Here is a 72,089-nt window from a genome sequence, read left to right on the forward strand (position 1 = left end):
GAGGAATCCGGGTGAGCTCAGTTTCCAGGGATCTATCACCAAGTGACTCCAATGGACACCTGAGGCAGAACTGCCCAATACTGGTTGCAGTCCTGCTGCAATTGCTGGCCCATGGAATCACGAAAAATAATAAAATGATGTTACAAAGTTTTTGTGATAGTTTTCTGTAAAACAATAGACAACTAGAACTTTAATCTTATAAATTTATATAAGGTAAACTTCTTCAAAACTGCTTATTTATAGTCATGTAAAGTTAATTTCTTTTAAAATCTAAAAGCCTGCAACTTGAGTGACTTGGATAAGTTTAATATTATACATGAGTATTGTAAACTATTGAAGAAAATGTATTTCTTTGCTTACATTAAGAATAACTGTTGACTTTTAAAAAATGTTCTTTGATCTCTTTCAGAAAATAAACTGGATTTTAAATATAGTATTTCCTTCAATTTTCAATGAAAATAAATGCAACAATATCACAAATACAGATCTTAAATTCTATAATTTATTTGAATAAAAATTATATAGTATATAACAAGGGATTTAAAAGGGAGACTAGGAATAAAAATGTTTCCATTTTTAATGAAAATACTTTGGAATCAAAGAGGATAATTTGTTCTTTTCAGATGATCATTTTGTAAAGTTAAAATATCCAGACATGGAGAGAAAATAATTCTCGCTTGATCTCTCGCTTGGAACAGAGACATAATGTATTAAAGATCAATTGATGTTATATGTTTCTATGAGTGGTTGTAAATTAAAATTAGTTTAAAAATATAATTGAGACTTCACAAAATATGGAGTAGCTTTTTCATGTGGAATTGAAATTTTTCTCTAGTCTTCATTTGAAAAATTATTCTGAAGCATATAGGAGCTAATCAAGAACTGTTTTTATAATAAGCATCTACTCTTTTCTTTTTCTGATGTCTTATGTCAACTGAAAAGAACCTCCCCACCCCACAAGTGGTGCTTCTTATCGTACAAATGTGATTCCAGAGAGCACTTCTCTGTCTTAATCACTGAAATTATTTGCTTATCAAAGCTGTACATAGTTCACGATTTGACTTTCATCCTTTTCAGACTTATCCATGATATTGCTCTGGTCTTGAAAACATTAAAATGGCCTTTGTTTGATATTCCACATATAATTTCAGAAAAATGTGTTCATTTTAAGAATTGAGACCGAGTGTTAGTGTGATAGAAGCCTCTTAGCAAGGCTTGGGAATAGAACCATATTTTCTAACAGTGACGGTGGGCAAAGGTAGGTGGAGTAATAGTAAAATGGGTGAGGGTGTGTGTGTATATGTATGTATGTGTATATATGTGTGTATATGTGTATAGATGTATATATGTGTGTATGTGTGCAGATGTTTGCATATGCATACTCATTGTGGTGTGTATGTGTATACCCAACTCCCTTCCCTATATTGGATGAAAAACATTCTTTGAAATAGATAATATTCTAAAAGAAATCTTTAAATCCTCTCTTAAGAGAATTATGCTAAATTTGGTAGTTTCTTTGATAATTTCTTTGAATCAGCTTTTCCTAATAAAGGGGCAACCAGACACATGTTCTGTGACAGATCAGACTTGCTTTGGTAATGGGAATTATACGACCTGGTTTGGAAGTATCTGTGTAGTAAGACACATAATGCCAGCTGCCCTCGGTTAAACTGCCCCTTCTGGGTGAGGGTATTTTTCTATGTTATGTCCACACAAGAATAACACAATTGTGTGTTTTCAAAATAGAGATTAAGTTACTTTGCGATAAGTGTGACCAGGATTTCATGGTGCTTTCTGACATCATGAGTGTGGAATGGTTTTTGTGCATTCTCTGTAGATGGCTTCTGCAGCAGGAGTTACTATATGTATTTGATTCTTTTCTTGTCCTGGGTGTTGTGAGGATGCTGGTAGTGCCAGTGCAGGGGTCCTGATGACAAGGGGGTGGGTACCTCTGGATTGGGGCTCTAAGAAATCCTTGCTGTCTTGGTAGAGTGTCCTAAAGTAGCATGGTTTTAAGAAAGGGTGTGTTTCTCACAAATATCCATCATACTCAAAGTTGTCATAATGTCCTTGCCGCTGAACAGATCCTAAACAATATGAGAAAGCACCAAGATTTCACATACCCTCAATTAATAATCAATACAATGTCAACATAGAGCGTACAATGGGTAGACACTATAGAGAGATAGTGGACACACAACTAAAATCATTTAGTAACAAGAAAAATTAAATCTCTCCTTGATCTCCTTCAGGATTTTTATTATAATATTCCTGCTCACCAAAGGCTCTGGTATTGGAGTGAAATCTTTTGCCATCACACATCTTTAAGACTCCAATATTCACCTCCAAGAAAGCTCTGATAACGTTGGTGCCTCTGCCTCAGAAATCCTTAGAAGTGGCTTTGTCCAGCAAAACCTCACCTGAAGTTGGTGAAACTTTTGACTCCTAACCATATGGCTCCTTCTATTTTTGCCCCTGTCTGTGTGTACCCTCCCCTGTGTGATGAACCCGAGCAGCTGTGGCCATGTAGTCAAACGCCACTGCCTCTCCAGCCTGCGCTCTCCGGAGTGTTCTCCAGGGACCAGTGACGCTGAAGAATCCCTCGGGTCATCCTCACTGACCTAGAAAACCAAAGAGGTTCTGGCTTTTGCCTATGCCTCGAGGCAGTGACAAGGCTCTGTTTAGCTCCACTAAAGCATTCAGCAGCCTGAGACCCGCAGAATGGCCGCCTCAATGTCATGATTGTGCAGGAAGAGCAATCTGTGTTCTTAAACTCTATATCCATGACCCGAGTAACCCCAACTGCCATTTCCCCCTTTTGCTCTTTGGTGTCATGGCTGAAATGCTCTGATTCTGGTTCAGAAAGTACACAACTCACTCAAAATTATTTTCTAAGCAGTTGAGGGAAGCAAATGGCACACACAGCACACATAGGACCTCCTCCGCCAGCTGCATGTGGTTTCTTTTTGTTTGCAGTTTCTCAGTTTGATAAAAAAAAAAAAAAATCAACTAAGAGACATGGACAGAGGTTAATTCCCACACCTCAAAGCTGAGCTCTAACCGAGCCCACGATTCTCCAGTGAGCTCACATTTGTTGGAGACATTTTAATGTTTTAATGAAGGGACAGGGAAATTATCACTCACTGATTTGTGTTTTTAAATTTGGAGTTTCTAAATTAAGACTACTTAATGACCCAGGCATGCCCATTTCCAGGACTGGATCTGCAGCTCCTACACTTGCTGCGTAACCTTGAGGGCTTCCTGGGAGGTAATTATCATGCTGGGATGAGCTAATCTCCCATGGCAGAGTACACCTGCCTCATTCTGCTAACAAATAGGCCCCAGCCTCCTCAAGACTGCCGGAGCTGACTTATTATATCTCTCCCCTCAGCAGAAAGACTCATATCATCACTGGGCCAAAGGTGAATTGCCTAGAGACAAAGTTGGAATGAATTTTTTGCGGTCCCATTTCACCAGACATTCAAAACACTTCATTCTGAAGAGCGGAGACCTTTAACTCTGTCATATATTTATATATGCTTTGAAGGCCAGGGAAGGATCTTTCTGCAGATCTGCTAGGAATGAACGGATCAAAAGAGTTTTCCAGAAGAAACTGTGTGCCTCTCGGACCTTTGTCCCTCAATGTTATTACTCGGAGGGAAGACAAATACTATGGCTGGCTTTTTTACTTTCTTGCCTTTTGGACAAAGATGCAATGGTCTCGTGGTAATCAATCAGCAGAGAAATTAAAGCCCAAACAACATAGAGCTGGGGTAAGGGTGATGGCCAAGCAAATGTCCCTTTAATCCTTTTAAAAAAAGACTTTTTTAGCTGATGCCTGCTTTCCATATAAAATGTGGCTTTTAAAAAATAGTTTTTCTTATTCCCTACAGCAAAAGAGGCTAATATTCATTTAAAACCCAATAACAATTAAAACCTCCAATAACAATTAAAACCTACAACGAACAACTGCTCGAGCTTTGTTTATTGCATGCATAAATAATCATACTTCAATGAACATGTTGGTATCTATGATCTCTTCCCCGATTAAGGTTGCCTCGAGACTGCTTGCTTTGGCTACTGTAAATGTGACATGAATTACGCTCAGGAAAATGTGTCTAACATGCTGGGTTTGAAGTAAATTATTTTCTTCTAATATACCTACACAACTGTCACAAGGAATTACACCGCAGATTTAGTGATGTTAAGTGTCAATTGTAATTTGGTGACAGCCATTTTATTGGCTATGCATACTGCTCTGCTAGGACTGCTTCTCAGTATGGAGGCCACCGTATCATTAAAAACCAGTGATCCTTCACTGATGACATAATTTGACTGGCAGAGAGAGGAGCAGAGAAGGGCTTGCTTCCACCTGCACAGAATCTGCTCTATGTCAGAGATGAATTTGCCTTCAAATTAGAAACAGCACTGCAGACGAGGGGCTGTGATTTTGCTTGATTCTTTCGAGGCGTTTTTCTGGCATGGTTACTGAGCAGCTGATAGAAGTCTCCTCTAATATGTCAAACATATATATTGTGCAGCCTGTAAACATTTCAAATATTTTTAGTCATAGCTTACAGTGAGTTATCTGTGAATCAGAATCAGCTACATCAAGCCACATGCATTTCTGCACATCCATCCATCCATGCATCCATCCATTCTTTTGTCTAGAACTCTGCATTTGCATGCATTCCAGGAATGAAATTTATGTGATAAAAGGGTAAACCCTTCTCTCCCAAAAGAACAACCCAACCATACAAACACACACAGAAAAACCCCAGCAGTGAACAGCCAGGGTTAACATAAGCCCAGTGTTTCACCAGGTAGGATAAATCACCAGAGCTATGTAAGAATTTACAGTAAGAACAGAACTATAATCATCCATTCTGAAAATTTTATAAACTGACAATTCAAGTTATGTGTTTTATGCTAATATACATTGTGGTAGGTTCTAATAAACTGTGACTCACTCATAAGTAGTAGAAGAGCTGATGGCACTTGGACGCAAGCACAAACAGACTCACACACACTCTACACTTATTCAGGAAGCGAAATAGATTCCAAGACTTGCTTAGTGAATTTAAATCAATATAGCTGCATTCCATTTTCAGTATTTAAATTAAATTTTTTGCTGCAAGGCACTGTAAGGAACAAAGCAAAGTACCTTAAAAGAAAGTGTATCACTTGTAATTTAGCTCATTTCACACCTATTTGACAGCTTCTCTTAGCCAATTGGTTTCATTGAAAATGCTGGCGGTATTCACCTATTAGAGTCCTGCCCTTCTATGTGAAGACCATGTCTGTAGATGTACTTCATTAGCATCCAGTGTAGAAAAATAACTTTTCCCCTACTCACACTATTGACAGCTGCCACTATTTCCCCCTCTCAGACAGCATTATTTATTTATTTATTATGAAAAGAAACTTTCCAGAACAATAAATAGCATAAATTATTCAGCCAATTTCAGTCCAGTCACATACATCATACTCAAGCAGACAAACTACTTATGACAAATGCTTTGCTAAGAGAAATATACAACTGAAGGTTTAACCAGAAGCTCCAAACATTTCGGAATTTCTTATTTTTATTCTTGGCCAGAAACTCTATTTCTCCATATACAGAGGCTCTGGAGAATGTTCATTTTTTTCCCCACTGTGAGAATATTGTGACCATTTTTATCCACAGCAGGGGGGAGAGTGTTAATAAACATTCACTTTTATTTAAAAAACTTCAAATGAGGGTTGGCAAATTTAAATTCTTGAAAGCGTATTTCAGAGCCAACTGTGGGTATGTTAATAGCTTTTCATATCATGGACCAGGAACCCCTACTTTGTGAAACTAGATGCTGATCAGTGAGTGTCCCTACACTGACCAAAGGAGAGGCAAACAGAATTTGGAAGATGACGAATCCAGTCTAGCTGGCAAAACTAGGTGACGGTGGCTCTTCTTTCATCTTGTCATTGATTCCTAAGACTTAGGTTTAACTTAGTTTAAGACTTCAGAGACTTAGGTGGTTGTTGATTTTTTAAATCTGAAGCTTCCTCCTTACTGCCTTATTAATATAAATAAGATCAATAAAGATGCTTGATTACAGCATGGTAGGCTGAAATATGCTCATAAAAGTCTTTTTTTTTGGTAAGTCTAAAATAATGGTGTTTTTTTTCCAGTGAGAAGAATGAAATCTTAATTTTATTAATACTGTAATTGTCAATGCAGTCCTTTAATTAATTCCTGGACCATCAGTGATTCAAAGCATGTACATTATTAGAGACATCAGTTACTTAGAATTACTTTGAAACTTAAAAAATATATTAGGGCCATGCTTGATTTTGATAACGATTTACTCTGAGGGGAAAGTTTCCATTCTGTTAGAGCAGTTAGTGAAGCATTTATTTTTTGGAAAGCAGAAAGCTTGTCATCAAGAAATCAAGCATTTCTTTAGTGAAAATAGTCATGGCTGAGCAAAGAATAACCAGTCTTCTCATTCAGGTTTGTCAGGGAGCAGACTACGCTCTCTACAGTTAAAATTACCAGAAGTATCGGCGGAAGGGCATAATAAATTCAGCGGCTTGTGGTAGTGGCAAGAAACACAGGGCTTGTGGTCTGGGAGGTAAAAGTAGGGAAAATATGATGAAAAATTTGTCTCTACCTCTCCTCTCCTCTCCCCCTGCTGTTGCTTTGGAAAATCTCTGCAGCCAGTGACCCCGTGCGTCAAAGCCAGGAGGAGAGGAAGTACCTGCAGCCCAGGACAATTTCCCTCTGGACTGGTTTTCTGCGGTGTTTTCTGGACTCAGCCTTGCTTACCTTATAAGCTCTGAGTGAATTGTGGCCCCGGCAGCTGTGGCCACGTGACAAAGTATTCCTTTCTGATGTACATGTGGCATTCTGCCATAAAAAGGTACAGCATACCAACCTCCTGAGAAACATACATCAAGTTTATTTTCTGACTAGTAAATGAATAAATTTTTTTGGCTCAATTGGGAACGAAAGGAAAATAACCTGCTCTGGAGCTATCCCGAGATCTGATTCCTTTGGAGTGGTTCGTGTAATTTAACAACAACCACCCAGTCATCAGAGAACTCCAGTGTAAGTATACCGCCAAGTATAAGCCTCACAAAAGAGGGAACTCTGAGCTCACTGGGGCTCAGGTAGAAGCAGGTAACTTCACGCAGTACTGGGGAGAGAATTCTGCTGAGGGAGAGGCCAGTAAAGTTCCAAGGACCCCATTTGAGATAGACTCATTGAGATTCCCAAGGTTTTAGGACATGATATTATAATGAGCCTAGATATTTTCTGGTTGTGATTAGTATCTGTCCAGAGTTTGTGTCCACTCGATTTTATTTGCCAACTATTTTTTCAGTGCTCTGATCAGAATTTTCAGTAGCTTTGAAAAGATATTGGATAGGTCTAGTGCAAGAAGGAGGACCTTATACTAGAGAGACTATAGAAATTTTCAATAAAAAGTCAAGTCAATGTAGAATTTTATGAAGTTTTCCGCAAACAACTATCATTCTGAAGTTAATTTCTCTTAGATCAAGTTATTGTCTATGAGCAGGGCAAACCTACTATGTTCTGTTTTTATCCAAAATGGTTCCAGTTTGTGTGTATTAAAAAGGTTTAATTATTAAGAATACTCCCTTCATTCTCAAAAGTATCCTGCTTTGGAAGATAAATTAGTCATTTTCACCATAGAATTAATAGATTTGTATAAATAAGGAAATCTGGCACTCTCTGATTTGGGCTTCAAATTTGCTTTCTTAAAGTCATGGAGTTAGAAGACAAGGTATGTGGAGACATCCCTGGATGATAACATGCTTACACCCTGTATTTTCCTCCAACTATTGTCATCATGTGTTCTGTCTTTCTGTCCTAGATCCTTTCAGAAGACATTTTAAAATGTTTTCAGACAAACTATCTAGGACTCCAAATACAATTCAGAATTTCTCCTTTTAAAGTTGTAATACTTAGGAAAAATGCTGGCTTTCACAAGACTTGCTTAAATTAGGGAGTTGGGAATGGAATCAAATTTAACTTTACTTCATAGTGAGAATTATCTTGGGTAGAATATCAGAAGAGATGCTAGTCTTCTGAGAGCAATCTACAATGAATTATAAGTGGGATATGACCAATAGATTCCATTTTTGTATGACATGAGAGAATTCCTGATTCTGCCAAAGTTAAAAGAAACTGCAATGAGCTAACTTAAGAAACATCATGATTTAAAAATATTTGTAAACATGGACACTACTTATTGTAAAATATTTCAGCCAGATTTTTCATAGAATTGGAAATTTCAGCTCATCATATTACTCATGTTAATTTAGAAGTGAAAGTTATACTTCATTTCTTGACAGATTTTTGTGATTAAACACATACTGGTTAATGTGAGATTGCTGTGAATAATGAATTTTTGTATTTTTCTTTGCAAAACATGCGTTAAATTAATTACTTTAAAAATGTATACCTGAAATGATATATTCGAGGTCTTGAGGAAAACAAGAAATGTAGAGTATTGGTATGTTTTGCTAGAAATATTATCTTCTATTTTGATTCACTCATTTTTCACAAAAATCTAAATTGTTAATTGAGGAAACACCTGTTTTACTTGATTTTCTTAAGTGCACTGGACGGATATTGGATTCCTTGTAAAGCAAGATTCTTGTTAAAACATGGATCTCATGATATGGGCTGCAGTGGCTGAATTATTGTAGCCAAGAGAATACTATACTAAAATTTCACTGCCTCACAATCCTTTGGGGGTTTGCTATAGAATTACCTGTAAATGGAACCATTTTATAAAAACATCCTTCTGATGCTTCAGAATTTCACAGACATGAATAAGAAGAGAGGTTTTGTTATAGATAAGGAGAAGTTTTGGAGAAGAAAAATATTAGAAACAAATGACTATTTCTTGGAGTGAAAAAGAAAGTAAACGAGAGGTGGCATAGAGCTCATTTTGCTTAAACTCTGAATAAGCCACCTGGAGAAGCTCAGTGATACAAACGACCAAACTGCGTGCTGCTGTTGTCTTGGGCCATTCAGTACCTTACACTCCTTTCCCAGTCATTGGCTTGTAGGTCACATATGACCTGGGCCAGCCCAACCAGAGTCCTTTGAGCACTAGACTAGAAACACTTTCTCTGAGAAAGTATGCACCTCATCTGCAGCTGATCACATCATACCACCTGAAGGGAAGCCGACTTTAAAATGGTCTATTGGATATTATTTGAATATGATAACCAAAAGGTTTGCTGTGATGATTAAATTAGGAGATGGCTCATTGTGAAATTTATGATAACTTAAAAATATGAGATTTTGGTCAGTGAAAATGTAAGCACATGAGGAGAGGTTGAAGGAAGGTTTTATAACTCAAGCAAAGTACCTATTCTGACAGGAACTCAGTATTTGTTTTCTTTCTCCAGTGCTGATCAGTGTCCATTTGCTGGTTGTCTCTCTACCTTTCAGTTTGAGATTTGGGTTGGCCTCCTTTTGGCTTTCATGGCCTAGTGCCTGGGAATTCCTTATGTATCTATCGAGGAGTATGAGAAAACCCTATTATCAGGCTTCGCATGTCATTGTGGGTGATGGGTGAACAGTACCCTTCTGTCCCATGTCATTAGATAGGACATATTTGCCTAATCATAGAGTAGCTGCACATTCCAATCATTCTTTGGCTAAGTACAAATTTCCTTTGAGGAAAACCAGATTCAAGGGCTCAAGATGTCTCAGCTTCAATAGTCCAAAAATGACTACAGCAGCATTTCCATTTTGGCATGCTTTTCCACAACTTTGCCGCTTTCTCAACAAGAGGTGGAGTCTATGTCTCTTCTTCTTGAAGCTGGGTGGGTTCTTGTGACTGTTTTGACTAATGGAGTATGGAAAAGTGATGCTATGGGATTTCTAAGGCTAAGTCAAAAGGAGAGGGGCAGTTTCTGCCTGTCTCCTTGTTTGTGAGTGCTCACTATTGGGACCCAGGTGGAATGCTGTGAGGAAGCCCAGAATACATAGAGAAGAACCAAGGCTTACAACTGACACCAAGTTGCTGGTCTGAAAGTTATCTCTCATGTAAGTAGATTATTCCCCTCCATTGGGCTGTTCCTCCTAATGCTCTGTGGAGCCCAAATGAGCTTTCCCTGCTGAGTCCTGTCCAAATTGCAGATTTGTAAGTAAAAACGAGGGGTTGTTAGTCACATCATTGTTTTGGCTGGTTTGTTATGCTGCAGCAGATGTTAATCTCTATTTCTATATGAAGTAGTGCTGGCAATATGTTCATTTTTATAGAGGAGGAAATGGAAGGAGCCAACAGTTGAATAACTTGTCAAGATCACCTCGATGAGGTGATAAGTAATGATGGCGTATTCTAGATCTTCCCTCAAGGCAGAGTCTCTCACAGAAGATACAAGGGTTTATCAGTCATGACTCAGGGCGTGGTGGCAAGTGGTGCAGGCTCTGGAAACAGACCACTGGGATCTGAGGGTCCAAATAGTGCAGGGTACGGCTGTGAGGACCTGGGAGAGTCAGTGCTTAGCAAAATCGACAGAAGTCTTTTTCTAGTGCACTGGGGACAATAATATAGAACTCTTAGCATCTGCTATGTCTGAATGTTTACCCTCTTGAAAACTCATGGTTAAATTGAAGTGGTATTGAGAGTATTAAGTGTAGGACCTTTAAGAGATGATTAGACCCTAAGGGCTTTGCCTCTGTGGGTAGGCTTAGTGCCACTCTTAAAGGTCCAGTTTGACACCTTCTCACCCTCTCATATTTTGCCAGGTGAGGACACAGCAAGAAGATCCTCCCAGATGCCAGAGCCTTGATCTCAGACTTTCTAGCCTCCAGAACTGTATGAAATAAATTTCTGTCACCAAGTCCCAGATATTCTGCTATAACAGCACAAACTGGAAGAAGATAGCATATAAAACACTTAATATAGTGCCTTGTACATAAGCTGCATATGAATATTTGTTGTTAGTATGTTTATTGAACACGAGAAGACTATATTTATTATGTGACCCTGATATTGCAAACAGTGTCATGTGTCCATTTTAACAACCACATTTAAATATTTTGGGTGGAAAACATTTGATGTATTTGACTTGTGTGAGCAGAATATAAAGTTGAATCTGTGATAATTCTAGTAAATCTTACAGTACCTAATTTTTAATGCTCATGTGCTGTAGGAGGACCTCTGGAATATTGTGAACCTGTAAAAAGTGGGATTATGAAAATAAACTCCATAGATAATAGAAGAAAGTAAAAACAGAAAATATGGTAAATTCTTGATCATCTGTGGTGAATGGTGGGCAGGGAATGTGTTGCTAAGTGAAAAACAGGTAGACCTCAGCTACGAGGTCTATCAAACCTTTTCCCAGAGCTGATGTGGAGCAAAATTGGCTGGTTGAAATTCCATTTCCTTTTATTGCTCCCATAGAGATGCTAATGAATAACAAACAAGGAGAGCAGAGGACCCAGGTAATTAGTCATTGTGGATGTTCAGAGCTGGAAGGGACCTTTGAGGCTCCTCTGGTCCTGTTTTCTCTTTGCAGAGTTTGGGAAACTCAAGACTTGGAGATGCTGGGTCCTAATGGCTCATGGTTGGTGAGTGTCAGAGCTGAAATCAAGTCTCAAGGCTTTGGCTTCCAGGCCTGCACTTTGCTTCTGTCTTTCACTGATACTCACATTTCCTTCTTCCTCCTTTCTCCATATTTCTAACTATTGATTTTGCAGGGTGTTATGGTTTAGATCTAAAATGTCCTGCAAATGTCTCACATTTGGAGGTGGAGCCTGGTAGGAAGGGATGGGTCACTGGGGGTGTGAACTCCAAGAGTGTATTCTTATCCTCTGCTCTTCCCCACTGTCTCTGCTTCCAGGCCACCATGCAGTGCACAGAATACCTCTACCATGGCACTTGACATGCACTTTCTGCTTTGTAGTCAACTGACCATAGACGGAATCCACTGAAACTGTGAGCCAATATAAACCTCCCTTCCTTTAAATTGCAAGTGTTGTGTTTTGTGTTCCAGAGGAAAAAAAGTGACTAATTCTTGGCACCTATCCACAAGTAACTGAGTGAAACAGAAACTGTTTTCTTTTTTAATATTGTGGCCAGTGGAAAGCAAAGAACCTTGATTTTCCCTTAGTGAGGGTTAAGGAAACTACATTCATTCTCAAGGTCTGGTTATGATACCATGAGGTCTTTCTTGACCACCTAGCTAAGCTATTTAGACAATTCTTTCTTCCACCTGTCTTGTATTATAGACCCATATAATTATTTCCATTCCAAATTGTAAGCTCCTTCAGGGTAGACAGGCAGTGAGGGAAGTGAATATGACAACATAGTAGCATCTGGCAATACAGCAATCTGCACATGAGTTGATATATATTCCTTCCTAGTTTGTTAAGATGTTTTCAATGTGTCATTTCAAAACATTGTAGTTAGCCACCTATATTTAGCCAATAATCAAAATTCCATTCAATAACAGATTGTGTGGTCACATTTTGAAAGTGTTAACCACAAGAGTAATGAGATGAAAGAGCTTTTTATGAAACAATTGCTAATATGCAGTTGGCATTATAAACTGATTTAATTGGTTCACTTTATAGGCACTTATATGACTTATTGGGTAAAAGGAAACAGGCTCCAGGTTAAATAAAAATCTGAATAAACGTACTTAGTTTTTTTTCTAATACTAGATAATGAAATTTAGTGTCTGCAATGTTATTTCTGCTCTTACCAATAAGAAAATAGAAGTAGGAATAGAGGTTGGAGAGGTAGGTTGCTGTAGTTTTATTTCCATTCACAGCCAATCATTGGAAACAAATATGGAAAATCAGCTGTGCTTGTGAAACATGTAACATATGCAGTAAGGATTAAGAGATGACTAGCCAATTCTTCAGGGTTCTCTTTTCTTTCCTTTTCTCTGCAGTTTGGGCATCAGAACCCTGATTTCAGTTGTCATTTATGTCCACTATCTCATGCCTATCTGTAACAATATTTAAGAGGGTATTAAATCGCACACTTAGAGAGTCAAAAAGCTTAATTGAATGAACTAAACCCTGCAGAAGAAAATAATATATATATGCTCAACTTTTACATTAAATTTCAATTTTCTCCAATAGAATTTAGTAAGATGTAATTTAGAGTTTTCTTCTTTTTTATATAGATATTTTGCCCAACTGTATTAATTAGGGTTGCTTGAGGAGTCAAATATGCAACCATTTCAATAAAATGTGGCAATTTCTACAATTGAAGTGTGTATGGAAATCATTGGGAAGAGGTCTTGAATTTGGCCAGCGGGAACTGGAGAAATTTCTTTTCAGAGGTAAACTGTCAGTTGAGTGCTGAGCATGAGGTGTTCTCTGCATGTACAAGTGAAAGTGGGGAATGTTAACCTGAGCTATTTTGTTACTCATCCATCAGACAAGCATTTCTTGACCATCTTTTGTGTGCTGGGCATTGTGGTATGAAGATATGGTCTTAGACACAAAGGAGATGCTTGAGGAGAGAAAGACAAATAGGTGATTATTGAGTGTGGAGGGATGGAATTATTCATGGTGTATAATGGTCATAGATGAGAGGTGTTGAATGAACATTGCATATTCACAGAATGAAAGTATCACTGAGGCTTCAAGAATTTGGTTTTTAAAAATTAATTTTATTGATACATTTTAGGTGTACAATATAATGACATTCATCATTAGAAATTTGCACCTTTACATAATCTCTCTTGGTTCTTATTTTTCCCCATTTACAAAAGACTTTATTTCCATTTTTTCATTTTCTCATATTAATTCCATTCTCTTCTTTCCTTTCCCCTACCCATCCCATTTCCCCTTCCCCTTTGCACCTTTTCTTCCTATTTCACATTACCTATTATACCTTTTAGTTCTTATTTACACTTTCAGTTTCTCACACTAAAGAAACTATTTGGTATTTACACATGTATGTTCTATTTATTTCACTTAAAGAGTATCGACTCAATGTGCATCTGTTTAACTATAAATGTCTCTAATTTCTCATTTTTTATGGCTGAGTAATACTCCATTTGATAAAAAAACACATTTTCTTTATCCAGTCTCCAGTTGATGGGCAATTGGGCTGCTTCCAAATTTTAGCTATTACAAACTGTGCTGCTATGAACATGGGTGCACATATATCACTGTGGTATGATTCTTTTAATTCTTTGGGGAAGATACCCAGCAGGGGAATAGCTGGGTCAAATGAGACTTCCAGTCCTAGTTCTTTGAGGTATCTCCATACTGATTTCCACAGTGGTTGCACCAGTCTACACTCCCACCAGCAGTGGAGCAGGGTTCCTCTTTCCCCACAGCCCCTCCAGCATTTGTTATTGGTTGATTTCATGATAGCAGTCATTCTTTCTGGGGTGAGATGGAATCTTAGCACTATTCTCATTTGCATCTCTTGAATGACCAGTGATGTTGAACATTTTTTCATATGCTTACTTGGTATTTCTACTTCTTTGTCTGAGAAATGTCTGTTCATTTCAGCTGCCCAGTTTTGGATTGGGTCTTTAAATTTGGGAGGTCTTATTTTTTTAAGTTCTTTATAGATTCAAGAAAGTAGACCTTTGTCTGAGGAACAGCAGGTGAAGATTTTTTCCCACATTTTGGCTTGTCTCTTCACACTATTGATGATTTCTCTTGCTGTGCAGAAGCTTTTTAGTAAGAAGAGATCCCACTTGTTGATTGTCTAGGTTAGTTCACGGGCATCTGAAGACTTGTTCATAAAATCTGTTCCTACATTAATGTCTCAAGAGTTCTTACTAACCTCTCTTGCAGCCAGTTCAGCATTTCTGTTTTAATATTTAGATCTTTAATCCATTTTGATTTTAGTTTAGTGCATGGTGAGAGATATAGGTCTAGTTTTAGTCTTTGGGAAGCTGAAACCCAATTTCTCCAGCACCATTTATTAAAGAGGCTATCTTTCCTTCAGTGAGGGTGCTTGGCTCCTTTGTTGAAGATGAGGTGGCTGAGTGTGTCTGGAGTTGTTTCTGCATCTTCTAATCTGTTCCACAGGTCCTTAGGTCTGTTTCTTTGCCAGTACCATGCTGTTTTTTTTATCACAGTAGCTTTGTAGTATAGTTTCAAATTGGGGGTTGTGATACACCCTGCCATGTCTCTACTGCCTAGAATTTCTTTTGCTATTCTAGGTCTCTTCTTGTTCCAAATGAATTTTTGGATTGTTTTCTCAAGGTCTATGAAGTATGCTGCTGAGATTTCAATTGGGATTGTACTGAATCTACACAGCAGTTTTGGAAGTATGGCCATTTTCACTATGTTGATTCTTCCTACCCAGGAGCAAGGGATGTCTTTCCATTTTCTGATATTGTCTTCAATCTCTCTTTTCAGAGTGCTACAGTTTTCAGAGAAGAGGTCTTTGATTTCTTTCATTAGGTTGATTCCTAGGAATTTCAATTTTTTGGATGCTATTGTGAAAGGAATTGTTTGCCCTATTTCTCTCTCAGTGAGTCTGTCATTCATGTAGAGGAAAGCTATTGATTTTTGTGTGTTTACCTTGTATCCAGCTACTTTACTGAATTTGGTTGTTAAGTCTAGAAGGCTTTTGGTGGAGTTCTTAGGGTCTTCTATATAGAGTGTCATGTCATCTGCATATAATGACAATTTAATTTCTTTGTTTCCTATCTTTATTCCTTTTATTTCTTTCTCTTATCTAATTGCTATGGCTAATGTTTCCAAGACTATATTGAATAGGAGTGGTGATAGTGGACATCCTTGTCTTGTTTCTGATTTTAGTGTGAAGGATTTCAGTTTTTGACCATTTTGTATGATATTGGTTGTTGGTTTTTCATAGATGGCTTTCATCAGGATTGAGGTAGAGACCGTGTATTCCATTTTTTTTTGGTAGGGTTTTAATCATAAATGCATGTTGGAGCTCTGCAGTGAGCTCCACGCCTTTGATTTTTGAGTGGAACCCTGACTATCCAGTATGCAGATGGCCATTTTACAATATTCCTCCACTGATTCGTGCATTTTTGTAAACCTACTTAGTAAATCCTTTATATATCATATATACATATATTTTATATTAAATCTGCACTGGTAGAGAACTCTAACTGGTAGAACACTTAAGAAACTGTAGATTCTACCTTGTCTTAATTTGCTCATTTATATGTTATATCACTTTTAGTGGTGTGAAAGAGACAGACACAAGGTATAAGACTATTATAATAATTCAGGGAGGGGCTCTTGTACAACAGGAGTGGAAGAAGCAGGGAGAATAGAGAGAATAAAAATAAGGATAGAGGCCAGGTTTTAGTTTTGTCAAAAATGGGAGATGAAGCCTGTAGGCCAAATGCAGTTTTTGAAGGCAACATAATAAGGCATCATCCTTTTCATTTTCAAATGAAAGTCGTGAACTGAGAAATTCAACTTACGAGTTTGAAGTTCAAAATAATGCTCTGGAAGTTTAGTCTGGGTCATCCAAAAAGATATGGTAGTAGAGGGTAATTCTTGTTTGAAGAGAGCAAGATAGAATTAGAAGAAAAGAGGAACAAAGAGAATTTTGGAAAGCTTCAGGACTTTAAAGGAGGGCTGGAGAATGTAAGCCCAAAAGGATGCTGGAAGAAGAAGAAATAGCCATTGAGAGAGGGGAGGGAGAAGTAGAAAATTTCAGTGTCATGGAAATCATACGGGGAAATTATTTCAATGTAGGAATGAGGAATGATGTTATCTTCCCAAGAGATCAAGTAAAGGCTAAAAGCTATCTGTTCAGTTTTCTAATTGGGTTGTTGATGAACATAGTCAAAGAAGAACCTTTCTGTAGAGATAGTGGATGCCCCACTGGGTCAAGGAATAAACAAAGAGGCAGAGTTTAGATTTTGAAGGTGGGTTTCCTTCTATAGAAACTCGTATGTGAACAGAAGAGGAGATTTAGTGTTTAGTGCCCAGGTGGTAGTTGTGTGATTGAAGAAGAGCTTTAAAAGATACAATATTTTACATAAGTTTATATATTCAGAAGGAAAAAGCAGGTTAAAAGCTGAAAGAAAGAGTAGAGTGAGTGGGCAATAGCTCAGAGAGGAAGAGGCAAGAACTCTGTGAAACTGCTGACTCTTCTCTGTCCCATGGTGTTCCTCTCCCGAGGTGCACTGAATTGGTCATGGCCCTTCATTGTGCAATCTGAATATTTTGACACTGATGTATTAGGTTGCTGGCCCAGGGTCTTTACTTCTTATGTGGGCCTGACTGGCTTTACATTTTGGGGCAAGGGATCTATCTGTCTGTCTGTCTATCTATCTATATCTCTATCCATCCATTTATCTGCATGGCTGGGAATGGCATGGTTTTAGAATTGGAGGGATTCAAGGTCAAACAAGGAAGAATGCTTTTACAAAGGACAACCTGAGATAAGTGAGCTTTTCTAAATTTTTCCCCAGGAGACTTAAAGTTTTGTGAATCATTCAAGTTTAGTTTTACAGCCAGGCACAGTTTTCTGACCCCATGGTGAGTTTTCCTCAGGTGATTATGTATAGCAGTTTATGAGTCTAATGTCTGTGATAGCTTTGCCCCAAATAGAGAAGTGATAAATTCCCAATTGCATTTCTTAATCTATGTAGTCATATATAGCGTCAGTGAAATTTTAGCTATGTATTTCCAGTTCATGTTTAAATAATCAAATTTCCATATTGTCGAATAGCTAAACAAATTTTATGCTTAAGATATCCCTTAAGAACTTGTTAAAGTACATTTTACAATGTTGTGTTCTGTAGAAAACATTGACTTATGTCCAGGTAAACAGATGCCAAAGCAGGGAAGAATATTATGGGAATGAGTCTTTATTTTCATAAATTCTGGTATAATTTTAACATAGGTAAAAAATTCAATTTCCCTTAAGATCTATCTTTTCTTTTTTTTAAGATCTATCTTTTCTAAGTAAATAATATTTATAACTCCTCATCATGTTCCTGCTATCGATTGCTATGCAGTTGAGCAAGTTAGATTGTGAGGAAATAACTACATTTGTGAAAAGGAAGAAACAATAGCCACATAATCACTTCAACTTTGGACAAACCTCTGAAATGAAAGCCAATATAGCAATGAAATCACAGTGAAATTATAAATTTATGGAGGAAAAGCTGAGAGGTTAATTTTACCCTTTAAAACCTCAATGAAGCACAAAATTCATGGGAAAAACTAATAATTATGACTAAGAATTGTAAGATTTGGAACATCAACTCAGCAAATGAAGACATTACCACATGGTAGACATTAGCCAATAAAGGGCAGCCAATCACCCCAAAATGAGACCATAACACAAAATGTGAGCACTGTGGATTTTCAGAGAGACGGTTCATTTATTAAAAAAATACATTTATTACATTCTGTGACTGAGCTCATTCAACCCACATTTCCTAAGCACAGAAAATGGCCTATCACTTTGTGTGAGGGCCTGAGGAGGACCGGAAAATGAGTCAGGTACAAATCCTGACCTGAAGGAGCTTACAATTTGGTGAGTATGTGGGACTAGAGAGAAATGAGATGAGCAAATAACCGTAAGTTAAGAAGAGGTGCCAAAGATAAAAATAAATTGCTATGAGGAAATAGAAAAACAAATGAGAGATTAAGAAGAAATAGCATTTAGGATGCCCTTTGAGGAGAAGAAGTAATTGATCAGCATGCATAATATTTTTTGATTTTTGATTTTAAAATTTCTCAATGGTGTAGTATCCTACAAAACTGACAGTGTCACAAAAGACTTTTTGCGAGGCGCTATGGAGCCTAGGTTTGCCCTTCTCCAGTAGGGTTTGTATTTGTTTCCTAGAGCTACTGTAACAAAGGGGCACAAGCTGGTTGTTCTAAACTACAGAAATTTATTTTCTCACAGTTCTTGAGGGTAGAAGTCTGCAATCCAGATGTCTGTGGATTTGGCTTCTTTTGTGGACTGTGAGGGACATCTGTTCCACCTCTCAGCTTCCGGTGCTTTGTTGGGTGCTCTGGTGTTCTTTGGCTTGTAGCTGCAGCACCTCAAACTCTGCCTTCATGTTAATGTGGTGCTCTCTCTGGGTGGATGCCCACTTGTTTCTAAATCATGCCTATTTAAAAGGAAGCTGGTCTTACTGAAGATAAGGCATGCTTTAGTGGCTTCATCTTATCTTGACTGTTTTCAAACAAACTATTTTCAAATAAGGTCACATTCACAGGTACTGGGGGGTAGGAGTCAACATGTGAATTTTGAGGGACAAAGTTGCTCCATAACAGGATTCTTCTACCCCCTTCTCCCAGCAGGATTTGAAGAAGAGAAAAAGAGAAGCCAGGCTGTGATAGGCTGAGAATTAGAAGGAAATAAGAAATCCTCAGCTGTGAATGTAGCCTATGTATTTGGAAGTACATCCTTTCCAAGTCAAATACTGAGGGCTAGGACTCTACGGATGATACAATTTCTAGAACAAACTACTTTACAGTTTGCCAAAGCATCACTCAAAGCCTACGGTATCTTAACAATGTTTACTTGCTGCAAGATTATTTCTTCACCCTAAAGCATATGGGCTGCTTGTTTGGTGCAGAATGGCACATATCCCAAGAACATGAATTAGTGCTCATTCACTTTGCATCTAGTATAATGTGCTCTTTTTCTGATGAAACTTGGAAGTTTGAGTTTGAAAAATGATGTGTCTGAGAGAGTATGGACTAAGCAATTTTAGATATGGCAGAGCAATAAAAAACATTCTTGCCATGGATTCACTGGAGGTGCAAGGACACAGATTAACCTTGGGAGGTGTATTGTAGCATTTATTTTTTCAAAAGAAAGGAAAGACTTGGTATTTAAATTCTCACTTTGAGTTGAAGAGGAAAAAATATAAATCTTAGGATGTCTAAAAAATATTAAAATGTTCACAGAATTAACAGTCAGTGATAATATCAAATGTCACATTTCTACTTCATCACATATCAGGAAAAATTGAAATATGTAACCAAATGGTGGCATATCAGGCTCTTCTCCTAAGCATTATGTAGCGTTAATTTTGTACCAAAATTTCTGGGTATAAATACGTGTATACAATTTATCTTTGGATCTTACATGAAGTGGTTTGTGATTTATAGTTGTGTTTAAAGTAAAAGCCAAGGAATTGCTTTTAGTAACAGGATTTCAATAGTATTCATCTTTTAATGGCATTTGTTTGCCCTCCTAATTTCACACTTTTAAACTTCCTCTTTTGAAAATGATACAAGTTGGGAGAGCAAAGAATGGAATATAGTTTTCCTAAATATTATACAACAAAATCGTAGCATTCAGGAACAACTGAAAGGACAGTCTTCTACCTTGTAGTCTTTTGTTCTTTTTACAATATGTATAAGTGAGATGTCCTGTTCCTGGAGAAAAGTAATGGTAACGCAGACAGATACTGTCCTGAAGATATTGGGACAGATACTGTCCTTTATCCTGATGAAACTTCAGAACATGCTGGCATTTATAGGTGGCACCTGTTCCATAAATGTGCACAGAGTGACCGTCATGGAATTTAGCCAGTGGGGCCACATTGCTCAGTGTTGCTTCCCTACTGTACATGTCAGATTTTTTTCTAGTCACCAATTAGTTTACGGAATTTTGCTGTTGCTTCTGAGGTTGGCATCTGGTACTAAGTACGAGATCTTTCTTTTTTCTTTAACATGTGGAACAATATATCTCTTTTTTTTTTTTTTCAGTGCCAGGGATAGAACTTAGGACCTTGTGCTTGCAAGGCAGGCAGTGGCACCACTGAGCCAAATCCCCGGCCCATATGTCTCTCTCTTTAACGCATATATTTCCCTTGCCCTGAAGTTGAAGAGACTGCACCTCAGTTTATGTGAAAACCCTAAACATTTTAACATGGGGGACACACAATTAAAAAAAAAACACTGGATGTGAAATCAAAAAGTATAAGATTAGATGCCTTTTCTTGCTTGCTTTTTTGCTTGTTAGACTAAATACTCTTGGACAAGATATTTAACTTCTTAGTAATTCACTAATTTATTAACCTGTTGTATTAATCACTTTTCCACCACTGGGACAAAATACTCAACAGCCACAACTTGCCTGTTTCCCAATTTCTAATGGGTTCATTCCATGGTTAGCTAGATCTAAGGCAGAAATGACAAGATGGAAAGGCATGGCAGAGGAAAGCTGCTTAACCTATGGCATCCAGAAAGAACACAGTGAAGGAAGATACTAGAAGGGAAACATACCCTCTAAAGGTGGATCCCTGTGATGGACCCCTTCCCACCAGGCCCCGTCTCCTAACACCACAGACAGCTATGAATTTAAAAAAAAATGTATAACTTTATTATCCTTCACTAAGCACACACATATACAAAAATTTAAATTATTCAAAGAAAAGCAATGCAAGGGAAAAAAACTGTAATAATATTCAAATATAATAGAGTTCAACCAAAGCAAAACTGAAAAGTACTTAAACATTTTTTCCATATAGTTTAAAAAAACATCTCAAGCATTAACAAGACATCAGAAGATGTGATTTGTTTTAGAAAGATTTTCAAAACTAATATTGAACAAATAGTGGTCTGGAGAAAAATTTCTCATTAACTAGTACACACCACATAGGCCAAATTTTTTAAAATTTAAATTTCCACAGAGTCATGTGACATGTGATGGAAATATAATCTGAGAAATATGTTATTAGGCAATTTCATCCATGTGTATCACAAAGTACCACACAGAGTGCCAACTTCTAAGTGAAAACTGAGAAGGTATACGTCAATCATCTGTGATGGCCCCTTGATATTATCCAAATACAGAGTTAAACATGAGATACATGAGGCTACCACTGGCATAGCAGCACACGGTTTTACAGTAAACTCTTTTATATAAGTAGGGTTATGCTCTAAAGGATGAAAAGCACAGCCTGTTATGATAAGTACATAAAACAGTAACCATCATTTATGATACTATCGAGTACTGTGTACTGTACATAGTTGTATGTGCTTCTTCTGGAAACACACCCTTCTCTCCTTTGATCTCAGTGACTCTTCCTTCCCAACCTACTGATGAGCTCCAGCCTAGTCTCTATCCACATCTCTTCCTATAATTTTAAACACAATCTATACATGGATTCTTTCCAGATTCCAGCCTGTAACCTGGTCTCTCCCCTTACCCTCCTGTCCCTCCACCCCTTTGAACCTTTTCTTCATATTTCAAATTATCCATTATTCGTTTTAATCCTTTTAATCCTTAATTACACTTTCAGTTTCTCACACTAGAGAAACTATTCAGTATTTACACATGTGAGTCCTATTTATTTCACTTAAGAGTATGGCCTCAATATGCAACCATTTAGCTATAAATGTCTCTAGCTTCTCATTCTTTATGGCTGAGTGGTACTCCATTTTATAAAAATACCACATCTTCTTTATCCAGTTTCCAGTTGATGGGCACTTGGGCTGTTTCCAAGCTTTCACTAATGCGAACTGTGCCGCTGTAAACATGGGTGCACATATATCGCTGTGGTATGATTCTTTTAATTCTTTTGGGAAGATACCCAGCAGGAGGATAGCTGGGTCAAATGGGACCTCTAAGCCAAGTTCTCTGAGTTATCTCCATACTGATTTCCACAGTGGTTGCACCAGTCTGAGCTCCCATCAATAGTGAAGAAGGGTTCCTTTCTCCCCACACCCCAGCCAGGATTTGTTATTGGATGATTTCTTTATAACAGCCATTCTTTCTGGGGTGAGGTGGAATCTCAGTGTTGTTTTCATCTGCAGCTCTCAACCAGTGATTTTTTCATGTATTTATTTTCTGCTTTTACTTCTTTGTCTGAGAAATGTCTGCTCATTTCATATGCCCATTTTTGAATTGGGTCTTTGAATTTGGGGGTCTGATTTTTTTCAGTTCTTTATATATTCTAGATAGTAGTCCTTTGTCTAAGGTGCAGCTGCTGAAAATTTTTTTCCCACATTGTAGTTTGTCTCTTAGATCTGTTGGTCTTTTCTCTTGCAGTGCAGAAGCTTTTTAATAAGATGAGATCCCAGTGGTTGATGCTTTGTGGTAGTTCCTGTGCTACTGAGGTTTTGTCCATAAAGTCTTTTCCTATGCCAATATCTTCAAAAGTTCTACCTGACTTATCTTCCAGCAAATTTAATGTTTGTCTTAATATTTAGATCTTAATCCACTTCAACTTTAGTTTAGTGCATAGTGATAGTTATGGGTCTAGTTTTAATCTTTGGCAGGTTGAAATCCAGTTTTTCTAACACAATTTATTAAATAGGCTATCTTTCCTCCAATGAGGATGGTTGGCTCCTTTGTCAAAGATGAGGTGGCTGAGCATATCTGTAGTTGTTTCTGCATCTTCTAATCTATTCCACTGATCCTTGGGTCTGTTTCTTTGCCAGTACCATCCTGTTTTTATCACAGTAGATTTGTAGTATTGTTTCAAGTTGGGGATTGAAATACTCCCAGCCATGTCACTGTTGCCTAGAATTTCTTCTGGTTCCAAATGAATTTTTGGATTGTTTTCTCTAGTTCTGTGAAATATATTGATGGAATTTCAATCAGCATTGCATTAAATCTATATAGCAGTTTTGGAAGTATGGTCATTTTCACTATACTGATTCTTCCTACCCAGGAACAAGGGATGTCTTTCCATTTTCTTATATCCTCTTCAATCTCTCTTTTCAGAGTGCTGCAGTTTTCAGAGAAGAGGTCTTTGATTTCTTTCATTAGGTTGATTCCTAGGTATTTCAGGTTTTTTGGATGCTATTGTGAAAGGAATTATTTGCCCTATTTCTCTCTCAGTGAGTCTGTCATTCGTGTAGAGGAAAGCTATTGATTTTTGTGTGTTGACCTTGTATCCAGCTACTTGACTGAATTTGGTTATTAAGTCTAGAAGACTTTTGATGGAGTTCTTGGGGTCTTCTATATAGAGTATCATGTCATCTGCAAATAATGACAATTTGACTTCTTCATTTCCTATCTTTATTCCTTTTATTTCTTTCTCTTGTCTAATTGCTATGACTAATGTTTCCAGAACTATATTGAACAAGAGTGGTGATAGTGGGCATCCTTGTCCTGTTCCTGATTTTAGCATGAAAATTTTCATTTTTGGACTATTTAGTATGATGTTGGATGTTGGTTTTTCATAGATAGTCTTAATCAGGTTGAGATAAAGACCTTCTATTCCAATTTTCTGTAGGGTTTTTATCATGAATGGCTGTTGGATTTTGTCAAATGCCTTTTCTGCATCTATTGAGATGATTACATGGTTTTTGTCCTTGACTCTGTTAATATAGTGTATTACATTTATTGATTTACAAATGTTGAACCATCCTTGCATCCCGGGGATAAATCTGAATTGGTCAGGGTGTATGATCTTGATGATCCTTTTTATTCTGTTTGCCAGTATCTTGTTGAGGATTTTTACGTCTATGCTCATTAGGGAGACTGGCCTATAGTTGACTTTTTGGGTTATGTCTTTCCCTTGTTTTGGAATCAAAGTAATACTTACTTCCAGGAATGAATTTGGAAGGCTTGCTTCCCTTTCAATTTCCTGGATGAGTTTAAAGAGTAATGGTGATAGTTCATCTTTAAATATATTATAGAATTCAGCAGTGAAGCCATCAAGACCTGGGCTTTTCTATGTTGGTACATTTTTTATTACATTTTCAATTTCACTCACTGTAATTGGGGTGTTTAGAATTTCTATATCTTCATTAACTTTGGCAATTCATATATATCTAGGAATCTGTCCATTTCTTCTGTGTTTTCCATTTTATTAGACTATAGGTTCTTGAAGTAGGTATTGATGATCCTCTGGATTTCTGTGGGTCTGTTGTGACTTCACATTTTCATTCTTAATTGCATGGATTTGAGCCTTTTCTTTCCTTTGTTTTTGATAAGGTTGTCTAAGGGTTTATTGATTTTATTTATTCTTTCAAAAAACCAACTCTTTGATTCATTGATTTTTTTTGTATCATTCTCTTAGTCTCCATTGCACTGATTTCTGCTCTCATCTTTATAATTTCCTCTCTTGTACAAGCTTTGGGTTTGTTATGCTCTTCTTTTTCTAGGAGCTTGAGGTTCTGAATTATGTTATTTATTTGACTTCTCTCTGTTTTTCTAATATGGGCATCCACTACTATGAATTTCCCTCATAGAACTGCTTTCATTGTGTCCCATAGATTCCTGTATGTTGTATTGGCATTATCATTTAGTTGTGGAAACTGTCTAATTTCTTCTTTGATTTCCTCTGTGACCCACTGGTTGTTCAGGAAGGTGTTGTTTAATTTCCAGGTGTTTGTGTGAGTTTTGCAGTTTCTCATGTCATTGATCTCCTATTTTATTGCCCTATGGTCTGTTAATATATAGGGGTTAACTTCAATTCTTTTACATTTACTTAGACATATCTTATGAGCTAGCATGTGTTCTATTTTGGAGAATGACCCATGTGCAGCCAAAAAGAATGTATATTCTGATTTTGTGGGGTAGAACACTCTGTAAACACCTATTAAGACCATTTGTTCAATAGCTTGGTTCAGTTCTAGAATTTCATTTTCAATTTTATGCCTAGATGATATGTCTATTTGTGATAGTGGGGTATAGATGTCCCCACTGCTGTTGTATTAGTGCTTGTTTGGTTTTTCATGTCCATTAATATTTGTTTTGTATAGTTGGGGGCATTCGTATTTGGTGCATATATATTTAGGATTGTCATGTCTTCCTCTTGGATTGTTCCCTTCACAAGGATGTAGTGACCATCTTTATCTCTCTTAATTAATTTTGGTTTGAAGTCTACTTTGTCTGAAAATAAAATTGCCACACCTGCTTTTTTCTGGGTTCCCGTGAAGTGGAGAACTGTTTTCCATCCTTTTACTTTTAGTTTATGTATTTCTTTTTGAGTTAGGTGTGTTTCTTGTATACAGAATATTGTTGGATTTTTCTTCTTAATCCGTTCTGTCAGTCTATTTCTTTTGATTGGTGAATTGAGACCATTAACATTGAGAGTTATAACTGATAGATAGTGACTCATCCTTGTCATGATGTTTTGCTATTGCTGGCTCTTTTTATTTCTTATTTTTTGCCCCTTTCCCTTTAGTTTCTTGCCTCGCCTGGTGGCTTCCCTCTGTTGCACCTCATGGAGTTGTGACCTTCATTGTGTTTTTCTAATATGTTGCTTAGAATTGTTTGGAGTGCTGTTTTGGTGTTCATGAAATTTCTCAGGTGTTCTTTGTCGTGGAAGTATCTAATTTCCCCGTTGATTTTGAAAGATAATTTTGCAGGATACAACAGTCTAGGTTGGAAGTTATTTTCTTTTAAGGCTTGAAATACTTGACTCCAGGATCTCTTTGATTTGAGGGTTTTTGTTGAAAATTCTGTCGTGATTCTGATGGGCTTTTCTTTGCAGGTGATTTGTTTCTTTTCTCTAACTGCCTGTAGGATTTTGTTCTTCTGTTGGGTTTCTGGGATCTTGACTATTATATGTCTAGTTGTAGATTTTTTTTGATCATGGCTAGTTGGAGTTGTATATGCCTCATTTATCTGTGTGTCCACTTCTCCACCTCTGTCTGGAAAGTTTTCTACTGTTACTTCTGTGAACAGTTTTTAATGTCAATTGTACTTTTTCCTGTATTTTTTGTGGACTCCTATCAGTCTTATGTTATTCTTCTTTGCATTATCTAGCAGCTGCTGGATTGATGTCTCGTGGTTCCTTACTATTTTTAAGAAACCTCTGTTTTCATGGTCCTTAACCACAATCTTGTCTTCTATATCTGATATTCTATCTTCAGATCCCTTAATCTGCTATGCTTGCTTTCAATGGAGTTTTTAATCTCCTGAATATCTGTTTCAATCTGTCTTATGGATTCCATTTCTTTCTTATGTAGGGTATCATGGTTTCCATTTCTTTCTAATGCTGGGCATTCATGACTTCCAGCATGTTTCTGAGCTCATCTGTTTTTTTTTTTTTTTCATCTATTTCTGTTCTAGAGCCTCTAATCATGTCTTTCACTCTGTTCCCCATCTCTATAGTTATCTGGGAGATTATTTCTTCTTTGAATTTTTCTAGAGCCTCATTCCTCTGTTTTGTTACTTCCTGTGCTATCAGTTAGCTATGAATTCATCAATGGTTCAATCCATGATAAGGACAGTCCCTCCATGATAAAGTCACCTCCCCAAAAGCCCCACTCTGAACACATGAGACTTTTGGGGGACATTCTAGATCTAGACTGTAACATTCTGTCCTTGGCCCCCAAAAGGCTCATGTCCATGTCATTTGTCAAGATGCATTTAGTTCATCTCTAAGAGTCACCAAAGCCTTAACATCCCAGGATTGCTGAAAAGTCCAAGTCCAGAGTCTCCTCTGAGACTCAAGGCGAACTCTTAGTTTTTTGAGACCCTGTAAAAAAATCAACAAGAAAGGTAAAGGCTTCCAACATAAAAAGACACAGAGTAAATATTCCCATTCCAAAAGAGCAGAATAGGGGAATAGGAAAGAATCACACCAAAGTGAGACAAAAACCAGCCAGACAAATATTAAATCCTATGGCTCCATCTACAGCATGCAGGGAAGGTGGTGCTGAGACTTGCGTTCCAAAGGGCATGGACATCCCTACCCCTATGACCTCACTAGTTGGACCCCACATGGCCTCTCTTTTGAGCTGGCCTTACTTGCTGCCTGTAGTTTTCCTCAAAGATATTATACAATCCTGGCATCTTCAACTTCCTGGGGTCTCCATCTACCTTTGGTTTCATTCTACTAGCTTCACGTAGTATTCTCTCAGGTCACCTTGCTTGCTTTCCCATGCCTTCTTTTGAAATCTGTGTGTAAGCATTCATAACTTCACAATTACTGCATTCTGTGCCTTAAAAACCACATGAAAACCAGGGTCTGCTGCCAGCTTGAGCTGTAGCCCGGCCTCCTAGAACTGTGGCTTCAGCTGCCACTGAATACCTGGATGGCTGAACTCCGGGATATACTTTTCTAGGTGGCCCTGGATGAGGTCTCTTCTCAAAGAAAAGTCTTTCAAAGGCGTTTGTGATGGGTTGTATCTAGTCATTTCCTTCAAGTCATCATTCTTTTTGTCCTGATGCAAAAAAGAACTTCGTACTGGCTTCTTTTTACTGCTAATCTTTTAAGCAAGCATGCTATCCTTGGCTCCAACTTACAGGTTCTTCTTTTCTGGCCATTTTTAAAATCTGCAAATTTTTCAAATCATTCATCTCTGCTTTTTGCTCTTGACTCTTACTGTGCCTGTCAATAAAAGCAACCAACAGTATCTATGCCGGGATGCGAATCCTCTACCAAATCAATTTGTCTGCCACCTTTAAATTCAGTCTCACACAAAATCTTAGGACATGAGCGAAATGAAAACTTCTTTACCAAATGGAACATGCATGGCCTCTAGTCCAGTTTATGAGTCCTCCCTCTCGTATGAAAACTCATGAGCCTGGCATTTACTGTCTGCATTCTTATAAGCGTTATGGTCTTTTTAGCTCTGACCAGAACTGCCCGTTAAGCTTTACTTATACCTTTCTAAGACTTCTTTAGCCCTCAGCTCCAACGCCTCTTGCCCACCAGTTCCAAAGTCTTTAAACAGTACAGTCAGGTGCAGTCGTGGCAATAACCCAATTCTCTGGTAATGTATTTCCGTATTAGTCACTTTCCTATCACTGGGACAAATACCTGACACCCAAAATTTCAAGGAGAGGCTTATCTGGGTCAATTACCAATGATGTAAGTCTAAAATTGGCTGGCTCCAAGACAGAAACATCACGGTGGAAAGGCATGGGACAGCAAACCTGCTCATTCTATGAGATCCAAGAAGCCAAGAAAGAAGGGAGGAGTCAGGGATGGAGATGCATGCCTTCATTGCCACATCTCTTCCAACCAGGCCCTACATCCTAACAGCACATTTAGCTATGAATTCATCAATGGACCAATCCCCTGATGAGTGTAATGCCCCAGTTGTCTAATCACCTCCCAAAGGCCTACTTCTGAACACATGAGACTTTGGGGAAACATACTAGATCTATATCATAACACCTATTAACTCATTCAGTCATCCACATACTAATTTTCCACCGCATTTATTGAATGATTCCTATGTTTTAGGCAGTGTGTTAGGCAGAGGGGATGTCAAGATAAAATCACAGACATTACCTTCAATGAGCTTGTATACCACTTGGGAAGATAACAAACATTATGACAGGAATGACGTGTTATAGTAGAAATAATCATCTGTTAATGAGAAGGTAGAATAGTATTTCTAATGCTCTTTTTACTTCTTCAGTTCTGTGGTTCTAAGTCTATAAAAAACATAAAAGCTGTTCACATATCTTTTGACTTTGGGGTAAAACAAGCAAAGAGAAATATAAAGATTAAAAAATTATCCCATTTCCTACACTTAACAGGCCACTGGCTTAAAAGGTAAATGGATGAATAATTGACTCTGTGTGTGTGAGTGTGTGTGTGTGTGTGTGTGTGTGTGTACTTTTACTTCCATCTCTGGAATCCCTGGACCACAGCATTCCTCTTTACTGCAGATTACAGGCATCCTGGCACTCTAGACTATATTTTGTTCAGTGTAAAAGGGATTTGGAAATGAATTTCAGCACTTGTGGTACTAGATGGAGTAGATGAAGAAAGACAAAACTTTTAATTCTCATTTCCATATGTGATTCAAAATTTCAAGTGACATTAGAGAGGTGAGAAATCAATAAGACTCTAGTAATGTATGTGGTCTTCCTTTCTCAACTTGCAGAATTTAGAAAAAGTATAGGCAACCATTATTTGCAGGGATATATCACAAAAATTCAGTCATAGTCACTGATGTTTCTTGTTTTCTGTTCCTGACACCATTAATACTGTGGTGGAAAAATTACCTTCAAGTAAAGCTTCTCATGAGGCAGTTTTAATGGGTTAATAAATATTACTGTAGAAGCTTACCTCAAATGCTTTTCAACCATGGTTAAAAAAAGAAGCAACTAATAATATTTCAATAGGTAGACTTTGTTTAAATATAATAGAGATCCTATGATTGACATATTTCCTGTATCAGACTGTGTTTAATCAGACAAACAGAATCCACTTGAGGAATTTCAAACAGAGCTAATTTAATATAGTGAATTAGTCACAAAGCATTGAGAGAGCTGAAGGCACTAATTGGGTGACATTATCTAGAGAGTAATACCTATAGTAAGCCATTACTACCCCTAAGCCTGGAGGTGCAAAGGAGAAAATGGTATTACCTGGAGTCAGTGGATGGCTGAGACTGCTGAGGTTAGACATGAGTTAGTTGAGTAGACCTTGGAACACACTCACATGTCACTACTGCTGGCACTGAAAGTGCCATTAGAAGCTTGAAAAAAAATGAAGTCTTCATTTCTTCAGTTTCTTGGCAGCTCTTTCCAATGGAAAAATGTAACAGAAAGTCAAGAGAATCTGGGAAATGTTGCTTTGTGGCCTCCCTGTCACTAAGATAAAACAAGGGTGAATAAGAACCTGCTGCTGAGAGACAGCACGTATCCCATTGCCTTTTCTCTTCTTGATAATTTGGTTAATTTTCCTCAAACTCTTCTACCACTCTTGATTCAGTGGAGAGGACAGTGCAGTAAACCAAGGAAAGGAGGAAGCTGTAATATGGTGACATCTCATGACAGAAAGGAAAGGAAATTAGTTGGATCTGAGAAGAAGGAAGACAGAAGGGATGTGAAGGGCAAGGGGTCAGGTGAAGGTGTCCTTGAATTCATACTTAATGGGATTCAGAACATTTTGTTGGAGCAAAGTGAAGGCTAGCAGAGAAACCCAATTAAAATTGTGGGGTTCATGATAGAGTTTTAGATTAAGCTTGCTACTTGTTGCAGGACTATTACTGGGAAAACTTCAAATTCCTTGAAAAAGTCTTACATTTTTATCATGGTTCAACACCAATATGGCACCATATGACTGATGAATTAGAAATGATTAAAGTGATCAGCTAGTTTCCTAGATAGCCTAAATAATGCCCCCGGATGTCCTTGGCCTACAAGAGTATCTAGGTATTCTATAATGTTTTGAGTGTTCTATTATTAAAATAATCAGTAGATTATCTTAATTTGGGATTAGAACAAGGATGCTCCAGAGTAGAGTGTCCTTGCTATGACTTGTGTCTAGATGTGCTCCCAAAGCCTCATATAGTCTAAGATGGGGCTTTTTCAAAGGTGAGTGAGTCTAGAGTACATGATGTTGGGATTAAGGGTGGGTGATTACTAAATCAGTCCACTGATTGGCTTGGCACTGCCCTAATCCCGGTAGCCTGGATACAAGGGATAGAAAGAAGCTTGTCTTCCCTCTTGTTGCTTTTGCTGTTTTAGCCTGCAATGAACTGCTGTTTCTCTTCTGCAAATGCTTCCCTACCATGTGCCACTCTGCCTTGGTGCCAGCCAACTATGGACTGAAATCTCTATGGTGTGTGAGCCAAATAAACCTTTCCTCCCTTATCTTGTGGGTGTCGGGTATTTTGTCTCAGCAACCAGAGAAAAATAACGAATCCAGTCCTTGATAGCAGAGGGCCTGGCACGATCTAAGGATTTTGGGAATAGGTGCCACCATGACTCTTTTTTTCCCCTCCTACTCCAAAGTACCAGGAAGTACAAAATCTTGGACGCTGGCACAGGATGCTCTGTAACCTGGTGCTGTGTGGAACAGACTGGCAGAGGCCAGCAAGGGTTCAGATGCTGATACACAAGCCAGAGTTCTTTTCCTGTCAAAACCAGAACCCTAAGATCTTCCTGTTATCCCCAGATAGCATCTTGGGAATGAGAGAGGGAGGTGGAATTCCTTGAGAGTAGAGATTGACCTTTGATAAAGAGTTTAAAGTGGACTTTGGCTGAAGTTTTAAGTTCAGACTGGAAGATAACGGTGCGGGTGTGGAGCAGAAGGTGAGGTGTCGAACAATGGAGCACCAGCCATATCCAGCTTATTCTTTGGGACACTGTATTTCTGATATTATGAAGATGTCATGTTTGTAATGAGTTCCAGTGGATGTCAACTGAATTTCTCCAGTTGAACCCTTTATAGAATAGAATGTTTAAAATTTAGAAGTATCCATGACATTTCAAGTAGAATAGTTCCAGAAATAGTTACTTTTGAATCAATGATATTTATTGTTTCATGTGATTTAAAATAGTTAAAGCTAATTTTTAAAAGCAAGTTTTTGTTTTATAGTTATTCATTACTTATACTATCATAGGAAGGTCTTACAGTATAGGAACCTATAGAAAATATGATCTTTTGTTCTGAGAGGCTCCTACTTGAAAATGATTCATTTATTTTTAAAGATAGTATTATTGTCAGAACAAAAGAATAGTCTTTATTAAAGTTTATAAGCCAAAGGAGATGAGATTGTTTCCATTCATTCCCATCTTTCCATAATGCTTTTGTAATGGGTACAAATATTAAAATGATCCATTTTTGTCAAAAAGGGGTATATTCAGATTTGGACAACTTAATAAATAATAACAGAACTCTTAGGTTACCATCCACCTGTGGGACCCTGAACCCCAGAGGTGGTAAACTACCTCGAAGCGACCTGAAAGCCCATAAATTGCATTCTTAGATATTTTATGTGAACTATGATATTAAATTGCATTAAGTAAGTACTTGAATAAGTAAAACAGTAATTTAGAATTAAAATTGTTATGTTTGTGCTTTGACTCCTATAAATAGCAATCTATACAGACTAGTTATTTGTGTCCATAAATACCCAATGATCTCATATTGTGTTAGTTTATAGTTTATGCATTAACTTCTCAGACTTCTGGCTATTTTATTATTGGGTCACCATCATGCTAAACTCTAGGACAGTTTTAGCTGATAATTCCTGAAAAGTGCTTACATTTGAAATAAAAAGCAAAGCAAAAAAAAAAAAATGCCACAATGCTGACTGAAAAAAATATTTATATTTATATTAAACCCCTCAGCTAGATTCTCAGATGTACCACTGCTTAAAATGCAGTCACCTGACAAAAACAGTTCTAATTATTACCCCCTTGGGCTAACATTTTTCAGAGTGACTGGCTAAAATGCACTCTGGCTCATAATTTCTGTCTCTGACAGTGGAAGACATAACCTAGTTTCCTCTAATGCAAAAGTCTCTAATCTAGAGGGCAAGACCCTGCTCCATATAACACTGAAGGGAGAAAATGCAATTTGAGCACAAGGAAATTGCACACATAGTTTGATAGTTCTACCACTCTCAGAATTTTTTTCTTCCTCGGGTTTAAATGTCTTGTTTTATTTTATACTAAATTATGACCTGGCTGAAATTGCTATGTTTTCTTTGTCATATTGTCGAAACCTCTTACTATAAAAGTGAAGGTTATACTATAGTTCCATACTTTCATTTTTTCACGGGGTGGGAATGCTCACATTTTGACAGTTCAGCAGTGAAAACATTAAAAGTTACTGTGCTTGCTACAGCAATATTTTTTCCCCTTTGAATAATAGCTCTTTTGTCTTGGCAAATGGGGCATATATGCTGCTTTAGAAAAAGGTAATTAAATCGTTTTGAAATGTCGGAAGTGCAGATTTTGGACTTGAACTAATCAGTAACAATTTCATTGTTGAATCTGTGAACGGACAAACTTTTAAGAGTTCTGGGAGAGGTGAATTAACCTTAAATTGTTCTGGTTCACTTCACAGGCGCTGGCTGAGTAATACATTGCCCTGAAACCCATAAGCCAGGAGGCGAAAGAAGTTTCAAGGAAGTTAAGCCAGAAGTGTTGGAAAGCATGCAGTTATCGGCATACATTGATGGGGATTTTCATTAACAATTTTTATTTCTGTGAATTGCAGAGCCATCACCCCCTTTCTTATGGAGTTCCGCTGACAGCTGCTACTTCACACCTTCCTTCCAGCTGGGAGGGTGGGCTGATGGCTGCATGCATATGCGCCTAACACAGAGTAGCTCCTTAGCCAGCAACCTGGGCATCAGCTTCCTCCTGGAGCCCACATGTTTCACCTTCAGGTCTCCTGGGACTCCCGTCATTTCTGTGAATTCATCAGGAGGCTCTGGTAGAAGGCAGGAGGCCAAGCAGGCTAACCGGTGACTGGGAACAAAGGCCGGTTCAGGAGGAGTCACTCACCAGCGTGCTAAAGAACGCTTCCTTTCTCCTCCATAACGTGTTTAAACCCTAAAGATTCAGTGAATAGCTTTCGGTGCTCAGAAAATAAATGTGAAGGGATAACAGAAAGGCAAGATTTTTTTTAAAATTGATTTTAACAGACATTTATAAAATAATTGTATGTAAAGGCTTGCCCATGTTATAGGGTAAACTCGTAATTTCAGTAGAAATAATAATTCTCAAATATAGTACTATAACTAGTAACCCTCAAATTCCTCAGCTCCCATGGGAAGATATTACAATCTGACTAATCTCATCACTAAACATTAGATGCTAGTCTGGACAAAATTAGACTCAATTATTGTTATGGTGTGACAGCTATAGTCTAACACATATTGAAAATATTCTGTGTGGCATATTAACTGGTATAATCCAATGAGCTCATGAAGAATTTTTATAGTTCATTTCTAGCAAACTGAAACATTGCTTTTACTTTTCAATCATTGAAACATAAACATCAAAGTGCTTCTTAAAACAGTTTATCATTTTCTTACCACCTTTTGTCATCTAGCTCCTTGGGAAACAAATAAGAAGACTGGGAAATAATCTGTACTTAACTGCCCCTGAGGTGATAGTGAAGCTTCCCCCGTCTCCAGGTACCACTGACCCTTTTAAAATAATCGCCCAGTCTCCACCAGAATAGCGATGAACGCGTGGAGAACAGGCGATTCCCATGGTCTCCATGGTGGTCATCCTTGGGGCCAGTTCACCCAGGCTCTATTGGGAAACATTTTAGAGAAATTCACTTGTCAGAGTGCAGACACATTGAACAGTTCTTCTAGATATTAAGAGTATTTCTGAAAAGAGATTTATTTAGTATATCTAATACTATAAATCATCAGTAGAACATATACTATAAACTTTGGATGCAAGAAAATAATTTGCAATGAAGGACGATTATATACTGAATACCATGTTCTGAAAATATTTAGACATTAAGCTTGTCGTTGCTCATATTATTTGTAGGTCTATAGACATATGTCACAATTTAGTCCTTCATTTTTAACCTCATAATATTTTCCATAGGTGACTTCCAAAATGGTATATAGCAGAGCTTGCTTTTAGGTGTTTTAGTCAGTCTTGTTATTCATAAATTTGACAGTCTTCAATTATTCCTCGGTTTGGCGGTCTGATATTATCAGAGTAATTATGAAATATTTTTAGTAATATTTTGTCAACAAAGTGTTTGATATTTAAAGCAATATGCCTGTATTATCTGCAGCACTGAGAACTGAACTCAAGGCCTTCACACCGACCTACATCTCCAGCCCTTTTGTTATTTTTTATTCTGAGCCAGAGTCTCACTGTCGCCCTTGTAATCCTCCTGCCTCAGCCTCCTAGCTATGTACGATGATGCCAAATTCTCTATTAGCTCTTTTAAAGCACATAAAATACTAAAAATAATTGTAAAATTAACTCAACTCAAATGAATATCCAGTCCATCCAATGCTATCTTTATACATACCATTTATTCAGGGCTTGCTATTTAACATGTAAGTCTTCAGCATCAAGCATTTATTATTGCATTTAATCCTCAATACAATGTAAGGAAAAAGTTATTATTTGGTTAATTTTCATAAATAAGGAAACTGTGGCAAAAATAAGATGTATAACTTATTCAAGTAGAGCTGGTAACTAGAATTGGTATAAAAACCTCAGTTTTATGTTTTTGGCCCTTGCATTTTATTGTATTGCCTTTCACAAGTTAATATTGATCTAAGAGACTTTTTTATCAGTACATGTTTGCAGTGCATATGCTAATAAAAGAGGTATGGCACTGATTCTTAAAAATGTAGGGGTATAAAATTCATTGCTAGGAAAAAGATTGTTCTGTAAACAAATGTTTGTAGTTTCATGACCCTGCCCTCTGTCACTAACCTTAGACCTCAGCATCTGTGGAGTATACATTTTGTCTCCACAAACAAAGCTACAAAATATGCATTTTCCCCGTTTGCATGTGGGAATGCTGTTTAAGAAGGTATAGACTGGAAATGACTCAACAGTTCCATAGAAAGTGGGCAATTTTATATTTTTTCCTCTTTCATGTTAGTGAGATTTTTATTGTAAAGCAAGAGAACATAATACATTTAATTAAAATTATAAGCTACTGATATCAAGAATATTTGGCACAAAATTATGTGTTAGAATAGATTTTTTGGGAAATGAAAATTATGACCTGTTTTGGAAAAATTCACTGCAGTTTCGCATTTTGATTAAACTAAAAAATAATTCCTTTGATGAAAATTACTTTGATAAAGCTGACTTAAGATGTAAATTCGAAGAACTAAGAATTGTGCAAATGGTGAATTTTCCAGGAGCAGGTTTATTTTGACCTAGACGATACGTAATGTGTCATCTTAAACCTTGAGGCACAATTTTGGCACCACAAAGATCTCTCAGTTGGTACCAGACAGGAAATATTTGCAGGGAGCTTTTGTGCAACAGAGTTAGGCTAGGGTAGAGTGGCACTGGCCTGAGGTCTCCTTGGTCCACCCCTGATTTTTTGTTACCAGAAAGAATTAAAGCAGAAGTGAAACTTTCTTTGGAATTAACTGTCTTCATTTACAAACTGCATGAAATGAGGAATAATAGAGATCATTCATATCTCTGGTTCTTTTATTTTTTGAATAATAACATGTAGCAACCAAGTCCTTGTGAATATTTCTTCTTTTGGCATAAATGGGAAAAATCATAATTGTATTGCTTCTCACATTTGTTTTTTGGGACAAAAGCACTTATTATTTTGTCATTAGAGCCTGCAAAATAAAATCCCAGTGAGATCCATATATACGAATTTGTGCAAAATGAAAACATTTGCACAAATGTCCTATGAATAGAAACCAATTTCCCACAATTCTGAATTCATGATCCTCAGTGAGTTTAACCTCTCCTTCAGATTTAGGTGGTCACACTTTAGAATACGTGCACATATATACAACAGAAAATGGTTTGGGTTTTTAATAAACAAAAATGGCTGGGGCCAGGAATTGCTTTTTTTCTCTTAGCATTTTACTTCAATCTAGTGCTATTTGTGTTTTCTGCTCACTTCTGTGTAGACCACAGTAAACATTTGGAAGGCATTTCATATGGCAAGTTTGTGTATTGCAATTTTTGAGCAATTCAAACATCCCCCTTAAATAAACGAAAACAGATCCCAGAAAGGGTATGCTTCCAACACATTCCCCAAAGATCTGAGTACCGCTGTGCATTCTTGCTCAATTTAAACAAACTAAACTTCAGTTATTCTCCCCTCCCCTAATGGGCACCCCCACTGGGAACACTGTGAGGTTACCACCGCGGACAGGGCCTCAGTACAGCTGGATATGTAAACAAGACCGTAATCCGCATGAAAGAACTCTCAGAGCTTTGGCAGCCCTGGGAGTGTTGTTAACATATTGTGCCAAAGCAATAACAAAGCCATCATTTTTAAGTTTGTTCACGGATTTGTATTAATCAAGAAATTTTCCAGAAATTACTTCTAAATGAGGAAACTTCCAGAAAGTTACTATTTGGCAAGAAGTCTTCCAGATGCCTTTTTTCCCCCTTATCTGTATCATTTTCTTCCAAGTGAATTACAAATTTGTGGAAGTTCAGTTGAGACAGAAAACACATTGCTGATGGGGTGGTGGAAGGGGGCTCCCTTTGGTTCACTCCCTGCTCCATCAAAGCCTTAGTCCCTTTTTTTCCTCTGTTAAGGAGGAGGTGGCCAGCCCATTGAACTTGGCGTTCTGGTGATAAATATTCAGTATCAATATTTGGATGAGAAAAGCAATTATTAAATTACAGTTAGAACTTCAAACTAAGCACTTAGGAAAAAGACCAGGATAAAGGCTGTTGAACCTCTTAAAAAATTTAGCTGTTGGCTTTTACTGACATCTTAGGTGACAGACTCTCTCAATTCAGTTTTCTCAATTTAACTTCTATTTTCAAAACTCGTATAGAAGCAAAGCTTCTGTGAACTATTATGACTACACTCTGGAAACAAGAGGGGAAAGGGGGAAGGTGTCACAGTGCAATTAAGGATAAATAGTGGAGCAAACCTAAAATTTTCATTTCTCCCCATTGCATCATTGATCCGTTATTTATAAAAGCAGTTTTACATATAAATTTCATTTGCTTCAAAAAATCTTGGGTAAAACAAATATTTTGAATGTGCTAATATTCCAAATGCAGGTGGATGGAGTTTTCAGAGTTCTAAAGGGCACACATGTGGCTCTGGCCACAGCTGCTGTGGCCTCGGAGGCCTTTGTGCTGGTAGTGGAGGATCCATCACTGAGAGTTTTGTTGACGGTCTTGGGAATTTCAGGTTTCCCCAGGGTATCTAGGTCAGTCCACCAACAGTGGCTTCAAGGTCGACTGGCCAAAGAGACCTGGCAACATCACTGACTACACCACATGTCTGGATCAGCTTCAGGTCTGCCCTGGAGTGTTCAGGCTCCAAACCAAAAGGAACTGCTAGCCTCCGGTTTTGGTTGAGTTGAGTCATTTATGTATGTCTGTGCTACCTTTTGCATGACATTTATTTTTATTACAACAGAAGAAATGCTTTAAAGGAACGATTGATAGTAAACAAGCTCTTTCTCTACTGAAGACCACCCCTAAGCTCCAAATGAATTTAGAACCAAATACATCTTTCTTTGTTTTATTTCTATGATACACTGTTTAAAGCCCCAATAAAATATGTTTATATTCTGCCTTGTTCTAAAGTTACTTCTGTTCATCTCTAACCATCCCTTTGAAAAATGTAGTGTTCCTGGCTGTCTCCCCAAGTATCTAATATAGCACTTGGCATACAGTAGACTTTGCATGCATGTTTATTTAACTGATTTGAGAATGTTTATTGTTTCTAAAAAAATCCACTTCTCCAAATACATAGCATGCTGGAAGGTGCTCATTGAAACTATCATTTTACTAGGGCAATCGGTTTCACTGGGTCAATGATACTCCAGAAGCCCCCAGAAGACAATTTTACTTACTTAGGGCAGGGTGTATAGTATATGTAATAAGCATTGCAAAGACCTGAAACAATATAAATCATAGCTTCCATTTTGCAGTTTAAAATTGCTCCTCTAAAGGAAACAAAGTAGATGATATCTTCATAGTTTTGGGAATCAACATCTTTTCCACAAAGGACATACACTTGCACTTTCTCTAGGTAATTATCTGTACATTATTGTGGCTTATCTTTGACATATTGATGCTGACTACTTTTTAGGTGTATGTAGTTGTTTCTGTAAGGAACACGTGTTTATTCTCTATCTTTTAACTCTTTCCTCTGGAATGGTCTATTACCGTATGAGCATGGACTCATTCAACTAATTCCACCAGAGCACCTTTACTTGAGAACATCCTTATTTCTGGTAGGTGTGAACCTGTGCTGTGGTGGCTTTATTTATTCATTTTTCTCTTCTATCAGTCAGTGACCAAATCACATTATTCAGGAGGATATATGGGTTTAAATCACCCACAATAAATTTTTATAAATGTAATATAATGTTCCAAATTTTTAAAAGTTTGACTGAAGTTGAACTAAATCAATAGTTTGTGCGTTAACCTCTCTTTTGTGTTCAGAAATTTGCTTCTGGCATAAAATCAATAAGATAAATAAATTATTTATTTCAGGTAATGAGATTAGTTACTTTTAAAAAGGATTTCTTTAATCGCACACTTGAAATTCATTAGACTTAACTCATGAACAGAAGCTGCTATAAATCCAGATGCATCCTAAGGCTGAATTTGAGAAACAAAATGGAAAGAAATGTAGCTGGACACATATGGCACCTGTGATTTAAATTCCATCACCTGAGTATTTTCAGAGCAGGGGCCCTGGTGGAAAATCCAGGGAACAGGCTCTGGGCAGAAGAGATGGACTATCGTTTAGTGTTCAATCACCAAGCCTTCAGGGTGCCTTAGCCATTTTAAGTGGTATCTATTATTTACAGAAAGAGACGTAAGTAAATAAATATTTCTAATAGACAGTCCATGTTAAATTAAAGAAGCTGTTTCCAGTAAACAACAGTTTGCAAAAGTGAATGGGAAGGAGTCTAGTTGCTTCTCATGTATCAGAAAGCCAAAATCTCTGACATATCACATCAGTTAACACAAAACACAGCAACTTCCTGTCCCAGCTATGCTTGCGCACCTGACATCTGGTTATCAACTTCACAATATTTTGTATTAATAAAGCATTTTTAGAGAGTTTTGCTTTCAATGTAGTAACAACCAAATAAATATTTCCTTATATACTCTACCCACAATTTCAGGACAATTGTAAAAAAAAAAAAGGCCACTTTCCATGTCCTGGTTACACTGCTTGGTAAATGTTATAGAAGGATTCAAGAATACAATAGAGATATCAGACTGTAGAGGGAAATCAAAATGGTGATTTTGGGCAGCAATTTTGGATAGGAGCAGGGGGATGTAAACGGGAGTGAGGGATAGTTCTGGTTGGCAAAGGAAAAGTGTTTCAGTGATGAGAAAACATACACACACGTTATAATTTACATTCCCCTTAAACTGGCCACTGGAAGAGGAACAGATAGATGATTAAACAGTACTGACCATGTGTTAGCTTGTCTTTTGGTTGGGGAAGGAAAGACATCTAACTGTAGGAATTCAGATCTATTGTTTATGTGGCTTGTGTTTTGTTAAATCAGTGTGATAACTTGTAATTTGACAAATAAAGTTAAATTACTATTAAAGTATTCCTATGATCACCAACCTAGCTCAATGCCACGCTCATTTAATAAACCGATAAATTAATTTAATCCTACTACATGCTGGTTACTGTATTTTGCAATAATTGGCCAAAACAGAGAAAGGCTCTGCCTTTATAGACTGTATTGTCTTCTTGGGAACCAACAAACAATAAAGAGATAACTTTTATTTAAGTATAAACTGTGAGAAGATATAATTTTATAAACTCATAAGCTATAAAACAAGTAATATTTATTCTTGTGGGTGCCAACTTTCTTCCTCTCCATTTATTATTGTCTAGCATTATTCTGCACTTATGAGCACTGTGTTAAAATGCCTTAAGTCTTATTTAATTCTCACAATTTAAGATATATGTATTATACAATAGTGCAGAAATATAGCTAACTAATGTTCCCAACAGCTAATTCAAGTAGGAACTGTATTCAAATTTAAGACCACTAGACATTTAAGACAGCTTTGCTGCCCCAACTCTCTGACCGAAGGAGCTATAGTATTCAATACGCCAATATTTCTAATTAGTTGACATTTTGTCATATGTATTTAAATCTATGAACATGCATAAGGAATCAATCAGGGAAGAGAATTTTCCCACCCAGGTCATCTTTGCAATGTTATTTCTCTCATCACACAGCTGGGCTGTTGAATGTTGCTATTGAAAATCACAAAACTATTTTGAACAGAACTATACCGAGTCATGCTTTCTAATTTTATGGCTGCTCACAATTCTTTTGCTGACTCCCTATCACATTTCCTACAGCAGCATTTCCACCCCATCCTCCATCTCAGCAAATCCTTTACTTCCGACTTGCCTGAAATTAATGTTTGTAAGTGTGCACTCAGGGGGGATCTCTCCTGCTGGCCCCCTTGTTTGCATGCTTCCCAGAAACCAACAGTCTTGGAGTGGCTTTTCTGGTCACCCCTCCACTCCTCACTCTTAGCTATGAGGATGAGCAAGTTACCAGTAGAATCTTCGTCCTTAGGTCTACATTCTTTTATCAGGCTGACTGTTTCAGTTCACTGCTCCCTTGCTTATACTTCCTCTATATCTTTCAGGGAAACCTGTTCTCATGGCAAATTCTATATTTTCTGTCTAACTTGCTGGGCAGGCATAGCAAAAAGAAAAAAAAGACATCTGGTAATTCAGCATCTATCAGCAGAGCCCATATACATTAACGTAATATTTTCTCTCTGGCACTCACTGATCTGGGCTGTGAGGAAAGTAGAAGCACTCTTGGCAAATTAAGGCCAATAACTATATAATAAGGCCTATAACTATAAAAATATAATAGGTATATGTGACAGTTAAGCTTAATTGTCAACATGATTGGTTTGGGAATTAACCCAAGCACACTTTGGTATGTGCCTGGGTGAGCCATGGAGGTGTAATTCTGGGCATTATACTTGGTCCCTGGGTCTTTCCTCTCTGGCATTTTTCCCCTCCTCTACTTCCGGGTCACCATGGACTCAGCAGCTTTGTTTTGCCAAGCCTTCCTACCATGATGTTTTTGCCTTGGAGCTATGGATCAAATCCTCGAAAACCATAAGCCAAATTAAACCTCTTTTCCTGAGTGTCTGGTAGTGTGTCCCAGTGACAGCAAAGCTGAAATACAATGTATTTTAAAGAGCAATACATATAAATAGCAAAGTATGTAATGCCAGAGAAATTAGATAATCAAAGGGAATGGCTGGTTTCAGTGGGATGATCAGGAAAACATTCCACGTTTCCTACAATCTGTATCTTACCAACTCCTCCAGAAGAACAGCAAATAATGCCTTCTCCGTTTCCATTATTCCTTGTAATATGTTATGAGGGGGTATACTGCTGTCCATTTTATACATACAAGGCTAGCCACGGAATAAGGTTGTGAGAGGTTGTGTGATTTGTTCAAGGTTATACTGTTAATAACCGATAAGATGAAAAGAGGCTCGAGTTCGCTACTACTGTATATGTTCACATTCTCTCCTTAAAACTAATGCACTTTCCAAACTGTGTAGGATGAGAATACTGGATGCAGTTGAGGTAGTCAGGATTTGAATCTTGGACCTACTATTTTCTAGATGAAGGATGTTTTTCTTTTTTTAATTAATTTTGTGGGTACATTTTTAGGTATACAGTATATTGACATTCATCATTGGAAATTTGTACCTTTACATAATATATCTTATTTTTCTAATTTTTCCCCATTCCGCTGCCTTCCCTTCAACCTGCTTTGTTTCCATTTTTTCCTTTTCTCATATTAATTCCATTTCCTTCTTTCATTTCCCAACCCTTTCCACTACATGAAGGATTTTGGAACTTCTCTCTACTCTTCAGTTCTTATTTTATAGAAGATGGAAATTAAAAATTCTGTGGAGTCCAAAGAGTTTAGAGATTTAAAAGCATGAACATAACTGGGCTTCATGGAACCAGACTGTTATATGGGGAGTTGACGTGCTAACGTTTCACTGAAGAGTGGTCTTGGGAGATAACCAAAAGAAGTAAGTAAAGCAGTAGTGGGCACAGTGAGAACCTGAGTAGCAGTTCAGTTGCAAGTGAGGCTTCTGCCAATCATAGCAAGATTTAGCTGGAGCTTCTGAGTTGACTCAAATTGAGATAAAGAAGCTTGGGTTTTCATTTCCTTGAATAAGCTAATTATTAGCTGTGGGCTGCTTCTTGGAAGAGGCTGCAAGCTTTCCCAGGTCTTTTCTAGGCAGCTAAAAACGATTCTCACTGAGTACAGCAGTCGATACCAATATTCTCACCAGCATCGGCTTTCAAGAAGAGATCTTGGTAGACTACTACAGGGTCCACCACAAAAACACTAAATGCCAAGAGCCCTACCATCTCTGTCACGTTCTCTTCGTGATTGCTCCTGCTTCCGAGTGCTAACATCACAGTGCACACTGTTCATTTGACATTTTCCCCACCACCTAAACTGTGATTGTAGGGCTGTGCCTTGCATCTTTGAGGTTCAGTGCCAAGGAGAGTACTGACAATAAGTAGAAGCAGTTCAACTGTTTCACTTTGATCATGCTAATAATGATGATAGATCAACTGCACTGCTGGGTATAGAGGAGTCTGGAAAAGAAGATAAGGCACAAACCATTTTATTTGCCAAATATATAATTGTAGAATGAAAACTAAGGAATGTGAAACATTGCTTTAATTAGCAAAGTAACATATACAATTAAGAGCTCAATATATTCTTGTACAGTAGGTGAGTGAATGAGTGAGTATGAGAATAAGGAGCCAGTGACTGACTCTACATTTTAGCATAATTCATCATAACTTTGGAAGGAGCTGTGGGCTGGGAAGTTGAAAGAGTTGCTCAAAGATGGTGGTCTTGAGTGGGTCCTGAACTATGAGAAATGTGGAAAGCAGAGAAAGTTTGGAGAATGCAATGGGGTTGGTGAGGGAATATTTTCAGGCCAGAAAATCCCACACACAAAGACAGATTTGGGTAATCACAGGGGCATCTGAGGACACTTGTCTATTTGAGGTGAACCATGTGTGTGAGTGAATTTTAGGAAGCAAAGCTCAGTAAGGAGATTGAATGGATTGTGAAAGGCTAGAGGAGTTAACAGTATTGAATCAAGGTGAAGTTCTGAGTTGGAAAAATGCACTTTAAGAAGTACAATTCTTAAAATGAAGTGGAAGAGAAATTAATTAGAAGAAGAGAGCAGATAGGATGTTGAAGTAGCTTTTAAATATAAATGATGAAAGCCTGAACAAGGGTGTTTAAGGTTAGGATGAAACATAAAGGTGCAATTTAGTGGTTCATCTATAGGAAGGATAAATAAGACATAAAATACTGATGCTTTCTCCCTTCTTTAAATCCAAGGATGTTGCTAAAAGATCAAAGAAGCATTTTAAATTTCTGAAGTATTCAATATCTTCTTTAAAAGATTATAGCCATCATCTTCAATGCTTATGATTCTAATAATGTTAAGAAACACCTGCAACAACACAATAGATTTTGATTGAACTGACCAGGCAAATTAATTCCTAACTCAATTACTTTACTCAAACATGCCAATTAGTATCTGTTCTCTGTGTAACACTTCTCAGTCTACTGTGAGTTCATGTTGTAAATTAAAATGACCAGTTAGAGTTAGCAACAATGACTCAATTTAACCAAAACCTTTAAATCAAATATATATGCATATATGTGTGTGTGTATATATATATATATATATGTATATATATATATATATATATATATGCAACCAAAGTTAGTTCAGTCATTTCTGTTCTAATTCTGCAGTGACTTTGTGTTGAGACAGGTCTGGTAAAATATGACCTGGGTTGAAATATCTTGTTCTTTGTAAGAGCAGACATGACTACGCACACAAACACACACACACACACACACACACACACACACACACACAGAACATGCATCCCAGTATATGAATATGAAAATTTTGGTACTATTTTAGAAATTTAAAGTATATTATACTGAATTAATTTTTGCTTTAAAAAAAATCTCATTTTAAATGACTACATAATTTAATGGAAATAAACCATACTAGGTTACTTAAACCATGACTATCTTGATTTGGGTCTGTATAAAACTCAAAATTCTTTCTTCAAGTTATTTTTACACATTTTTAATGTAAATTTCTACATGGATGGGTTAATTGCATTCTTTACTTTTTACATTACTGATTTATTTCATTGCTATCTATGTACAATAACTTATTTTAAATTTATTATATGTGTGTTAAAAATACAACCTTTGAGATTACTTTTTGCTTGTGATGCTGTGTTTTTTAATGTTTTCAGTTTGGTTTCCATTTTATATTGTTAGGCAGATATTTTGGAAAGAAGCAGCATGGTTTTCTTTCTTTATGGTTTTTATATTTCTTTTTTCAAATAAAAGATGACATCCACTCTGTTGGGGTACTTTAAAAAAAAATCTCAGTTTTTATTTTGAGGTAACTAGATTCACATGCAATCGTGAAAAACACTAGAGTTCCTGTGTATTCTTTACTCATTTCTCTCAGTGGTATCATTTTGCAAAACTATAGCATAATATCACAATCAGGATATTGACACTGATAGAAGAAGTTAAGTATAGAATATTTTCATCACCATGAGGATACTTCATGCTGCCCTTTCATAGCTAAGCCTTGTTCTTTTCTGCTCTTCCCCACCTTCTTAACTTTGATAATCACTAACCTGCTCTCCAATAGTGCAATTTCATGATTTCAAGAATGTTATATAAATAGAACCAGTAGATAATCCTATGAAATTGGGTTGTTTTCCCATTTGGTATAATTCTCTAGAGAGTACATCAAATTGTTGCTTGTATTAACAGATTGTCCTTTCTAATTGTGGAATAGTGTTCTATGGCACGATACATACAGGTTGTTTAAACATATACCCATTGAAGGTTTTTAGAGTTTCCACTTTTTAGTCATTTTGAACAAGGCTGCAACAATGTTGTTATATATAGATTTTTATGTGAAAATAAATCCTTATTTTGTGGGGTATGTGTGAAAGAGTACAATTAGTATATGATACAGGAGTTTCATATTTTTAAAGAAGTTGTTAAACTTTTCTGGAGCAGCTGAGTGACAAAGTTTCTGTGCATTCTTGACTGTATTTGGTGTTTTCACTATTTTTTAATATTTTAGCTATATTGATAGGTATGTAATAACACTTTGCTGTGATTTCAATGTGTATTTCTAAAATAGTGATGCTGGGCATTCTTTTCATGTGCTTATCTGTTATTTGTCTGCTACCTTTGGTAAAATGGCTCTTCATCGTCTTTCACTCATTGTGTACTTGGATCTTACAGTTGAAGGCTTTTTGTTTGGTAGACTGTTTTTGTGATACTGGCGATCAAACCTAGGGGTGCTCCACCACTGAGCCATATTCCCAGTTCTTCTTGTTTTTTAGTTTGAAAAACTATCTTGCTAAGTTGCTCAGGCTGGCTTTGAATTTGTGACCCTCCTGTTTTAGCCTAGTATTGAGAGTTCTTTGTACATTCTAGATAAGATTCTTTTATTGGGGATGTGGTTTTCAAATGTCTTCTCCAATTTGGCAGCTTGAACTTTATTGTCTTAATGGGGCCTTTTGCAGAGTAAGAGTTTGTATGTATGTAAGTATGTATGTTTGTATTTTCTGGTGCTAGAGTGATAAACAAGCATCACATCCTCAGCCCAAGTATTTGACTTTGATGAAGTCTAGTTTCCTAATTTTTAATCTTATGGTCACATTTTAAATGTCCAGACTAAGTACTCCTTGCTACATCAGTGCTAGATAGGACTTCTTTCTGTGTTACCTTTTTCTATAACTTTTATAAGTAAAAGTTTTACTATGTAAGTCTTTTATATATTTTGCATGAAGTTTGGTATGAGATGAGATATTTAAGTATTTTTTTTTGCCTGTGGATGGCTAATTACTCCAGAACTAACCGAAACATTTAACTTTCTCCATTGAGTTTCTGTTGAAACTTTATCAAAAATTATTTATCCATTTATTTATGTGGCCTATTTCTGAGTTCTCTATTGTATGCTACTAATATATGTGTTTATCTTTTCACTAATATTGCACTCTCTTGATTCCTGTAGCTAATGATAACACTTAAATTGGACACAGAAATATCTTTATCTTTTCTCAAGAATATCTTAGAATAGAGTAAATAAGGAGGGGTGGAGGGGTTGAAGGGAGGGTAGGGGAATGGGGAAAAAACAAGAACAAAGATATATTATGTAAAGGTGCAAATTCCCAATGATGAATGTCATTATACTGTATACCTAAAATGTACCAATAAAATTAATAAAAAAGAATAGAGATATATAGATTTCCACATAGAGTTTAGAAAAACCTTGTCCATATCTACAAAAAATCTTGCTGGGATTTTGGTAGGAATCATTTCACGGAGAATGGATACATTTACTATATTGATGTTTCAAACCATGAGCATGCAATATCTTTCCATTTATTTAGGTTTTCTTTGATTAGTGTTGTATTATTTTTAGCATACACGTCCTTTGCATATTTGCTAGAATTATACCTCAGTGTTTCATTTTAAAAAAGCATTTTTAAGCAGCATTATGTCTTAGCCCATTTTGTGTTTCTACAACAAAATACCTGAGACCAGGAACTTTATAAAAATAGAGGTTTATTTAGCTCAAAATTCTGACATCCAAGAGCATGACGTCAATATCAGGTTCTAGTGAGAGCCCTGTGGTGGATAGTATTACATGGTGGAACCTAGTGTGAGAGAGGTCATAATACTGTGAGAGAAGAAATGAGACTCGGGAAGGGGTAGGCTCATTATTTGGTAACAATCTATATTGTGGGAACTAATTGAGAGACCTAATCCACTCTATGGAGCAGCATTAATCTCTTCATGAGCAAGATCATGACTCAATTGCCTTTTTTTTTTGGTATTAAATTCTTTTATTGGTACATTGTAGGTATACAACACAATTACATTTCACATTGGGAATTGTACCTTTATATAATGCATCTTGGTTCTTATTTTTTCCCCATTCCTAGCCCTCCCTTCATGCACTCCACCCTTCCCTATTTACAAAGACTTTATTTCCATTTTTTCCATTTCTCATCATTTTTTCCTTTCCCTTCTTTCCTTTTCCCTGTGCCTCCCACTACCCCTACCCCTTTGGACACTTTCTTCCTATTTTACATTATCAATTATTCATTCTAATAATTGGTACATTTTAGGTATACATTATAATGACATTCATCATTGGAAATTTGCACCTTTCCATAGTCTCTCTTGGTTCTTGTTTTTCACCCTTGCCCAGCCCTCCCTTCAACCCTTCCAGTCCTCCCTATTTACAAAGATTTTGTTCCTATTTTTCCATTTTCTCATATTAATCCCATTCCCTTCTATCCTTTCCCCTAGCCCTCCCACTTCCTTCCCCTTTGCCCCTTTTCTTCCTATTTAACATTGCGTATTATACATTTAGTCCTTATTTACACTTTCAGTTTCTCACACCAGAGAAACTATTCGATATTTACACATGTGTGTCCTATTTATTTCACTTAAGAGTATTGCCTCAATGTGCATCCACTTAGCTATAAATGTCTCTAATTTCTCATTTTTTATGGCTGAGTAGTACTCCATTTTATAAAAAAACCACATTTTCTTTATCCAGTCTCCAGCTGATGGGCATTTGGGCTGTTTCCAAGTTTTAGCTATTACAAACTGCGCTGCTATGAACATGGGTGCACATATATCACTGCGGTATGATTCTTTTAATTCTTTGGGGAAGATACCCAGCAGTGGAATAGCAGGGTCAAATGGGATTTCCAGTCCTAGTTCTTTGAGGTATTTCCATACTGATTTCCACAGTGGTTGCACCAGTCTAGACTCCCACCAGCAGTGGGGTAGGGTTCCTCTTTCCCCACAGCCCCGTCAGCATTTGTTATTGGTTGATTTCATGATAGTAGCCATTCTTTCTGGAGTGAAGTGGAATCTCAGCATTGTTTTCATTTGCATCTCTCAAATGACCAGTGATGTTGAACATTTTTTCATGCATTAATTTGCTATTTCTACTTCTTTGTCTGAGAAATGTCTGTTCATTTCAGATGCGCATTTTTGGATTGGGTCTTTAAATTTGGGAGGTCTGATCTTTTTAAGTTCTTTATAGATTCAAGATAGTAGACCTTTGTCTGAGGAAGAGCAGGTGAAGATTTTTTCCCACATTGTGGGTTGTCTCTTCACACTGCTGGTGGTTTCTCTTGCTGTGCAGAAGCCTTTTAATAAGAAGAGATCCCACTTGTTGACTGTTTGTGCTAGTTCACGGGCAACTGAGGTTTTGTTCATAAAATCTTTTCCTACACCAATGTCTTCAAGGGTTCTGCCTAACCTCTGTTCCAACTGGTTCAGAGTTTCTATTTTAATATTCAGATCTTTAATCCATTTTGATTTTAGTTTAGTGCATGGTGAGAGATACAGGTCTAGTTTTAATCTTTGCCAAGTTGAAACCTAATTTTTCCAGCATCATTTATTAAAGAGGCTATCTTTCCTCCAGTGAGGGTGTTTGGCTCCTTTGTCGAAGATGAGATGGCTGAGTGTGTCTGGCGTTGTTTCTGCATCTTCTAATCTGTTCCACTGGTCCTCAAGCCTGTTTCTTTGCCAGTACCATGCTGTTTTTATCACAGTAGCTTTGTAGTAGAGTTGCTGGTTGGGGATTGTGATACCCCCTGCCATGTCTCTGTTACCTAGAATTGCTTTTGCTATTCTGGGTCTCTTCTTGCTCCAAATGAATGTTTGGATTTTTTTCTCGAGGTCTATGAAGTATGCTGCTGGGATCTCAATTGGAATTGCATTAAATCTATATAGCAGTTTTGGAAGTATGGCCATTTTCACTATATTAATCCTTCCTACCCAGAAGCAGGGGATATCTGTCCATTTTCTGATATCATCTTCAATCTCTCTTTTCAGAGTGCCATAGTTTTCAGAGAAGAGGTCTTTGATTTCTTTCGTTAGGATGATTCCTAGGTATTTCAGTTTTTTGGATGCTATTGTGAAAGGAATTATTTGCCCTATTTCTCTCTCAGTGAGTCTGTCATTAGTGTAGAGGAAAGCTATTGATTTTTTTGTGTTGACCTTGTAACCAGCTACTTGACTGAATTTGGTTATTAAGTCTAGAAGACTTTTGGTGGAGTTCTTGGGGTCTTCTATATAGACTATCACGTCATCTGCAAATAATGACAATTTGACTTCTTCATTACCTATCTTTATTCCTTTTATTTCTTTCTCTTGTCTAATTGCTGTGGCTAATGTTTCCAGAACTATGTTGAACAAGAGTGATGATAGTGGGCATCCTTGTCTTGTTCCTGATTTTAGTGTGAAAGATTTCAGTTTTTGACCATTTAGTATGATATTGGCTGTTGGTTTTTCATAGATGGCATCTATCAGTTTGAGGTAGAGACCATCTGTTCCAATTTTTTGTAGGGTTTTTATCATAAATGTATGTTGGATTTTGTCAAATGCTTTTTCTGTGTCTATGGAGATAATCATATGGTTTTTGTCCTTGGCTCTATTGATATAGTGTATTACATTAATTGATTTTCATATGTTGAACCATCCCTGCATCCCTGGGATGAATCCCACTTGATCAGGGTTTATGATCTTCTTGATGATCTTCTGCATTCTGTTTGCCAGTATCTTATTAAGGATTTTTGCATCTATGTTCATCAGTGAGATTGGCCTATAGTTCTCTTTTTCAGTTGGGTCTTGCTCTGCCTTGGGGATCAAGGTGATGCTTGCTTCCAGGAATGAATTTGGGAGTATTGCTTCTGTTTCAATTTCATTGAAGAGTTTAAACTGTAGTGGTAGCAGTTCCTCTCTAAATGTCTTGTAGAATTCAGCAGTGAAGCCATCAGGGCCTGGGCTTTTCTTAGTTGATAAGTTTTTAATTACATTTTCAATTTCATTGATTGATATTGAGTTGTTCAGAATTTTTAGGTCTTCTTCGTTCAACTTTGGTAATTCATATGTATCTAGGAATCTGTCCATTTCTTCTGTGTTGTCCATCTTATTGGTGTATAGGTTCTGGAAGTAGGTATTGATGATCCTCTGGATTTCTGCTGGGTCTGTTGTAATTTCACCCTTTTCATTCCTAATTGCATGGATTTGGGCCTTTTCTTTCCTTTTTCTGACAAGGTTGGCTAAAGGTTTGTCAATTTTGTTGATTCTTTCGAAGAACCCACTCTTGGCTTCATTGATTTTTTGTATTGTTCTCTTAGTCTCCCTTGCATTGATTTCTCCTCTGATCTTTATAATTGCCTCCCTTGTATGAGCTTTGGGGTTGTCCTGATCTTCTTTTTCTAGAAGCTTGAGGTTCAGCATTAGGTTGTTTAATTGGGCTCATTCTGTTTTCCTAATATGCATATTCACTGCCATGAATTTCCCTCATAAGACTGCTTTCATTGTGTCCCATAGATTCCAATATGTTGTATTGTCATTGTCATTTAATTGAAGGAACTGTCTGATTTCTTTAATTTCCTCTGTGACCCATTGGTTATTCAGAAGTGTGTTGTTCAATTTCCACGTGTTTATGAAATGTTTTGAGTTTCTTTTGCCATGGATCTCCAATTTCATCGCACTATTGTCTGATAATATACAGGAGGTAACTTCAATTCCTTTGCACTTACTTAACCATGTTCTATGTGTGAGTATGTGGTCTATTTTGGAGAATGACCCATGTGCAGCTGAGAAGAATGTGTATTCTGATTTTGTGGGGTGGAAGACTCTGTAAACATCGGTTAAGTTCATTTGTTCAAGAGTTCAATTGAGTTCTAGTACTTCATTACTTATTTTTAGTCTAGTTGATCTATCTATTTGTGACAGTGGGGTGTTGAGGTCCCCCACTACAATTGTATTAGTGCATATATGACTTTTCATGTCTGTTAGTATTTGTTTTATATAGTTGTGTGCACTAGTGTTTGGTGCATAGATATTTATGATTGTCATCTCTTCCTCTTGGATTCTTCCCTTTACAAGGATGTAGTGTCCTTCTTCATCTCTCTTAATCAGTGTTGGTTTGAAATCTACTTGATCTGCAAAGAGGATAGCTACTCCTGCTTTTTTTCGGGTTCCTGTCACATGAAGTATTGTTTTCCACCCTTTAACTTTCAGTCTATGAGTTTCCTTTTGAATGAAGTGTGTTTCTTGTATGCAGCATATTGTTGGATTTTGCTTCTTGACCCATTCTGGCAGTCTATTTCTTTTGATTGGTGAATTGAGACCATTAACATTGATGGTTATAACTGAAACATATTGACTTGTCATTGCCATGACTTTTTCTTTTTGTTGTGTTCTCCCCCTTTACATTTAATTTCTTGTCATGCCAGATGGGTTCATTCTGCTTTGCTTCCTGGGGTTGTGATCCTCAATGTCTGTTCCTAGGCTATTGTGTAAAATTTTTTGGAGTGCTGGTTTGGTATTCACGAAGTTCCTAAGGTGCTCTTTGTCATGAAAGTATCTTATTTCTCCATGCATTTTGAAAGATAGTTTTGCAGAGTACATCAATCTGGGTTGGAGGCTGTTTTCTTTTAGGTCTTGGAATATGTCACTCCAAGCTCTTCTTGCCTTGATGGTTTGTGTTGAGAAGTCTGCTGTGATTCTGATGGGCTTTCCTTTGTATGTGATTTGTTTCTTTTCTCTGACTGCTTGGAGAACTTTGTTCTTCGGTTGAGTTTCTGGAATCTTAACAATTATATGCCTATGTGTAGATTTTTTTTGATCAAGGTTATTTGCAGTCCTATATGCCTCACTTATCTGTATGTCAAGCTCTTTTCCCCTGATTGGGAAGTTTTCTGCCATTATTTCTGTGAAGAGATTTTTTATGTCATCTGCACTCTCTCCTGTTTCTTCATTGACTCCAATCAGTCTTATGTTATTCTTTTTTGCATCATCTAGCAGCTGCTGGATTGATTTCTCATGTTCTCTTATAATTTTGAAGCAATTTTTCTTTTTCTGGTCACTAATTGCAATCCTATCTTCTATATCTGAAATTCTGTCCTCAAATTAGCTCATTCTGCTGTGTAGACTTTCAATGGAGTTTTTCATGTCCTGGAAATCTATTTGCATCTGTTTTATGGATTCCATTTGTTTCCTATGTTGGGATTCCATCATGTTCCTCAGCTCCTCTCTAGATTAATTAATCATGTCTTGCACTAAGGGCACAATTTCTCCTGTTACCTGAGAAATTATTCCTGATTTCATTTTTTCCAGATCCCCTTTTGTTGCCAGTTCAGTGAGTCCAGGTGGTTGAGTATCAGAGTGTTCCATCTCATTTCCCTTTGGGGTTGCTGTAGGTGATCTGGAAGTCTTGTTTTGAGACTTATTTATGTGTTTTCTCATTTCGACTGGGGTGGGAGACTGTTAGCACCTGCATGGATTACCTCCTCTGAGGTGGGTGAGGTGGGACAGGGGCCAGGAGCAGCGGTGGGATGGTGACCCAAAAGCCCTTTCCTGTGGGCTGGGAGCAGTGAGAGGGATGGTGGCCCAGAAGCCCCTTCCTCTGGGCCAGGAGCAGAGGCACAGAAGGTGGCCCAAAAGCCCTTTCCTCTGGGTTGGGAGCAGCAGGAGGGATGGTGACCAGGAAACCCCTTCCTCTGGACCAGGAGCAGTGGGACGATGGCTCAGAAGCCCCTACCTCTGGGCCGGGAACAGTGGGACTCAGTACCTTGGTCTGGTGGTCTGGTGTCCTCTGCCCCTCTGTACTGTGGAATCAGGTGGCTGCCTGTCTGCAGTGGGGTGATTCGGTGTCTTCTGCATGACTCAGGACCTCGATAGGGCGTGCACAGACCTGCCTGTCTGCAGCGGGCTGATTCAGTGTGTTCCGCGGGACTGGGGACCTCGGTAGGTGTGGGCAGACCTGCCCCTCTGCAGCGGAGTGATTTGGCCTCTTCCCCACGACTCTCAATTGCCTTCTATAGGTCCTACTTCTGAAAAGTCCCACCACCTGGGGGTGGGGGTGTAGCTCAGTGGTAGAGCATTTGCATAGTATGCACGAGGCAGTCACAAGTACCAGAAAAACAAAAAGTTCCATCATCTTTCAATACTATTACATTGGCTACTAAACTTCTAGCACATGTAACATTGGGGGACAAATCATATTTAAAACATAGAATATTGTCTTTCTAATATCAGTGTCAATATCTTCATTCATGGCATATAGTTTCATCTATTTTCCTGTAAGTGCCATCATTTTATTCTTTATGAGTAAATAATCTATTATGTTTTTATACCATATTTCCTTTATCCATTCATTCATCAACAGGAACCTAGGCTGATTCTGTATCTTGACTTTTATGAATTGTGCCCCAATAAATATTGATATGCAAGTGTCTACATAGCATGGTGACTCTAATTCCTTTGGGTATGTACCTAGGAGTAGTACAGCTGGATTTTTAGTTTTAGATTTTGAGTACCATCCGTACTGCTTTCTATGACCATACTGTTTCAATTACTGAAGCTTTGCAATATACTTTGAAATTATTATATATAATGCCTTCAGCTTTGCTCTTGCTCAAAATAGCTTTGGCTATTGTGGTCTTTTGAAGATCCATATCAATTCTACACTATTTTTTCTATTTCTTTAAAAAGTACTATTGGATTTTGATGATGATTACACTAAATTATTATATTTGTTTGGGTAATGCTAACATTTTCATGATATTAAGCCCATCAATCCATGAAGAGGCCATGTCATTGCATTTGCTTCTGTCTCTTTAATTTGTTTCATCAGTGTTTTGCAGGTATTTTTTTTTAGTGTAATGGACTTTCATATTCTTGGTTAAATTTATTTTGAAATATTTTATTACTATTGCAAATTTGATTTTTTCCTAATTACATTTTCATTGTTTCAAGTTTAATTGTTAATGTGTAGAAATGTGATTTTTGTTGAATTTGTTGATGTCGAATTTCTATCTTAAAACTTTACAGAATTTATTTATTCATTTTAATAGTATTTATTTATTAAGATGAGGATTTACTATGTCTTCCAGACTGGACTCAAACTTGTGGGTGAAAGGGATCTACTTGTCTCAGCCTCCAGAGCATGTGGGACCATCTGCAAACATGGTCAATTTTACTTCTTCCTTATCCAGTTATGATGTATTGTATTTCTTTTTCTTGCCAAATTACTCTGCTAGGACTTCTGCAGACACTACCTTGCCTAGACTTGGTGACAATGCGTGTCCTTGATTTTTGTTCATCAAGTATGTTGTGGACTGTGGACTTTTCACACTTGCTCTTTATTATGTTGTACTTTCTTTCTATTCCTAGTTTGTTGAGAATGTTTATCTCAAAAGTGCATTGTATTTTGTCAAGAGCTTTTTCATCTATTGAGAAAATCATATTTTAATATTTTACCTGGTAAATGTAGTAGGCCCCATGAATTGATTTTTATATGTTGATCCATTCTTGAAGCTCAATGACAAATCTCACTCAGAGATGGTATATGATCCTTCAAATGTAGTTTTAGGTTGCTATTGTTGATGTAAAATTGTTTATAGTGGTCTCTTATGAACCTGCTAATTTATATGGCATCAAAGTAATGCTTGCTCTTTCACTTATGATTTTACTTATTTGAGTCATATTTTTCTTTCCTTAAAGTATTAAAAGTTTCCCAATTGTTTTTATCTTTTCAGAAAATCTACTTTGTCCATTTTTTTCTATTCTTTTTCTAGTCTCTATTTATTTCTCCTTTGATCTACATTATTTCCTTCCTCTTTTTCAGTAATTTTGGGTTTAATTTTTCCTTCACTATTTTAGTTCCTTGAGTTAGATTGTTTATTAGATGCAAGGATTAAACTGCTGTCTTAATACTGCTTTTGCAGCCCACAGTAAGTATCAGTATGCTGTTTTTGTTTTTATTTTTCTCAAGATATTATTCCATTTCCCTGTTGATTTTTAACCCATGGATTGTTCCAATGTGTGTTAACTGCACATTCTTGTGACATTTTTAGTTTTCTTTCTCTTTATTTTTAATTTCATTCCACTGTTGTTAAAAAATGTTATGGTTTCAATCTTCTTAAGTTTGTTAGGGCCCATTTTGTGATCTAACGTGATTTATCCTGTGCTCTTGAAAATGATGTGCATCCCATTGCTATTGGGTGGAATGTTCTTTATCCATCTCTCTGGCCCATTTAGTCTATAAAGTCCTTTGTTTCCTTATTGGTCTTCTGTCTAGATATCTATCCATTATTAAAACTAGGCTATCGAAGTCTCCTACTACTATTATAATGCTGTTTATTGCCCTCATCAGTTCTGCCAATGTTTGCTATAGGTGCTCTGATGTTTGCTGCACATATGTGCTTGTGGTATATTTTTCTGGTGAATTGACTCTTTTGTCAACTTATGCCTTTATCTCTCATGACCATTTTTGACTTGAAGTGTTCCTTGTCTGATTTAAATAAAACCACTTTCACTCCTTTTGTTACCATTTGCATAGAATATCTTTATAAGTCCCTTCACTTTCAGCCTATGCATCTTAATAGAATGATCTTCTGTAGGGTCATTTTAAAAAAAATCCATTTAGTCACTCTATTTCTTTTGATTGGGGAGTTTAATCCATTTACATTTAAACTAATTATTGATGGAGAAGAATTTATTATTGCTATTCTTTAAAATATTTTTTACTCCTTGTGGCTCTTTCATTTATCTTTACTCCTCTTGCTATCTACATTGTATTGCTGACATTTTGTAGTAACATGGTTTGATTCTTTCCTTTTTCTTTTGTGTGATTTGTATAGATACATTTTTGTAGTTACAATAGGGCTTACATAAAATATCTTTATAGTAATCTATTTTGAGCTGGTAATAACAAACTTAATTGCATACAGAAATTAAACACTTTTATTTCTCTCTTATTCTACAGTTTATGTAATTGTTGTCACAATCATCACCTATTTATATTGTATATCTATCAACATATTTTTCAGTTATATTTTAAAAATACTTTTGTCTTTAATTTTTATACTAGAATTAAAAATGTCTTACAATCATTACAGTATTATACTATTCTCTATTTGTCTGTATAGTTACCTTTACCAATGAGTTTTATACTATTGTGCATTGATATAATATAAAATAATGTTGCTGTTTAACATTCTTTCAAGCTGAAGAGCTCCCTTTAGCATTTCTTTTAAGGCATGTTCAGTTGGGATGAACTCCCTTAGCTTTTGTTTGTGTTGAAAAGATTTTACCTCCCCTTCTTTTTTGAAGCATAATTTTCCTAGTCATAGTGGTTGGTGCTGTTTAACTTTTAGCCCATCAAGTATATTGTCCCACTCACTTCTGGACTGCAAGGCTTCTGCTGAGATACATGCTCGTAGTCATCTGGAGCTTCCCTTGTTTGTGAAAAGTCATCATTCTCTTGCTGCTTTCAGAATTCTTTGTGTTCTTGACTTTTGACAAGTTCATTATAATGAGTCCTAGTATGAATATCTTCAGATTCATCACAACTATTTTTATGGTTTGGATTTTAAAAGCTCCCTAAAGGTCTTTATACTAAAGGCTTGGTCACTAGCCCATGGCATAGTGAGGGAAGTGTTAGAATCTTCAGCAGGTGGGGCCTAGTGGAAGGAGGTTAGGTCATTGGGAATGCTGTTGAGGGGGTTTTGGAAGCCCAGTCCATTCCTCTTTCTCATTCTTCTGTCCAGCTGCTATTGGGTGAACAGTAGCACCACACCCACCCCATCACAGCATTCTACCTTGACATGGGCCCCAAAACAGTGAAGTCGATCACATCCCCAAATCTCTGATAAATAAAAAGAAGTGTTACAGTTGATGTTCTCATTTATTTTTGTCTTAGTGACAGAAAGCTGAACACATTTAAGTTCCTTTAGGCTTTTTAGATCTGAATGTCCTTTTTTTCAGGAGTTATGGGAAATTTTAATTCATTAATTTTTGAATGAGCTTTCTCATACTTTCTTTTTCTTTCCTTCTTCTTTTACTTCCATATGAACTTAATTGGGTTACTGAAGGTGTCCCATCTGCCCTTTAAGCTTTATTCACTCCTTCATTCTTTTTCTTTTTTGCTCCTCCAAATGAATACTTTCTAATGATGTGTCATTGACTTCACAGATCCTTTCTTCTGCTTGATCTCAAACAGTGATGCTAAAGCTTGTAGAGTTTCAATGATACAGAGTCTGCTGTAGCATGTGTGCCATAGGTTCACCACCACTATGAACTCTTTCCATTCAGTTATTGTATTTTTTTTTTGGTACCGAGTATTGAACTCAGGACCTTGTGCTTGCAAGGCAGGTGAGGGAACCACTGAGCTAAATCCCGCCCCCCCCAGTTATTGTATTCTTTAGCTTCATAATTTTTGTATCTTTTTGTTATTTTCTGCTCTTTTATTAAAATTTTTATTTTTTTCCTGCACAACCTAGTTTCCCTCACCCTGATGAGTATTTTTATTATAGTTATTTTGAGTTACCTACCAGCCACTTGGCATTTGCTTGCTTTTTTCTCATCTTCTTTGACTCTCTGGATTGGTCTCTGTGCTTTAGACAAAGCAGCTTCCTGTCTTAGTCCTTACAGAGTGGCCCTGTATGGGAGAAGACCCCACCCTAATCAGCCTGCTCATATTCTGTGGGCCTCTCAAGTCAGTTTTTTGAGCAGCTCCTGGAAAAGTTGGATGCTGTGCATACAGATCAACTCTTTCTCTTTTTAAGGCAAAGCTGGGTTTTGAGTGTTTGTGTGTGTGTGTGCGTGTGCATTTTATCTGCTTGATCTGTGCTGACCTGTGGGGAGGAGGATGTGCTGATTACTGGCCCACACCGCAGTCTCTGTTCTCGGTCAGCTAGACTTTGCTGGATCTTCTAGTGATCCAAGACAGGCATGTTAGAAGGCAGTCATTCAGAGTCTCCATTGAAGCTGGGGCACTGGACAAGTGGACCCTCTTTCTCTCCCCTCAGAGAAGCTGGGAGCTGGTGGGTCTCTCTGTTGTGTGATCCTGGGCCAGGGGTGTGTATACCTGTGAGAAGGTATCCACTTTCTCCCTACTTGCTTTCATGAGGTTGATTTCATGTACGTCTAGGGTATAGCAGCCTTTCAGTTAGTTTTTCTCAGTAGGAATTTTTCCATGAGTTGTTGCTAAATTGGTGTATTTGTTGAGAGAAAGGTGGCCCAGCATTTTCCTGTCCCATTGTTTTGCTGACATCATGCATCCACAAGCTTTGTTTAGAAGTTTAATAATATTCTGTAATGAACAGTGTCAGCCTAGAGAACTGGGCAGGAGGGCAGTTTTTAAATTACAAATTCAACTTCATTAATAGTTGTGGAACTATTCAAATTATCTGTTTCATACTGGATAAGTTGTGGTGGTTTTTAGTTTGTAAGGAATCGGACTATTTTATCTATATTGTCAAAATTATGTGTGTAGAGTTGTTCACAATATTCTTTTATTATCCTCTTTGATGCTTTCAGTCTGTAGTGATTTCCCTTGTTTCATATCTGATAATTTATATCTTCTTTTTTTTGCCAATATTATTAGAGTTGTCAATTTTATCGAGATTTTATAAGACACAACTCGCATTATTGATTTTCTCTGATATTTTTCTACTTTTTAAATTTGTCTACTCACATCTTTAAGATTTTGTTTCTTTGCATGACTGGGGTTTATTTTGTTCCATTTCTTTCTAGATTTTTGAGACAGTGACTTAGTTGATTATTTAGACATAGTCTTTTCTAATATACAAATTTAATAACATGAATTCCCTGCCCAGCACGGCTTCAATTGTACTCATAAATTTTGATATGTTGAATTTATTTTGCTATTCAGATAAATGTAAAATTGACTTCCTTTGAAGTTTCTCATTTGGGTCATGAATTATTAGGAAGTGTGCCATTTAGCTTCAAATGATTTGGAGATTTTCTTGTTATCTTTCTATAATTAACTTTTACTTTTAGTCCATTATGATGAGAGAAAGCACTCAATTCTTCTCAATTTGTTGATATTTATTTTACAGCTCAAGATATGGTCTACCTTGGTATATACAGTTAGTTGTCTTTCAGTATGTATAGAATGTTTGTTTTGCCTTAAAGATACCCAGATTCACTGACACTCAAGTCCTTAGATTAAAATGGCACAACTCTTGCATATAACTTATGTATATCCTCTTGTATACTTTGAATAATCCCTAGATTACTTATAATATCTAATGAAATGTAGATGCTATATAAATATTTGTTACACTGTATTGCTTAAGGAATAATGACAAGAAAAACATCTGTACATGCTCAGTACTGATGCATTTTTTCTGAATAACAGCATTTTCAATCTACAGCTGTTTGAATCCAAGGATTCTAACAAACAGATATAGAGGGCTGACTGTACAGATTTATGATGATTTGACTTATAGTATGTTTTTAATTTTATTTTTTATTTTACAATGTTGTAAAAGCTATACACATACCATAGAAATCATACTTTGCATTCTGAATTTTGGTATTTTCCTCGGCTAGTTCTCTGTGATACAATACTCTTTTGTGATGTTGGCCAGCAGTAAGCACCCATAGCTCACATCAGCCACGTGATCGTGAGGATGAGCAACCAATATATTACAGCAAACTGTTCTGCAAAGCGAGGCTGTTCAGTAGACTAGCTGTATTAAACATATTTTTGATTCATGGTATCTTCAGTGTGTGGGTTTCAACGAATGTATTGGGATGTAACCATTGTAAGTCAAGGAGCATCTATAATCCGTAATTACTTGAAAAGAATGTGTTCAGTTTTACTTCAACTAGATTCTAATGGTTGTTGGTGCTGCTGAATTTTTCTATGTCTTTGCTGATCACTTGCTTAGCCTTTTGGCTGAGATCGAGTGTGGTATATCCTCACTGATTTTATGCCTTGTTCTACTATATTTGTGAAGTTCCTTTCAATTCCATCAGTTTTTGCTTCACATATTTTGAAACTCTACTGTTTGTGCATACACATTTAGGATTGGTATAGCATTTTGGTGAATATATCCTTCTTCTTTGTATAAATGGGCTTCATTTCCTCTGGTAGTTTCCTTTGCTCTGAAGTCTATTTGATATTGAGTAGGTACTCTTGCTTTCTTTTGATTGTTAGATGATATATCTTTGTCATTCTTTACTTTCACCATACCTACAACACTGTATTTGTGGTGCATTTCTTTTAGAAAGTGTATCTTTGGTCATATTTTAAAACCCAATCTTCCACTGTGCCATTGTCTGCCTTTTAATTGGTGTATGTAGAAAATTCATGTTTGATATAATTATTCATATTTTAGGATTTAAGTTTATTTTATTCTTGGTTTGGTTTGTTATTTCTGTTTTCCATTTTACTATTTTTTGTCTTCCTGTAGGTTACTTGAACATTTCTTAGAATTTTGATTTAGCTGATGTGATTTTGTATGCACTTCTCTGTATTGATATTTATAGTGGTTGTTTTTGGTATTACATACTAATTTGTTAATGTGTACTGATTTCATATTTTTATCCATTCAAATGAAGTAAGGGCACATTGTCTCCTTTTAGATGTCTTTCTTCTCTATTTATAATGTAATTGTTTTGAGTATTTCATCTTTATATATTTAAAATTACATCTGGAAGTGTTACATTTTTGCTTCACTGTCAACCGTGATTCACAAATCTCAAGGGGAGAAGATGTGCATTCCTCCCTCCAGAGCTCATGCTTGTTTCTTCTCCACTTGGGTCACTCGGTATTGAAGTCACGCTTGCAAATTTCTTTTCCATGTAGGTGAGTCTTATTGTTTCTCCTGCTGCCAGTCAGTTCTTATCAGATGAACTTATTTCAAAGCAAGATATAACAGAGGTCTATTTTACTTGCTTCTGGAAGAAAGTGAAATCTAATTATCATATTTTGTATAAACATATCAAGGATAACAACATTCTGAGATGTAAAAGGAAGATGTGAAAAAAGAGCATTCATAGTAAGTTCAAAGAGTTTTAAGACACACAGTTGATGTGTACACTGATCTGCAGTGAGATCTTGATGTTGTCATGTAACATTAAGATTGCAAAATAAGTAAAGACAGTGTTTCCATCTTACACTAATTTTTACCAAAAGATAGACCTGAGTAAAAGCCAGCTGAACCCATGCCAGTCCCCAGGCATATGTACAAGAATTTCACAGGCATGAAAAAGCAAAATTACACTAAATAACATGATTGAAGTAGACAGATGCTTCAGGTAAGAGTGCCTTTTACTTTGAAAAAAAGCTAACTACACTTTCATTAATACAACTTCACATTTTATATTTTTCCAAATTTACATTTTTCAAACATAATATTCACCGATTTGTTCCTAAATTATTTTTATCTCTACTATTTTTCTGTGCCCCTCCAACTTGTTATTTTACAGCTACATTTTCCATAATTTAAAAATTATTATTCTATTTTCTTAGAACATGTTTGCAGTACATGAAGTTTCCATTCATCTGGGGGAGTAGGTACATGTACATAACACATAATTGTTTCCTTTTTAATTCCCTTCCCAACATTTCCCTCCCTCTACCTCTCAATCCCTTTTCTCCATTCTCTTTCTTGTTATTATTATTCTTAGCTCATGTTTATGGCATGTAATGTTCACATTCACTGAAGTTAGACCCTAATAGCAATATGTTGTTTTACAGTAAGGACATAAGAAAAGCTTGGTTCAGAATTTGTGCAAACATTCGATTGTAGAGCTTGCTTAGGAAACCTCTGGGGCTTGCCTCTGGCCTTTCATGTGAAGGACCGTGTGCCTTTGGAAGCACTTTCTATATTCTATCTTAATTTATTGACAAAACGTTTTCTCAAGAGAATGTGAACTCTTGGAAGGAAAAGATTAGTACTTTATGCTTGTTAGCTACACTAATATGTGATTAGAATGATAGCTTTTACAAAGTTCATGACTTTTCATAAATGTTAGACATAAGTTCTTATAGATAAAACATTTTAGAAATTAAAATGATAATTTTAGAGAAAATAAATGTGCTATAGCTAGTGGCAGAAATCTTTATTATCATTTGTAAGGTGGAAATGAATTTTAATATTTATCTATCAACTAACTGGTATGTATTTAACACTTCAGATTCTGCAGCTTATTTGGGCACTAAAAGTAGAAAAATACTATAAATCATAATTATTTCCTCTTATAATCCCTGTTATTATTAGGAAGATGAGATTAATAAATGAAATAATTCAAGTAAATCCAGGCTTACATGCAATGTGGAACTAAACAGGGTGAGGACTGTATATGCACCTTAGAGGTTCAAATTGGATTGGAACACAGGGCTCATGGAGAGGTTTCTTTTACTGCAGGTGCAGTTTGGGTGGGTGGAGGAAAAACACTAGTTATTTTGGAGGAGTGAAGAACTTCCCAAAGAAGAGGATTTTAAGTAGGAAATCTGTATTTATTTATTTATTTATTTATTCTTTTTTAAAAAATTTATTTTATTTTATTTTATTATTTATTTATTTATTCTTGAGACTAGGACTCACTATGTAGCCCTGACTGGCCTCAAATTGGTGGGGATCCTCTGCCTCAGCCTCCTAAGTGTGTCACCATGCCTGGCAGAAATACATTTCTAAATGACAGAAAAGAAAGACGTGATCTCAAGAGCCATTGAGTCTTTTGAGATATGTGTTTCTTCTCTGTTACATGCTGAGGTTAAAGTACGTATCTCAAAAGGATGATGTGTAACACAAATAATGAAAGGAATTTTGGCGAAGTGGGTGGTCTAGATAATGGTTGTCCAAGTCAAATGGACCATGTTCTATCTCAGTACTTAGTAGAAACCCAAGGACTAAATATTAAAGCTTGTGAATGGGGTAGGATAAACAGAGACTTCTGGGAAAAAGAAAGAACAAATGGTGGAGCCATGGTGGAACTGTGTTCCTAATTTGCAGGGTGTGCAAGGTGACACAACGTCTGTGGACCAAATCTTTAACCAGTCACCTGGACTTCTGGCTAAGGATTTATGTTTTTTCCCAACTATTGCTGAATATATGGGCCCTAGAATGGCTAAATATTTTTAAATTGGGAAGATTATGCCCATACGTCAATTTAATACATAAGTGTTTAATTATATGTCATATATTTTTGGTATTTGTTTTGAATATATGATTTATGCAATGTTGGCTTGCAGAATATTGGCATGTGTATATATATATTTAAGAAAGTTTAGAATTTTTATTGACATAAATTTTTGTATATAAAATGTACATTTTATGCAGTAAGGACAAATAAATGTACATGTTATATACTTTGGTAGTGCTATCACTCTTTCTTACATATTTAGAGGGGGAAATCCATTTCCATGTTGTGGGTCTTAAGAATAAGTAGGAGAAAGCATCCATAAAACATAATTCTCGAGGTTTCCCTGGAAAATTTTTCTCTGCTCCATATGTGCTTTGAGTTTTATAATTAAACTCATGCCTGGACCAGTGTCATCTGAATTTTAAAGGTTATGTACATAGAATGTCAAAACAATCATTTAAAACACATTAGTAGAGTTGAAGGATTGGCTAAGATGACTTCCAAAGTTCCTACTATACTCAACATTAACTGATTCTTTGAGTATCTGCTAGGGGTGCTTTGGTTTACATTCTGTTTAATGACCAGACTGACTTGGTTGCTTGACTGAGTCGCCAGGTTCTTTGGGCACCATCTCAACAAACCTCCACAACCACAAGTTCTGGTAACCATGGTAGCAAAGCAACAAGAAAGGCAGCTGTTCCACTGCCATTTATCTGTGGAACACATGTTTGTACAAAACTTTGTAAAATACTTTATTCTTGGAACATGTTTTGTCTGTAACTTTTTGGGAACAAGAGAACTTTTATCACTGACTTTAGAATGATCTTGAATTTTATGGCTTCTTCAATTTGTATCCAAATATGTGTCAGCTGGATTTCACTTTGGTGGTGTTGGCAACCTATGCATTTCTGGTTCTGCGACAAACTAATTAGAAGGTGCATAGTCATCAAATTGCTAACCACACATGTTAGGGAGCTAAGTGTAAATATATCAAAATCATATGAACTGAGTTTACTGAAAAATATAAATGAGGTGAAAAAACTTGATGCCAAAAATGACCTGTTTCTTTTCTCAAAATCCCAGCTGTTTAAAACTTTATTGACTGAATTTTAAAAAGTTATAGTTGGGCTTGTCATTTCTCATTTGAAAGAAAAATAGCTTGGGATGGCAAAGCACTGGACAGAAACATATTCTAAAAGAAAAACAAAAGACAAAGTTCTAGTTTTGAAGACTATGCTTTTCTTAGATAATGAAAGCCATATCTATTACCTTGAGGTACAGAATTTTCTGCTTACAACCAAAAGCTCTAGTCTTGAGGCCAGAAGGGTGTTGGAGGTTGTTCAGTCATGGCACTGTACCTAGGGCTGGGATCGCTGCCATGTGACCGGCAGCTTATGCTTTCTCCAGCCCCGCGGCAATTTTTGAGGCAGCCCGTTGCATTTTTAATGGTCTATTAGAAAGAGCCCAGCCTCTCTGGAGCTTCTACCAACTGGTGTTTGACCCCTAAGACTATGAAAATAGATTTGATTCATTTTTCTCAAAAGTTTTTATTTATTTATTTATTTATTTTTGCAAGGGCAAAAACTTACAAATGTCACCTTAAGAAAACAAGAGTTCATTATGAGAATCCATATGGATGGAACCAAAAGAGAGGAGCTAGCAGGAGTAGTCAGCAACTCGGGTCCTCTCTCTGTCTTTGTCTCTGTCTGTTTCTCTCTCATCCTTTTCCTTCCCTCCCTCTCTCAGCACCTTGGCTGCCCCCTGAGGTTTGTTGCTTTCTTCTTTCTGCTGCTGAACAGTCTCTGCTTACAAAGAGCTTTGCTCCCTCATTATCTTAGTTTACACATGGTCTTCATTTGCCGTGGATCAACTCTGCTGGCCTTTTTTCAACTTTTGCTTTTATTATTAACTGATTTAGTCTTTCAGCATTTCCCAAGCCAAATCCTTATGTGGGGAGAGTCGGGTCTGGCTCACCTTTGTACCCCAGGTGCTGGCATCAGTGGCTGGCTGAGGAACTAGTTTTCAGCTCCTGGCCCAGACACCAGAATGCTGTGGGACACAAAGTGTGCCTACTGCACAGCGTCTGGGCTGAGGAACTAGGGAAGAGTTGGTGTTGCTTTCTCGTGACGTAGGCAGGTGGACAGCAGTGGACCCCCCAGTACGTGCCCTTCAAATTACTCAAACAGCAGGCTCACTCTTTTATTCTTCAGGTAAAATATTACCCAGTTTCTCAATTTTTGTTAATAGGACATGATTTTGAGAGTCTTTTACCACATCACTTTTTCTGTACATAATTTAGTTGATTTATAAGGTGGTGAGCGGGAATTCAAAAGGCATTCCAAGCTGATCATCTGACAAGTGAGTTTTAGGACAGGAAAACCATCTAATTATTTAGGAGAGGGGTAATGAGGATCGAATCCAGGATCTTCACCTGGGGCTACATCCCCTGCCCATTATTTTAAATTTATTTTACTGGTATGTGTTTGCAATACATCATAATTACATTTATCCTGGGGATTGGTGCATATACAAATCACTTTAATCATTTTTACTTCCCCTTCCTACCCTTCTATCTGGCCCCATCTGTAGATGCTCTTCCCATCTCCACAAAGTCTACATCTTTATTTCCTGTCCTTTGTCTTTTTCCTTTTTAAATTACAGTAGTACCTTGGTTTATGAACTCAATTCTTGTCACAAACCGAACTGGATGAGAACTGAATCAGATTTCCCTATAAGTTCATCATTGAAACTAACCATTGAATTTGATTCTGTTCTTATCCAGCTTGGTCCACAACCAGAATCATGGAAGGAATCATGTTCATGAACTGAGGTACTGCTGTATTTATATTTTGTGTTTCTCATTTTTTTTTTAAATTTTGAGCCAGTCTCACTAAGTTGCTAAGTCTTCCACACTGGGCTTGAACTTGTGACATTTCTGCCTCATTTTCCCAGAATGCTGGGATCATAAACATTATTATACCACCACACCTGCATCTGCATATCTGCCATGTATTAACACATTAATTGAAATTAATGTGTCCCAAGATTTAATCAGATTTTCTGATGGTCTCCGATCTTGTTGACTCAGAATTTGCTGTTGACTAAAATAACTAATTAGTATTTTGTACACATTACCAAGACAGTCTTCTTCCCATCTCATTTACCACTGGCTCTTTGTACTCAAGTTCAATACCTTCCCTTTATAGTACTCAAATTTAATTTTTGTTAGAAAAATTTAAATTTGTGAATAAACAAAACATCTTCCATATCCCTTTAGGAGCTTACATTCTTCACACAGAAGACCCTTAATAAATGCTTATTCCTAATGAAATGTATAAAATCCATTTTGTTAGGGTTTTCTTTGCAAATACCTGTGAAGTCTTTTCATGTTAATTCCTAATCTATTACCCAATAGTTTTACACTGAACCTTAAGTGGCAGTCATTTGATCATTTGATCATCTGACCCTCAGACCTAATTTTTTTTCTTCTTGGTTTTGCTGTTTTGTGGCACACAAGAACTGAACCCCTAAAACTATGTTTTCCAGGCTTTAATGCTAATTGACTTCCAGCTACTTTGGGACAGTGGAGGCACCTAAGGAGGTTTGGAGGAAGGAAGAAGCCAGGAGGTCTCTCCGTAGTTCTCTTACTGTGGGCATTGACCTCTCGGCAGTGAATGCTGCTTTTGTAGGATTGCACTTCAGTCTACAAGGTCAACAACTCCTGCTGACTTTGGCTCCTAATCTCTGGTAAGGCCATTCCTTTCCTTTCTCATCTGAGCTCTACAGGTAGTGGTAGCATTTTTGAGTCTTGCTAATTTCTGAGTTGCCTCATTGTCCCCTTTCAATTATTCCTCTGCTTTTATAACCAGTTGCCTATATTGAATTTCCTTGAATGAATTACTTGGAGTGGAAATCATTTTTCAAAGTGGATGCTAACTGGTAAAAACAGAAGATTGCTAATGACAACTAGAATAATACACATACTGTCTATGTCTCTGTGTCTGTCTGTCTCTGTCATTTATACATAATAAAAAGAATATATATTTAAAAGATATCTTAGTAGACTGCTCCAAGTGGTCTAATGGTGCAGTGATTAAGAGCACAGACTCTGGAGCCAGATTTTACCTGGGTTTAAAACTCAGATTCACCACTATCCAAATGAGTCACCTTAAGCAATGTGTTTGCATTCTCTTTATTTTAGTTTTCCCTTCTGCAAGCTAGGAATTTAAAAAATACTAACTTTAGAGCACCATTGTGAAACTTAAAGGAAAGAATTTTCTTATGTGAAATACTTTTGAATTTAGAATTTGGGGGAATATGCATCTCATATTTATCATATAAAATTACCATATATCATATTATATCCCACATACAATTAACCTCTATTTATGCAGTATACCATATATCACCTAATAGCCCAATGGAATCTAGGACACCAATTACTAAGCAAATATTAACATTTTCTGCAGCTAAAAATCAGATTAGATTTTTTTTTTTTGCTAAATAATATTGGACAAATTTTACCATCTGTGGAATTACAAAAGAAAATTGATCTTTAAGAGCTCTTGGATTTTAGAATCATGAGTAAGTGTCTGTGGCCCTGTAATGCAAACCATTTAGAGTAATGTCTGCCGCACAGTTAGCATTACTTAAGTGTTACTGAAAACACCGTCATGTTGGCACTGATTCATAAATTACTGATTAAAAAGTCCATTGAGGAAGGAAGATCCCAGGCCTTTCCATATTAGATAGCACCAAAATCATGGTACAAATCAATCTCCAATTTTAAAGTTCAGAAATGCCTTGTCTTTTGCACTAATTATCACAGCTCTGTAGAAGATACTAATGAACATGGGAATTCAGTGAATTGTGTTCTGAGTAGGTAGAAATCTAGTTCTACTTTGCCATCCAGAAACATCTAATATATGGAATGCTATTAAATAGAACAGCCAAAATATTAGGAAAATAGTGGTCTGAATTTTCATTTCATTCTCTGTAAAAATCATTCAATGGCAATGACTTAGTTTCTAGAAAATCTGAAATCTTCTGTGGGCTGGCTCACATCTTAGCCAAATCATCAGTCTTACATAGCCATACTAAAGATCAGCAATTTTGTGAGCTTCCTCAGCTTTGATGGATTCAGTAGGCCACATTTGTCTTGAAAATTTGAGTTGTAGGTTAGAAAGAGAATTGGTATTTTTTTGCTATTAAACTTTGAGATCAAATATAAAAAATACCTGCCAAAAATAAAATATAGAAAATCTTTCATAAATTTAAAAATGGGGTCTATTCACCTCTTTAAAGTTAGATGACTTAGTAGATCATGGATTTCCTTTCTGACCTGTCTTTGCTTGGATTATAACTTTTCTTGCTGACTAATTACATTAAAGTCTTCAAAGAGTTAACTGCACTTATTTAAACTCACAATTTAAGCACTGCAGCACAGAAATCAAAATACTTTGAATGAAATCTCTGTTTTATTCTTCTCAAATTTTCCTTGCATTATTTTCTCTATCTCTGCAGAAATATTTCTCTTGGTGCTCATGGAGACTTGTTGCCCATCTCTACTGACATTAATTGTTCCAGATGGCTCTGATGCCTCTCAAAAGAGCCATTCAACAAGCCAGGGGCCTTAAAGCTTGCGGGAGCCCTGACATTTGGGTTCCGCTCTCCCAAACCAGCCCTGTGCTCCAGCAGCATAGCAACCATGATTAGGGGCAGGAAAGTCTATGTCAGGAGGATCTATTCGAATTAATTAGAAGCACACAGAGGCGGACGCCCCCTCCTACCAGCCTGACTCTTTTTACTTACATGTTACTTAACCACTCCAGAGTGGGAGTCCTAAGCAAATGGCATTCCCATCCTTCCACCACTTGGGCCATCCTCTTGTGGCCAATAATAATGCTCCTTGGGCAGGTTTTTTTCCCACAATTTCTGTTTAGATTGTATCTGATATTGCCTTTAGTAGACTATGTACCTTATTCCTGAGCCTACTTGGGAAAATTTCATTTATTTATTCATTTATTTTTTATGTTTAAAATTAATTTTATTGGTAAAATTAAGGTAAAAAATATAATGACATTCATCATTGGAAATTTGCACCTTTACAAAATACATCTTGGTTCTTATTTTTTCCACATTTCTCTGGCCTCCCTTCAATGACTCCACCCCTCCCTCTATCTACAAAGACTTTGTTTGCATTTTTTCTTTTTCTCATATTAATTCCATTCCCTTCTTTTCCCCTGCCCCTAGGAATTCCCCTCGTCTTTGCATCCTTTCTTCATATTTCACATTATCTATTATACCTTTTAGTCCTTACTTACACTTTCAGTTTCTCACACTAGAGAAACTATTCAGTATTTACACATGGGTGTCCTATTTATTTCACTTAAGAGTATCACCTCAGTGTACATTCATTTAGCTATAAATGTCTCTAGTTTCTTGTTCTTTATGGCTGAGTAGTACTCCATTTAATAAAAAAACAACATTTTCTTTATCTCAGTCTCCAGTTGATGGGCAATTGTGCTGCTTCCAAGCTTTAGCTATTACAAATTGTGCTGCTATGAACACGAGTGCACATATATCACTGTGGTATGATTCTTTTAATTCTTTGGGGGAGATCCCCAGCAGGGGAATAGGTAGGTCAAATAGAACTTCCAGTCCTAGTTCTTTGAGGTATCTCCATACTGATTTCCACAGTGGTTGCACCAGTCTACACTCCCACCAGCAGTGGAGTAGGATTCCTCTTTCCCCACAGCCCCTCCAGCGTTTGTTATTGGTTGATTTCATGATAGCAGCCATTCATACTGGGGCCAGGTGGAATCCTGTTGTTTTCATTTGGATCTCTCAAATGACCATTGATGTTCAACATTTTTTCATATTTGCTATTTCCAGTTCTTTGAGAAGTATCTGTTAATTTCAGATGCCCATTTTTGGATTGGGTCTTTAAATTTGGGAGGTCTGATTTTTTTAGTTCTTTATATCTTCCAGATAGTAGACTTTTGCCTGAGGGACAGCTGGTAAAAATGTTTTCCTACATTGTGGTTTGTCTCTTCACACTGTTGGTTTCTCTTACAGTGCAGAAGCTTTTTAATGACAAGAGATCCCACTTGTTGATTATTTGTGCTAGTTCAGGGCAACTGAGGTTTTGTTCATAAAATCTTTTCCTATATCAATGTCTTTAAGAGTTCCACCTAACCACTGTTCCACCCAGTTCGATGTTTCTGTTTTAATAATAAGATCTTTAATTCATTTTTATTTTACTTTAGCACATGGTGAGAGATATAGGTCTAGCTTTAATCTTTGACAAGTTGAAACCCAATTTTTCCATCACAATTTATTAAAGAGGTTATCTTTCCTCCAGTGAAGGTATTTGGCTCCTTTGTCAAAGATGAGGTGGCTGAGCATATCTGGAGCTGTTTCTTCATCTTCTAATCTCTCCCACTGTTCCTGAGGTCTGTTTCTTTGCCAATATCATGCTGTTTTTATCACAGTAGCTCTGTAGTATAGTTTCAAGTTGGGGATTGTGGTACCCCCTACCTTGTCTTTATTGCCTAGTATTACTTTTACTATTCTAGGTCTCTTCTTTTTTTAAATGAATTTTTGGATTGTTTTCTCAAGGTCCATGAAGTATGCTGCTGGAATTGCAATTGGGATTGCATTGAATCTATATAGCAGTTATGGAAGTATGGCCATTTTCACTATGTTGATTCTTCCTACCCAGGAGCAAGGGATGTCTTTCCATTTTCTGATATCC

The 72,089-nt window shown here is 36.8% G+C and overlaps 1 long non-coding RNA gene across 1 annotated transcript; it reads left to right on the forward strand.

Moving 5' to 3' along the window:
* Positions 1-7,605: 7,605 nt before the first annotated feature.
* LOC110348507 (uncharacterized) lies at positions 7,606-38,818 on the forward strand. Its single transcript, XR_015438894.1, has 3 exons — positions 7,606-10,066; positions 10,772-11,596; positions 33,643-38,818. It is a non-coding gene; the product is annotated as an uncharacterized LOC110348507 (long non-coding RNA).
* Positions 38,819-72,089: the final 33,271 nt, after the last annotated feature.

This window comes from Heterocephalus glaber, unplaced genomic scaffold (assembly GCF_053883595.1).
Source record: "Heterocephalus glaber isolate CG9 unplaced genomic scaffold, H.glaber_assembly_v1.0 deba00001465, whole genome shotgun sequence".
In the NCBI taxonomy this organism is placed as follows: Eukaryota; Metazoa; Chordata; class Mammalia; order Rodentia; family Bathyergidae; genus Heterocephalus; species Heterocephalus glaber.